General features: G+C 35.7%; 9 protein-coding genes across 17 annotated transcripts in view; 3 read left to right on the top strand and 6 right to left on the bottom strand.

Annotated features, from left to right (window-relative positions):
- Positions 1-198, top strand: part of LOC127787236 (B3 domain-containing transcription factor ABI3) — a 3,094-nt gene extending 2,896 nt beyond the window's left edge. Inside the window, exon 6 of the mRNA XM_052315183.1 lies at positions 1-198. This exon is cut by the window's left edge and continues 153 nt beyond it. The gene's annotated coding sequence lies outside the window, so the exon portion shown is untranslated.
- Positions 199-654: 456 nt separating this feature from the next.
- Positions 655-4,662, bottom strand: LOC127814127 (LRR receptor-like serine/threonine-protein kinase RGI2). Its single transcript, XM_052355401.1, has 3 exons — positions 3,741-4,662; positions 1,386-3,615; positions 655-1,297 (listed from the first exon to the last, which is right to left on the bottom strand). The coding sequence occupies exons 1-3, from the start codon at positions 4,488-4,490 to the stop codon at positions 789-791; spliced, it is 3,489 nt and encodes a 1,162-aa protein (XP_052211361.1). The 5' UTR covers positions 4,491-4,662; the 3' UTR covers positions 655-788.
- Positions 4,663-5,902: 1,240 nt separating this feature from the next.
- LOC127786840 (transcription initiation factor TFIID subunit 4b-like) lies at positions 5,903-18,604 on the bottom strand. 3 transcript variants are annotated; one of them, XM_052314531.1, is made up of 16 exons: positions 18,512-18,604; positions 18,128-18,353; positions 16,470-16,885; positions 16,260-16,365; positions 11,143-11,690; positions 10,946-11,041; positions 9,956-10,846; positions 8,340-8,461; positions 8,129-8,216; positions 7,877-8,012; positions 7,713-7,768; positions 7,588-7,644; positions 7,349-7,495; positions 7,191-7,256; positions 6,846-7,110; positions 5,903-6,269 (listed from the first exon to the last, which is right to left on the bottom strand). In XM_052314531.1, exons 3-16 carry the CDS (start codon positions 16,506-16,508, stop codon positions 6,088-6,090), a joined length of 2,799 nt encoding a protein of 932 aa, XP_052170491.1. In that variant the 5' UTR covers positions 16,509-16,885; positions 18,128-18,353; positions 18,512-18,604; the 3' UTR covers positions 5,903-6,087. The 3 variants fall into 3 exon arrangements, with proteins under 3 accessions (XP_052170491.1, XP_052170493.1, XP_052170492.1); XM_052314533.1 differs by having other exon boundaries at positions 7,349-7,489; XM_052314532.1 differs by lacking the exon at positions 18,512-18,604 and having other exon boundaries at positions 18,128-18,497.
- Positions 18,605-25,729: 7,125 nt separating this feature from the next.
- Positions 25,730-28,305, top strand: LOC127787091 (uncharacterized). The gene is made up of 4 exons (XM_052314950.1): positions 25,730-26,075; positions 27,026-27,087; positions 27,246-27,350; positions 28,008-28,305. The coding sequence occupies exons 1-4, from the start codon at positions 25,844-25,846 to the stop codon at positions 28,158-28,160; spliced, it is 552 nt and encodes a 183-aa protein (XP_052170910.1). The 5' UTR covers positions 25,730-25,843; the 3' UTR covers positions 28,161-28,305.
- Positions 28,297-31,819, bottom strand: LOC127787090 (alcohol dehydrogenase 1-like). The gene is made up of 10 exons (XM_052314949.1): positions 31,646-31,819; positions 31,394-31,530; positions 31,121-31,167; positions 30,391-30,716; positions 30,224-30,306; positions 30,057-30,132; positions 29,896-29,957; positions 29,672-29,767; positions 28,667-28,828; positions 28,297-28,585 (listed from the first exon to the last, which is right to left on the bottom strand). Exons 1-10 carry the CDS (start codon positions 31,683-31,685, stop codon positions 28,469-28,471), a joined length of 1,146 nt encoding a protein of 381 aa, XP_052170909.1. The 5' UTR covers positions 31,686-31,819; the 3' UTR covers positions 28,297-28,468.
- A 7,293-nt stretch (positions 31,820-39,112) lies between these two features.
- On the top strand, positions 39,113-42,630 carry LOC127787008 (putative kinase-like protein TMKL1). The gene is made up of 2 exons (XM_052314833.1): positions 39,113-40,707; positions 41,678-42,630. The coding sequence occupies exons 1-2, from the start codon at positions 39,276-39,278 to the stop codon at positions 42,316-42,318; spliced, it is 2,073 nt and encodes a 690-aa protein (XP_052170793.1). The 5' UTR covers positions 39,113-39,275; the 3' UTR covers positions 42,319-42,630.
- Positions 42,631-42,906: 276 nt separating this feature from the next.
- On the bottom strand, positions 42,907-47,922 carry LOC127787009 (probable pectate lyase 8). Its single transcript, XM_052314834.1, has 7 exons — positions 47,698-47,922; positions 47,505-47,558; positions 46,706-46,780; positions 44,147-44,789; positions 43,960-44,063; positions 43,722-43,860; positions 42,907-43,615 (listed from the first exon to the last, which is right to left on the bottom strand). Exons 1-7 carry the CDS (start codon positions 47,802-47,804, stop codon positions 43,394-43,396), a joined length of 1,344 nt encoding a protein of 447 aa, XP_052170794.1. The 5' UTR covers positions 47,805-47,922; the 3' UTR covers positions 42,907-43,393.
- A 12,248-nt stretch (positions 47,923-60,170) lies between these two features.
- Positions 60,171-61,839, bottom strand: LOC127787039 (zinc finger protein 3-like). 4 transcript variants are annotated; one of them, XM_052314880.1, is made up of 3 exons: positions 61,634-61,839; positions 60,686-61,030; positions 60,171-60,547 (listed from the first exon to the last, which is right to left on the bottom strand). In XM_052314880.1, exons 1-3 carry the CDS (start codon positions 61,647-61,649, stop codon positions 60,300-60,302), a joined length of 609 nt encoding a protein of 202 aa, XP_052170840.1. In that variant the 5' UTR covers positions 61,650-61,839; the 3' UTR covers positions 60,171-60,299. The 4 variants fall into 4 exon arrangements, with proteins under 4 accessions (XP_052170840.1, XP_052170839.1, XP_052170841.1 ...); XM_052314879.1 differs by having other exon boundaries at positions 60,171-60,550; positions 61,634-61,838; XM_052314881.1 differs by lacking the exon at positions 61,634-61,839 and adding an exon at positions 61,289-61,607 and having other exon boundaries at positions 60,171-60,550.
- A 1,891-nt stretch (positions 61,840-63,730) lies between these two features.
- The window catches only part of LOC127786805 (sterol 3-beta-glucosyltransferase UGT80A2), a 15,587-nt gene continuing 9,101 nt past the window's right edge, over positions 63,731-70,216 (bottom strand). For 3 of the 4 annotated variants that reach the window (XM_052314469.1, XM_052314471.1, XM_052314467.1), the window contains 8 exons: positions 70,030-70,087; positions 69,699-69,885; positions 68,203-68,357; positions 67,342-67,444; positions 66,885-66,961; positions 65,478-65,525; positions 65,235-65,384; positions 63,731-64,185 (listed from right to left, as the gene is read on the bottom strand). In XM_052314469.1, the coding sequence (XP_052170429.1) occupies positions 64,018-64,185; positions 65,235-65,384; positions 65,478-65,525; positions 66,885-66,961; positions 67,342-67,444; positions 68,203-68,357; positions 69,699-69,885; positions 70,030-70,087 (946 nt within the window). In that variant the 3' untranslated portion in view covers positions 63,731-64,017. The remainder of the gene's footprint in view (positions 64,186-65,234; positions 65,385-65,477; positions 65,526-66,884; positions 66,962-67,341; positions 67,445-68,202; positions 68,358-69,698; positions 69,886-70,029; positions 70,088-70,216) is intronic. The other variant, XM_052314468.1, reaches the window with a different exon arrangement.

Raw genomic sequence — 70,216 nt, 5'->3', positions numbered from 1 at the left:
AGATCAAACCCTTCACTTCCATCCCATATATGTCTAAGTTAATTTCCTGCAATATTAATCAATATGTACTATGATGTAAATTAAGATGGGAATGGTGATCTAACTCGATGTCAAGAGCTTCTGGGTGAGCCTTCCATTTCTATGTACACCTTTGTCTCTGGCTGGCTTACCGAAATTAAAGTTGATGAGAACCATTAACAGGGGCAGTGGCAGATGTACTTTGACTGGCCATTAGCCAAGTGTTGGTAGTCTTGTATGGTTTCAGGGTTGGATATGTGTTTTAGTTGGTTCAGGGTATTATTATATAAATATAAATGATTATGAGCATTTGACATTTAAGTGTGGTCTAAAAAGTTTCTTACTAAATAATTGATCATGAATGTTTTTGGGTCCAGAAATTACATTATCCTAATGGTATAGGTGGCCTGGCCCATTTAATTTTGGCTTTGAACTTACAAAGACGGTCCAGAGGAGGCCCATCTCTTGTCTGTTTCCAAGTGACTCTTATCTTGGTCTTTGTTCAAGATAGATTTATTAATGGAGTGTAAAATCTTCTCCTCTCCTTACTTGGAAATGGGTCAATGGAAGAATATTAATCAATAAATATTATACTTTTTTAATATAAAAATAAAGTCAAATTAAATTAAGGGCAAATTTGATTTTCCATTCCATTACATTACTAATTATTCATATCTAGAAATGCCAAATATATTTGATGTATTTGCTCAAAGCCAAACCTAAAATGTCTATTTCACTAGTGAATCAACTAATAAATATACGATAAAGCTCTATTGTAAGGCAACTTTGGCGTGGGAGGAGGAAGAATAGAGCAGGGAAGAAGCAGAAAAGCTTGTGTTATTGCTTGTTGGGTACAAGCTCTCCAGTTTAGTTGATGGGCCGACACTATTTCCACCACAAATCTTGCCATGATCGTCACCTTCATTTCCTTTAACAAGAATGTCAACTTTTGCAAACTCCTCTATCCCCTGCCTTGTCTCCTCGAGCATTGCCGCCACATCCTTCATGGTAGGCCTGTCATCCGGCGAGGGATTCACGCAGAGCAGAGCCACCCCCAGGCACTGCATCATCTCCTGGGTTTCGGATTCGGGCCGAACTCGTAAGCTCGAGTCCAGGACCTCGACTCCACCCTTCTTCTGCCTCAGTACCCAGTCCACAATGTGCAGCCCATCTGGTATTGTTGGATCAATTGGCTGCTTCCCAGTTAACACTTCTAGCACCACAACGCCATAGCTGTACACGTCGCTCTTCTCTGTGATCTTCAGCATGTATCCATACTCTGCACATTTCAAGCAAGATTATAGGATGCCCGGATACCTATTGGAAATATGCTGTTTGGTTTCATGTGTGACAATTATGAGACTGACCTGGAGCAATGTAGCCGTAGGATCCGGCCAAAGTGTTGGAGGATCGAGCGAAATCGCGATTGTCAACGAGCTTGGCAAGGCCGAAATCAGCAATGTAGGGCTCGAAATCAAGGCCAATGAGAATGTTGTTGGCCTTGATGTCCCTGTGGACAATGGGAGGAACACAGTCATGGTGTAAATAAGCGAGGCCTTGAGCAGCCCCCAGTATAATTCGGTACCTCAAGTCCCATTCCAAGCAGCTGCCGCTTCTTTCATGGAGCAGGCTGCCTAAGCTCCCATTAGGCATGTAATCATACATCAGCAATCTCGTATTTTGATTCCAGCAGCATCCCAAGAACCTCACTATGTTCTTGTGCCGGATCGAACCAAGGGTCTTCACCTCGGTTGAGAAAGAATCGCGAACTCCATTGATCCCAAACTGATGGTTCCCAGAATTGTATCGACAAGCCATTGTCGTCGGCCATAGCTTCTTCACGGCAATGACTTCTCCGTTGTCCAAGTCTGCTCGATAAACGATCCCCGAGCAGCCCTTTCCTATTACATTACCTTCCACCAGGCACCTTAAAACCTGCTCAACAGAGAAGTTGAGCTTCTGGAATGGAGTAAACTGCCAAGGCAATGATCCCCCTCCCCCCATTTCAGAATCATCATCGTCCCCATTCATCTTTCGAACTCCGAAAACGGCGAATACGCCGAGAATAGCCAGTGTCACAGTCAGAACAGAAAGTAGTGCAATGGCCAACTTAAGCCTCTTCGAGCGCCATGAACTACTGCTCTTTGGCATTGCCAGCCCCCCGGCATTGCTCAAGAAACATGAATTATGGCCCGTAGGGCAAAGTCCTTGGTTGCCGGCTAACTCTGTCGCTGACAACTGCCGGAAAAGCTTACCATCAGGAAGATAACCGGTGAAGTTATTATAGGATATGTTCAGAGAAACGAGGTTTTCGAGCCCAGAAAGCGCCATCAGATCGCCTCCAAGCTGGTTGTGAGACAAGTCCAATGTGGAGAGCTTGTTGAGAGCAGAAATTTGGGGCGGAATCACCCCTGTTATAGCATTCCAACTCAAATTCAGAGCAATATCAAGGCCTTCAATTCTGAAAAGTTCGGCCGGAATGGCGCTGGAGATTGCATTACTGCTAAGATCAAGCAACTGCAGACTTGAACATCGCCCGAGCGAGGATGGAATGGGTCCAGAAAGAGAATTTCCACTCAGAATCAGCCTATTAAGAGAATCAAGATGGCCAAAACTCGCCGGAATCTCACCCTCAAACTTGTTAACCGAGACATCCAGCACCTGAAGCTTACTGATAAAAGATATCGAGCTAGGCAAATTGCCACCAAAAGAGTTGTTGCTCAGGTTAAGCATCTGAAGCTCAGTGCAATTTCCGATCTCATCCGGAACAAATCCGGCAAGATCGTTTTCAGAGAGGTCAAGAAAACTGAGGCTGGTGAGAAGCCCAATTTCTTTTGGTAGCCGACCACTGATTCTATTACCGACCAGCCTAAGCCTAACGAGAAAGCTACAGTTACCAATCTCCGGGGGGATGGCGCCGGAGATGTCGTTCGAAATTATCAGAAGCTTTGTTAGATTCTGAAGCTGAAATATGCCCGGGGGTATGCTTCCAGTAAGCAAATTGTGGGACAAATCCATGGCTTGTAGGCTTCTGCAACCGGCCAATTCGTAGGGAATACATCCTTCGAGCTTGTTCTGCCAAGCGAAGAAGACGGCCAGCTCCGTCAGCATCGCCAGCTCCGGCGGAATAGTACCCGTTATCTGATTCGTGTCGAGCTGTAACTGGATGATCGCTGAGGCATTGGAAATAGCCGGCGGGATTGAGCCGGAGATGTTGTTGTTACTGATCATCAACTCTTCAAGCTTCGAGAGGTTCCCAAAAGACGCCGGTATGCTTCCAGAGACAGAATTCAGAGAAAGATCGATCACCCTTAAACTTCCGCAGTTTCCAATAGATTCAGGAATGGGCCCGACAAGATTGTTTTGCCACAGTAACAATTTTTCTAACTTTTTAAGGTTACCTAATTCCGGTGGAAGTGAACCAGAGAGACTATTCTCGTACAAGTACAGGTCCACAAGCTCCGTACAGTTGCCTAAATCCGGTGGTATTTCCCCTGAAAGCATTGTAGTGTAAACTGATAAAGTTTGAAGCTTGCTTAGCTTACCCAGTGAAGCAGGGATAGACCCAGAAATCTTTGTGTCAGCAAGTCCAAGAACCTTGTTAAAAAGGAAGAAAAATGAAGTTGAGAAAGCATATATTGAGAAGGCATTACATTACATTACAAGTTCAGATAACAAATAAAGATAATACGGAATATGCAAAAGATCTGATCCTAACACACCTGAAGATTCTGGCAGTTTCCGAGCTCATCAGGAATTTTTCCGGCGATATCTTTGTTCCCTCCAGCTCTTATAGCTTCCAAGTTCACTAGATTTCCGAGCATCGCCGGAAGTTCCCCACTGAGCTGATTATCAAACACAAGCAGATTCCGCAGGCTGCTGCAATGGCCGAGCTCCGGCGGTATCATCCCGGTTAGTTGGTTGGAGTTTAGTATCAAATGCTGCAGATTCTTGAGCTGACCGATTGTCACCGGAATACTACCAACCAGACTATTCGAGCTGACATCTATCAGTGTCAGTGAAACCCAGTCTCCGATGTCGAGTGGAATGCTCCCGGTGAGATTAGAGCCGGAAACGGTGAATCTCTGCAGGGATTTGAGCGACGAAACATGAGAAGGGAAGGGACGGTCCAGCTCAATGGATTGAATATCGATCTGGGTAACGACATTCTGAGAAGAACAAGTGATGTGGGTCCAGTTACAAGGGTTGGAATCCGACGGATTCCAGTTCGAAAAAGATGAATGTGGCGGAGAGGGAGAGCTTCGAAGCCATGAAACTAACGTCAGAACTTCAATATTATTCGCTGAAGAGCGAGAAAATGGAGAAACAAGGAGGAGGAGCAGCAGCAGCAGCAGCCCGATGAAGTTGCTGCCGTGGTGACGGTGGTGGAAATGGTGGTGCCTCGGCATCGGCATTAGCATTGGCGTCAAAACCCAAACCGGTTTTCTGAGTTTTGCATTTTGCATTTGCATTGGGTCTCCCTCTCCCTCTCCCTCTCTCTCTCTTTCTGTCTCCGATCTCCTGTATATTTATTAGTAAAATAGAGTAGGGGCTTTGGAGTGAAGCAAAGATGGAAAAGACGAAACAGATTAGAGAAGATGGGATTGGCATCATTATTAAAGATTATTAGCCACACCATCTCCCGCACCCTCGATCCTTGTTCTCTCTTTAATTTCTGCTAAAGATTATCATTAACGCCTTAGTGAGCAGATACGCCATGTGTTTTTGCATTGTTTTCCTCAAAGACGCAGTGGCTGGCATTGGTTTTTCTTGTTGATAACTGAGCCATCAGCCATACTGTTCTTGTTCACTTCAAGCTACTCATCGGAGGGAAAATGAAAATCAAACCCCCCTCCTATTCAAATGTAATTTTAATTGTGGTTGCAGCCACTATACATATATAATTTGTACAAGTGTTACCCACATTTTATTTTAATAGTATTCTTTAATGATGTTACACTACACATTAATGCTAATTTGGTGAAGGAACTATAATCTAATACTAAATTAAAAGGTAAAGGATAATAATATATTAATTTTAAAAAGATTCCCATTAAACAAATGGGACTGAATATGAGGAAAAATGGGTGCTTAGAGCCCAGAGTCCAAGGGGCAAGACCTCGGGAACCTCTCACAGTGGAATCTAACCACGTTGTGTTCTTGTCAAAATTCAAACCCTAAACCCTAATATGAGAGACCCCCTCCTTTCTCACAGTGTAAAAAAATAAAATGAAATCAAAGTTCAAACCCCCAAGTGCCCTTCTCAAATTTGCGAAATGATTGTAAACACACTTCCCCATATGAACACCGAATTATTGCGTAAGCAAGATCATTTTTAGCTGTTAAACATAACTCAAGATTATGGGTCAAGTTCTTGCAATTTTAAAATCGAATTTTCAGTTCTAAAATTGGATAAATTCAATATATATATATGTATGTATACATATACATAAAAAAAAAAAAAACTAGATACACAAACATGGGAAGAATCTAGCTTAGATTATCTCCCTTGACTTTTGAATTTTCTGGTAACTCTGCAACCTTACAGACAATTTTGGGCTAAGCCCATATAGACAATTTTGGGCTAGGCCCGTACCGTCGAGTCCATTAATTAGCTTAAAAGTGAAGCAAGCAAGAGAAAGAGAGATACACAGCGAAGAGGATACGATTAGTAGCCAGCCCACACCATCATATCATACATAATTATGTTATATATAAATGGACATTCGGGTCATACCTCGGTGTAACAGTATACATTATATATAATTGGGTAAATATTATTCTTTTTATTTAAATTTCAATTTTCTTATGGTAATACTTCAAAAAAGTAACTCTCAACTCTACAGGATATTTTTTAAACAAACAAAAAAAATTAAAAAAGGTCTAGCACTTGCACACTGAAAATTACATTGACTATCCAATCTATTCAAAATATATATTAAATTACTTCTAATTATATATGGACGACTAAACTAATACAAAGCTACTGCTGCTCGTATTTTATTTAACAAAAAGAAAGAAAGAAAGACGAAATGGAGACAAGTTTTGAGGTAAAAGGCAGAGTTCAGTTCATTCAGCTACAGCATCATCATCAGCACCTGCTTTTTCATAGAGGATATATACCAGTGGCGTCTTTGACATCTGGGGTTCCCTTTCAAGCACAGCAATAACATCCTTCATGCAGATTGAGCGAACCTGTTTGCTCGGAGGCACCACCGCGCCTTGATTCCTCGTGAATTTTCCACTTAATCCTGTTGAGAACAGGAATGGGTTGAAATCAGAACAAATCAAAAGGCTCCTCCATTGGGGTACAAATACATAAGGCCAACCGTGGTCAATCAATGTTGTTGCTCTTCAATGATGACATGACATTTAGATTAGTATGTCATGAGCTATAGCTATATTGATGAAGATATCGCATGCATTGGTCAGACACAAGTTAACTGATTAGACTACGATAAGTTGGAATTCGCATCAGTAGATCATAGATTCGATTCCTTGCCCTGTACAATGAGACAAAACTTTTACTTGTAATTTATCTTCTCTGTCGAAATCGAAGGCACAAGTGACAGGGGACCACAAAAGGCGGTAATCCCAAGATATCGCATGCATTGACCTCGAAAGCACATCCATGGAGAGTTGAATTATTATAGAGGGGCACTTTACAATGCAAAGAGCTCAAGTTGAGGGGGTCAAAAACCAAATATAGGGGATGTTACGGTAAAATTTGAAGATTAAGTTTTAGAAAAAATCAGTTCAAATATTTTGGATCAATTTTTCAGTAGAGAAAGAAAAGGATTATGACGTTAAAGTTGGCGAATCAATACCAGTTGGCTGGCCAGCACTTGGTTGGCCAGATTGCTCAGCTTCTTGATTGTCTGCTGCATTTTGTTCACGGGTCAATGGAGGCTTACGGCTCACATCGTTAACCTGCTGAGAACCAGAAGCTGCATCAATTCCTCCCTCGCGTTTCTGCCGGGCCTGCTCAGCCATTAGTTGCCATTTTGACAACATATCATCTCCACCGACAGCAGCTCGAGCAGCAACATTTGCAGCTGTTGCTCGCATTTTATCATCCTCTTCTTTGTTTCCCTGTATGTGTAATAGAGTTCAAAATATGGCATTCCTTTTTTTGCCCCCTATCTGAGCCAGAAATTAATCACCCTTCATACCTTGAGTGCTTTGGCGCGACCTTCGTCCTTCTCCTTACTGACATCAACTCCGGCGTTACCCTCTTGCTGCATTTACAAACAAAAACATAACAATCCTTCCAAGCAAATAGACTCACAGAGGCAATAAACTTCACAAATACTTTAAAAGAGACACTCACTTCACTCTGTTTCTCTAGTTTTCCTGACTCAGCTTGTTTTCTTTCCCATTCTTCCCTAGCCTTCCTGTTAATTGCCATGATTTGTTGCCGAACATCAGAGATAACAAGGGTTCGGTGCCTTCGCTTCTCAATATCAATCCGCTGCAACTAATTTAAGATCACAAAAGTTGAGTCATTCAGCTTTCCTTTCTCTCACGCTTTGTTACTAAGAGAAGAACGAAGAAGAGAAATATCTCAACCTGTTTTGACAGTCTGACAAGATTACTTAGCAGTCCACGGATTCTTTCCTCTACACACTGACCATATAGTTGCATCAGAATCATGTAAACAGATGAAAAGCAGAAAACGCAAATGAAAATCTTACCAATGACAAGCATCGCTCTGCATCGTTACTCACGTTCTTTATGCCACATCTTGACACTGCCACAGACATACGAGTTCAATAATCTCAACCAATGTTCTTTCTAATGGCTTTCTGCTCAATTAAGAGGATGTAAAAAAGAAATTCATCAAAAATGAAGCATTAACTGATTTCTGCCAATTTCTTTTTAAGGGGATTTTTCTGCAAAATAAGTCTTTCTTCTTCTTCTTGAACAACCCTTCGAGATGCTTCTGAGATTCTACTATCTTCTTTGGGCCCAGAAAACAGTTGTTCTTCCTCTTCCTACATCACCAAAATATCAACACTATGAGCTCCTGGCATAAGCCTGTGCATTACAAATTAAGTCAGCAAACAGACTTTTTTAATCCTATAGGGTCCATGAAGACAAAATACCATACCCTAAGATTAACTCCACTGACAGCAGTTACATCATTGAGTTGTTCAATGCTTTGATCCGAGAAGGCCCCAGATATTTTTTGCTTCTTACTGCCAGAAATCCCATTCTTTGGTTAAGATAAAGAAAAAGTTGACAATCATAAGGGAGAGACTAACCTGCACCAAACCAATCAAAACCATCCTCCACCTGTTCTAGAGAACAATTTATAATACCTTGGAAGAGGAGGTGAAGAACCCAGGGATTCAAGTGGTTTCTTTTGGCCAATAGATGGTTTTTTGACGGGTGTCTTTGTACTATTTCCTGCCCCAGCTGGAGATGGGATCCGAGAATTTAACTGGTAAAACATATAAACAAAAAAGCTAATCAATAACAGTGACCAAAGAGCTTCTGCAGCAATCCAACTTGCACAAGCAGCATACATCAGGTGAAAACACTATGATTTACTTTTATATACTGGAGAACATGTAACATTATAAAGGATCAAGGTAAGGAAGAGAAGAAGAAACCAAATGGCTAAAAATAGCTAGATCAGTCCTGGCTGGTGTCCAAATAACGGAATCCAAAGAAAGGAGATATAGATGTTACATACAGTATCCAGATTGAGCAAGATTTTGCAATTTCATGTTATCCAGGAGTATAAAAGCTGAAGGTACCAAAGAAATACCATACAGAGATTGACAAGTTCCAACGATGTTGGGGAGAACTTCTGGGGGATGCAGTTATCAGAATGTTAGGACACCCAAATATGAACCTTTTCAAGAAATGGATAATGAAACAGAAAATGATGTATGATCCAGAAGATTTCTAGTATATAAACTGAATGTTCACATTGGACACAAAACTGGGCGGGGAACATTAACAGTTCAGAGACTGAAGCCTTATAAACTAAATTGTGCAAATGGGAGCTCCCTTTAGAAATTGAGAAGACAAAAGCTATAAATACAAAAGCAGTCAACATGGACATTTCTCTCTTGTTACCCTCTCACAAGTTTTCCATCATAAGTGCCATTATGCAACTAAAGGGAAACTATTGCAGTATTTATAACTCTGTTCTTTGTAGATTGTCTTTTGGCAAGTCTTCATACATGTTTACTATTTCACGATGTACTTCCTATGTGTATGTATCACTTTCCTATTAATGCATTTTGTGAGAATCCCACATCGCCTCAACAAGGAAAACCTGGGCTATATATAAGAAGGATGATCCCTTCACCTGTTAAGCTGGCTTTTCAGGTTGGAGTTCTACCTTTAACTTCTTACATGGTATCGGAGTCAACCCTTGGCTGGGGGACTACCCTCGGTCGTGGTCATGGACCAAAACCCTACTTGATCACCTGGGCATGTATTAGTTACTGGAGAACCTTCAGCGTGGGAGGGAGTGTGAGAATCCCACATCGCCTCAACAAGGAAAACCTGAGCTATATATAAGGAAAAGAATCCCTTCACCTGTTAAGCTGGCTTTTCAGGTTGGAATTCTACCTTTGACTTCTCACACATTCCATAGCAAATCATATATCTACTGACTAGTGCAAAACAGATTTAGCTTCAACTATTAGCTATGGAGAACAATCCATTGCATAATATCCAGATTGCTCAATAGTTTTACACTTCCAGTCAGAGGTTTTGCAACATATTTGATTAGAAAAGACTTCTACAACAAACAAAAGAAGGGTTAAAAGTAAAAATTTTTATGTTCTCTTGTTGCACTTGATTGAGTGTTTTCTAAGTTGGCCAGTTGGAATTTGCTATTTCCAATCCCGATTCTGAATCCGTGCATTAGATCCTCAAATAATAAAACAAGCACACAAGTGTCCATGATCAGGATTACCGAAATATTAGGTTCCAGCTGCATCGACATTGATGCCAATGCTGAATTTGGAGCCACTGTGCTCATAGATGTTGAGAAACCCATCCTTGAGGACTGCATCTCAAGAGATTTATCATTTGAAATTCCAGTAGGTGCATTGACACGTTCACCTGGTAAGGAAGGAAGAGAAGATGGTCCCCCTGGGGAGGACACCTGGGATGTGTTTTGTTGCTCAGCTCCTTGATCAAGAGGTTCTTGCTTAACATATGAAATTGATGGAGCACCACTTTTCTGCTCTTTACCACTTGATGACTGCCAATGAGGGGAATTATGTGGAAAAGATGAACTGCCTGTCAAGTGAGGAAGTGTCCCACTTCCACCATGCACTCTCTTTGGTTCAATAAAAGAATGTTGCCTCTCTGCACCAGTACTTTGATAAACTGGACCTTGCATCAATTGTGAATCATGGGGCTGATTTTTAAGAGATGATGTTGAAGCGTTATCCTTTGTCCCAGAAAGTGGATGATAATTAACTCCTGTACTTCCATAGGCAGGAAAAGATGTCTGTGAGAACTGCAAATGTTGTGATTGCTGCTTGCTAAGTCCATGTATGGGCATTGTGGACCGTTCCTTTTCTTGGTTTATGTTGCTCAAATTGCTTGAAGACATCTGGCTTGATGGCATTCCATGCAAATCTAATTGGTGTGCCATCTCTTGGGATTTTTGACCATTATCATCCATCTTTGCGTTGCTTGAATGAGTACTCAATTGTGCTGTTGAAGAGGGGACATAAGAAACATCTTCAGAAGTTATACCCTTCTGATGAGGTTGTGAAAATGACTGACGAACAGCTCCCTGATTCACCCCAACAGATGGCATTTTCAGTTGTTGTGGTCGTGCAGAAGCTTGAGCCTGTAATTAGAATCACTTGGATCAGTCTGTAAGTTTTGAATAATCTAATTTTCCTTAAAATCCATAAAATGAAAATAGAAATAACCAGTTTGTACTCACCTGCGCTTGCAGTTTATATATTGCCATCTTGAGCATCTGGTCCCCTACAATACTTCTCATATGCCGGACAAATCCATCTTTGGCGATTTCATTTTTCTAAAAAATAGCCAAGTACTTCATTATTAGGAGGAGAAGAAACAGCAACATTAATATCCAGCTAGGCAGTCATAACAGTTGATAAAGAAATTAAAACCCACCTTCAATTTAAGATAAAGAGTTTCTAATTGCATTGCTCTGTCCTTGTCAAGTTGGGTTTGTATGACTGGTAGCAGCAGAGCAAAAGGCATTTGTTTCCCTCGATTCACTGAATTCATTCCTTGCTCAGATGCAATAGTCTGATGACCTTTCATTTTCTGAAAGTTCAGATGTTGAGATTCACTCTCTAGGTTATGTGTTCTGTCTGGCTCCCTAACGCGGACAGGATTTTTTTCAGAATTCTGGACACCCGTTGTTTGAGAAAAATGGACGGTGTTTTGTTCCACTTTCTGAGGTTGGCAGTCTTCTTGTAGTTGCTCTTGCTTGAAGGGGTTGCTATTCAACTCCTCTGAGGATTCCAATTGTTGCTGTTGTTTTTCAGGACCAGAATCATGTTGCTTAAGTTCCATTTCAGACATATGTTGCTCCTGTTGCTGGAAACCATTTGGATTTTGTTGATTTTGACCATTGGCACTTTCAACTTGACTAAAAGTTTGCCATTGTGGAAACACCTGACTGGAAGTGTGATGGCTTCCTTGAGATAGAGGTACTGTTTTACAATTTACATTCAACATATCAGGATAAATCAAGAAAGTTCTAAGGAAACTAAGTGGAAAATAGATAAAAAGATATACATTACGTTAGAGGTGCAACCACACACGAGTGCAACTTGACCAGTATTAAAGCTCCAAATTCCAAATTCCAAAAAGAAGGTCATTGAGTTCCTCCATAAGGGGATAACCAAAATATAGACAACTTGATATTAGAAGAATGGGAAATAAACAACCATCTATATTGCAACACCTTACAGAGCCATAATCATTACAAAACCACAATTGAACTACCCTTATAATACTCCCTCGTAATCACAAAACAAATAACATCAACGAGGAAAGAGAATGACAATGGGTATGTGGTAAAATTCTTAAAATCTAAGGTAGTTCTAAGTTCTAATGCAATGTCCTATTAACAAAAGATCCAATAAAGTATTACTTTTTTCTTCAACTTAATCACATAAAATCCCAAGTAGTTAACCCCAAGTGTGACATGAGTGTGAGTGGAAGCAGGAGCTTGAGAGCATCCTCTGTAAGAATGTCCTGAAAGGAACATTGTTAAAGCACGTGTATGTTGTATCATATTTTTTGATATATGAGAAAAAGGGTTTGATGAAAAACCTATCTTAGAATGAAAAATCTTTTATGTTAATCTCATATTTCGAAATCAGCATTTTATATTTCAAAATATGTATGAAAAGTTTTGGCACGAATATTCAAATGTTTGAAAAATCTAAAGTTCATGCATCATGTTTCGAAACATTGTTAAACCATGTTTCTATTCTTGTTTCAAAACTCCTTTGAATAGGTTTCAAATGTCTTTCTAAATATGCATGTCGTATTTCAAAACATCTATGAGATTTGAGCATATGTTTCGAAACCTACATGATATGTTTCGAAACCCCTGACTCTGTCAGCAAAACATTTAAAAATCGAAATACTTTTGCTTTACATTTCTTTTTATTTTTATCCAAAAGCTTCTCAAAAGTTTTTTTTAATCTCCATGCTTTGAGAATTCAAATTCAAATTTGAAAGTGGTGGTAAATTCAAAATCATTGTGAGCATAAGACTTTGTCTCCTACTCATGTTGATCTAAGTGCAAGTCCAGCTGTAAAGGTTGGATGTTTCGAAACATGTGATGTATGTTTCGAAACCATAGTGTAAAATTGAGTTATTTCGAAACCAATAAGCTTTGTTTCGAAACCTTCTTTTAAATCTTGTCTCTAACGGCTATAAAACAGTCAAACTTCTATAAATAATATGTGTTTTGAAGACAAGACATACATATCAGAATACATACACACAAGATACAAGAGACACAATACACAAGTGGTGAACAAAAGATTTCGATTGAGCTTTCAAAGAAGATCAACATACATCGTGGTGTGTAAAGGAGACACAAGTCGAAAACAAGAAGTATCATTTCGTTCAACTCTCCTCACCTCAAGGTAAGAGGTTTGTATAGCCATTGGTAAGGCATTTCATTGCTGTAAATTCATTGGGCTGTAAAGATAAATTTTATTTATCTTGTTGATTGTTGTAAGATTTGAGTTGAGCCATAAAACTCATTGTGTACGAAGGTTTTAGGGTGAACTGTGGTAAAACCCTTGTTGTTGATCACTAGTGAAAGTGATTGGGTTTGAAAATCCTTCAAGTGGAAAGACTTGAAGGTAGTGGACTAGGCGGAGTGCCAAACCACTATAAATCTCATGTGCACTCACTTTATTGGTTTGCTTGCTTACTACTTATTGCTCAAACTCTCAAAATGATCGTTTTCAAAAGCTAAAATAGATTTTCTTTTAAGCATAAGTATACGTAAACCTATCTTTAATCTCAAGCATCTTTGGCAAACTCCTTTTTGAAGAAATCATCTTTACCAAAGTCATTTCTTTGAAATCCTAAGCTAAAAGTTTCGAAACACCCAAAATCAGAAAGGTATATTTCGAAACATACACTCCTATATTTCGAAACATAGTTCTCTGCCATAAATTGGTGCTTAAATTATCGAAAAATGTATACAAATCCCAATTCACCCCCTTTGTTGGGATATATTTGCTATCATTTAGAACTAATAGCATATGCATAGATGAACTTATTAATATAATAAATATGTACATGTTTGTATCTATTTAAATTGTTTCTACTATATACATCAATTTTTTCAAAAATATAATTTTATTTATGACATTTGAACACTTTAATTTGGTACAAGCAATAATTTTTTACTTAAATAAAAACAAATTAAATGAAAAATCTGCTATTTATTTTTAACATTAAAACAACACATGTCAACTTACCATGAATTTAACCATTTGACTTTCAACTTCACAGATTTTGACCAAGACTGCTCCCTATGCAGTGAATTTAAGTATTGCAGTATAATTTATCCACCTTCTTATAAGAATTATGTTAAGAGTTTTGTCTAGAGTATTGAGGCAGCGACAACAATGTTGTTTATATAGGTTATTATGCGGTTTAGAGAGTAGAGATAGGTAGTGGACTTACTTGTAAATAGCTGTCAAGTTGGGGGGCAATATCCAATTGTGTAATAGCCTAGGAACTATCGCTCAAATATTCTATAAATAGAGAAGAAGGGCTAGGTATAAGGGGCGCATAATTCAGTTGTTTCTCGAGAAAGCTTTAAGAGAGAAAAGACTGTGTTTTAGAATAGCTTTTGTAATCTTGCGATAAGGCTTGTAATCGAGGGGTGCAACTGGTGTACCGATATCATTCTTTCTGAATCAAAAAAGACTGCTCTTGGTGGATTCTTAAGGCTAGATGTAGGATTCCATATTGCAATCTGAACCAGGATAATCTTGATGTCTTGTGGATGTTTGGTTTGTGTATTCTTATTCTTTTAATTCTGTTTTTGTTCATCATTTATGTTGAATTCTTAAATATGTTCCTAAGATCAAATCCGTGAGTGTGTGAAATTAAGTGTGGCAGAATTCTTGTCCAAGAAAACTGTTCCGGTGATCCTAGGTATAACAAATTCATTTACTAAATCTAAAGTTGATAAAATTTGACAGCCAATTTTTATATGTATAGTTTATTAGTTCATTATATTTAATACTTTCCCCCTCACAAGTAAAGGAATACAAAACGTGTTGGGAATTTGGGATCACTTTGGATGTCTGTTTATAATAGGATCTTTGTAGTACATTTTGTGACAATGAAAACAGAAACACAAAGCTTAATATAGGCTTGAAAATTACTAGTTCTGAGAGTCACGTGTGGCATCAATCTATCATCTATGGGTTTTATATGAGGTTATAATTCTAAGTACACTGTCTATTATGTTTGCCTTGAGATAAATGATAGAAGATCAGTGCAAGCTTTGAAGATTTAGCGGTTGGATTTATTTTAGGCAATTAGAGTTTTATTTCTCAAAGTGTAATTGTTATATTTTTGGGGGTCTAGCTGTAATATCCCATATTTGATTAGTTATGATTAGTTATATGGTGGTTCCGCCTCTTCTATGAATAAGAGGGCAAGGGGGCAATCGAGATAGATCCAATACTCTTTCAAGCTCTCAGTTGCTATTGTAAGTATATGTCGTTCTAGAGAAAGTGAGGCTTGTGTGTGAGTTCTTGGGTTTTCTTGGAGTGAATGAGGGATTGTACTTGAGCGATAGGATTGTATGAGAGCTTGGGTTTTGTACTGATCAATTTCTACTGAATAAAGGCTGCTCGATTGAGGGTGTTGGACTGCTGGATGTAGAGCCAATTCAATTGGTTTGAACCAGGATAAAAGGCTGCGTCTCATGTGATCTAATGTTTCTTTCTTGTTCTGTTTTACGCTTTTAAATTCTGTTCTTTATTATCTGTTGGTTGTGGTTTGTTGGCCGGTGAGTTGTGAGCGTGTTGAGTGGTGTTTGATTGGTTTCTTGGGTGTGTTTAAGGGCTGCCAGTGCTCCCAATTTATAACATTGTCAGACCATATGATGAAATGCCATGAGCCTGTAGCCCTCATGGATTCAGATAGAATCATTAGAATTAACATGGTTCTTGAAGCTCAAGCAAGCATGGATTCAGCAGCGTCCCTACCACACAACTCAAAATGAAACTCCCTAAGCAGTGCAACCTTATTGCTTATTCATTACTAAGCTATCAAAGAAAACAAAAATATACAGAAAAAAGTGTCATCTTTTGCTTCCAAACAACAAATTTAGACTCACTGAATCTGTAAGGCCCTGCATGCAGGTTTGCAAAATGATCAGCCACCAAGCTTGATATCTGAGGCCGAGCAAGCTAGCAACTAAAACCAGACTTTGTAATTTTCAAGATAGCTCCCAAACTAACCTAGGATTCAGTTTCTTTACCACTTTCACTAGTACAGTTTACACTAACATATTCGTTGCATTAAACTATACACTTAAATCTTAATATCCAGAAATAAAAATAAAACGAAAAACAAAAGGAGGACAATACTATCTTTCTAAAAATAAGGCACACAAGGAGGGGGGGGGGGGGGGGGGGGGGAACTATACAAACAAGGATAAACCTATTAGTAATTTAACTGTCATTAAATTGAAAAACCAAGTTTGAGCCTGTACAGTTACATACCACTGAGTGAATCAGAGTGTTGGGATGTAGAAGTATTGCCCTCTATGTCCCTGTTCAAAGCCGCTGTAAATGCTTCCACGTCTGCCCCGGAATGCATTGTTTCATCCTGCAAACATGTCAGGATTGAGACTTTACCTTCCAAAAAGTCATGTTTCCATGAATTTAAACAATACTTAAATTCATAAGGTAAATATGGAAGGAAAATAGAACCTCGTCCTCTTCAAGGAGCTTCATAATAGAAGGGTCCATTACACTCTTTGATTACTCAGGCAGGTTACTGAAGCTGTTCATTATATGTATACAATATGCTTGGGTCTCTTGTTCACCAATGCCAACACTCTCACTGGCTTCTTCACTTTCACGTCCAATTTGAAGGTCAAAAAAACACCCTTTTGTCTTAAAACAGGAAAATTTGGTGGCACATCCACAATCTGCATACCATTGATACCAATCAAACAATAGCCACCGGCATTATGGATTTAACTGAGAATGACTATAAATCTCCCCTTTTTATCGCCATCAACCAAGGGGCTCACAGCAAATTCTGAGTTTTAACTTTGTCTAGGGTAGTAATTATACTCTTTGGCTTTGTTTTAACAGACTAGAAAAACATTAGCGCATTGTACCTGGAAAGCAAAAAGAAAAGGCAAAAGTTATGCATAGGCACATCTCAAATAAATCTGCAATTCCTTTTATGACATCAAAAGGCAACATTTACTCCACTTTCTCAATCACTCAAATTTTAGTTAAATTGGAATCGTACAATACAAACCATAACATCACTTAACTCATTACACTTGAATGCTTGATATTAAAATCTACTTACAACCCAACAGTAAGGCTGACGGACTCAAATTTAGCATCGTTTTCTCCAAATCCATGAAATTAACAATACTGCCAAATAGCTCGACCACTCTTTTTCAATCGAGTCTAAGCAAAACCCATGTGAATACACTTAGGTTGCACAGAAACGGATACGATACGAAACGGAAATGGGGAAACAGCATCTCTCAAGAAAGTAGGAAACAAAAACGCGGGGGAAAACGCGTAAGTAAAAAAATATATATAGGGGCCTTTTGTAAATATAATTTTTAATATATAAAATTATAAAGAAAAAAATAGTTATTCAATCTAAAAATAAACATAAATTCCATAATGCATTCAAACAAACATAAAACATAAGTTCTATCATCCATAAACCATGACTTGCTAATTAAAAACAAAAAATAAATTTAAAAAAATAATAATCAAACATAATACAATTTTATAGAAGTTCCTCCACTACATCATTCTCTTTCTCTATGGTCTCTTGGACATCGACCAAATCCAATATCATTTAACCAACACACCAACCAAGTTCACACTTCAATTCATTCCCATACTAAAGCCTAGCAACTTGAATCAGTACAATTAAGAGGGACAGAAAAGATAGAGAGATGACAGAGTCGTTAAAAGCATAGTAGTTGGCGGGATGGGATGGATAACAAAGTCAGCTCTGCTAAATGCTTAGCATCTATTGGGTTGAAAAGAGAGTGGGCACATCCCTTTAACTGTCACCAGACAAATGTCAATTTCAAATTAAGGAAACCAACAATAATTTAGTTTGTAATAATTCTGAATGAGTTTATTCGATCAAACAGGGGCAGCCTCAAAATTAGGGTGACACGAATCAACAACCCTAGCAAGAAAAGGTTCCCAACTTCCCATCACTCTGAAAGATTATAACAACACAATCAAATTATCATAATGAAAGCAAATCATTAGCTTACGGACAGGAATCAGACCCTTTCAAGTCAAAAGGAACCAATACGAGAATCACTAAAAATAAGACCAAGAAACAGACAAAAGAAAAACAAAATAAATCATACCCCATTTAAGTTGAATCGACGGAGGCACCGAGCAATCGGAGTTGTGAATCGATTCGTGTTGCACGGATACGGCGGCACCGGGCACGGAAACGTCGATTCGCGTTTGTGAATCGACGGCGGCTCAGCCCAGTTTGTGTTTATGAATCGACTGCGGCACCGAGCAATCGGAGTTGTGAATCGACGGCGGCACCAAGCAACCGGGCGGACGGTCCGAGATAGATAGAGACTAGTAGTGGCGAAATTCACAGATTAACAGACAGAACCACGCAAGTCCAATGTCAAATAGACTCATCGCAAATAAGGTTAAAGTATTCAGTGAAGAGCTAAAAATCCATAAAACATGAACATAAAAGGGAAATAGGAAATAGTGGAAAGTGAAAGAACCTCTGGCCTATTTTCGGTTGATACGGTGACCGGTGAGTACAGCAATCAAACGTTAGCAGCCGAACGACGGTGATTTTTACAGCGACAGCTAGGGCTAGTTTGGCTATGCGTTTTATTTTACAGCTTTTAAGTGGAGTAGTGTTTAAGCTGGTTATAACGTTTAAGTTGGATAGCGTTTAAGTTAATAATATGTTTGGATAAATATACTTTTAAGCTATTAATTAATAATTATGTGTTTGGTTTGAAAGAGCTGATAAGTTATTATAACTTGATAAAAAGACAAAAATAGACATCATGTTGAATGATGTAAAATTTTATTATTAAATGTTAATAAATTATATATAATTATTAAAAAATATATTAATACACTATATATACATTTTTTTATTTTTTTATAATATATTATCAATAGATTAATATCACTATATATACAATATATTAATATCACTATATATATATATATATATATATACACAGTGAGAGCAGCAGCGCGAGAGCAGAGCAGGCAGCAATCGGAGCGAGCAGCGATAGGGGCAGCCGCCAAGAATGGAGCCGACGATGGAGGCACGAGCGGCAATTGAGGCTGCAGCCGACGACGATTGAGGCTGGAGGCGGTGGTCGACGGGGACGGGGATGGGTTTAAGGCGGTGGCTACCAGCGATGGTGGAGCTGGAGATAGCAACCGACGGCGACAGAGGAGTTGGAAACGACGGTGGGGGCGATGGTTGGGGCGACGACAAGGCGGATAGCGATGGACGATGGGCAATAGTGGCGACCATGGCTGCAGAGGGTTGAAGAAGAAGGATATGGGTTGGAAATTGATGTTTTGGTTGAGGGTAAATAGGTAATTTTCTTGGTCAACTCAGCTTTTATTTTAGTAGCTTTTTGCAAAAGCTGAAGAGGAGTAGCTTCTGAAGAAGCTGTTGTTATAGCGTTTAAGTATACAGCTTTTAAGCTGTTTGAATTTGCCAAACATATAGTTGCAAAACATTTGACAGTTTATAAGTTAAATGAATAACTTATAAGCGGTCAAACCGCATAGCCAAACTAAGCCCTAGTTGAACCGCATAAGAGGCAGGGAGGGAGAGGGGGAAGGGCGATTGAGTAAATTAGGGATCGAGGGTTACTTTGGCTAGCCTTTGGTTGAAAAGTTGGATAGTATTTAAGTTGTATAATAGTGTTTAAGTTGATAAAATGTACTTTTAAATTATTAGTATAAGGTATGTGTTTGATTTATAAAAATTAAAAAGCTATTAGAACTTAATAAAAAAGACTAAAATAGATATGGGAAGCAATGTAAATAAAATTTAATAAATATAGATATAATTTATTATATATGTTAATAAATTTTTTAAAAAATAAAAATATATAACTTTTATACTTTATATTTAAATTTAGATCTAATTCATAAGAATCTCCAATATATATGTTGAGATATTATATAAAATTATTTATTTTTAAATTTTATCAATACATATCAAGTATTTGTCATTTAAATTTTATTAATACATATTATGAGGCAAGTTGTAGGTGGTGATGATAGCTTGTGACGCTAGAGGCAATGGCGACAATGGGTGGCATTGGGCAATTATAGTTGACAACGACGATCGTTGTGGGAGGAGATCTGACAATGGCAGTAATGGAAGAGGCACAGATGCTGTAGAAGAAGAGGGTTTTGTTGAAAGTGAAGGGGAGGCTCAAAAATGTATAGGGATAAGAAGTGTGCAAATTGAAATTAATAGAAGGCAAAATTATCATTTTATTAGTCAATTCCAAAAGCTTATTTGCAAAAGCTATTGCCCCAAGACTGTTGATAATATGTTTAAGTTATATAACTTTTAAGTTGTTGGTAATTTCAAATTAATTAAAAAATAAACTTACTATCTTATAAGTTAATCGGTCAAACCGCATTACCAAACAAGCCCCGAGTGTGATGGTTTGAGAAGCAAGACCATTTTTGCAAATTAATCGAATTTATTATCAGGTTCAAACCTAATGGTATCAAATCTACTAATCTTAATTGACTTGAAATAAATAACTTGGATCAATGGGTCGGATATTTTTATGCTTGTTATTCTTCATAAAAATATTAAACAACAATAAAATCACCATATATAAAGTATTCATTATTTATTTGGTTGAAGTGAGATGCTAAAATAAACATTAGACTTTGGTATTACAAAGTTTTATTAATAAAATATTTTTTTAAATACCCTTTATCTATCTTACATACAAAAAAATAATGTTAAAATTGTTATTATCTAAAATACAATAATGAAAATTTATTTGTTCATACAAATCTCAACAAAAACCAACAGAGTTTGGTGCTAGCTTTTCGATATTTAAATCAAACAATGGCACGACATAGTCTAAATGCAATCAAAGTATGCAGAAATATACTATATGGTAAAGCGACTAGTCTCGATGAAAAGGATTTATTCGTGAAGGAATAGAGACTCACATGGACGATTAACACAATTTCCTTCTAGCCATTCACTAGCTCTCCTCAACAGCGAATTGAGCAATACCTTGTTTTGCATCAGGTATTGCCGACTTTTGCTTAGATTTTTTTAAAATAAAAAAAAAATAATTATTGTATTAAGTGGTGGAGTCAAAAATTATAGGTAGGGTGGGCAAAATTTAAATCTTCAACTCTAAATTATGTCTAAAATTAAATAATATAAAAATTAAAATAATATAATATTAAAAAATACATATCAATAAATTATACAATCGACATATTTTTATATTTTAATAATATCGCATAATAACATCATTATCAATTTTATTAAATATCTATTTTTTAATATACACAACTAAATTGTCGTTCAATCATTAATCTCCAATTCGATTGTTTAGCCGAGTCTTGATAAGTTTCATGACAGACTATCATTCAATCATTGATTTCAAATTCAATTACATAGTCGAATCTTGATAAATTTTATGATAGAAAATATGTTTTCTGTCATAGTCATTGTTGTTAAAATCCTGATTTTACGCGTACGATTTTACGATTCGAAGACTCCCAAACGATTCAAATTCCATGTAAAATCCAATTTGGGATAAAATCCTATAAAATCTCAATTTTACATGTACAATTTTACGATTCAGAAATCCCCAAACGATTTTACGATTCAAATACCTCTATTGATTTAAGTTGTAATTTAGAGGATGCTTCCAACGTCTCAATGTCACATAGCATCTGACATTGAAACTTATGCAATGAATTGTTATATTTTGCCTCTAAATTGGAACTTGATTTAACATTGATTACATAAATTCCAATGTCACGTAACATCTAACATTAATTGCATAAGTTCCAATTTACTTGATTTAAATTATAATTTTTACTTGATTTAACATTGATTGCATAAGTAAATCAAGACAAACAAGTAATTAATTAATGGACCGCCCAACCCCAAATTGGGATATTACTTGATTTAATCAATGTTAAATCAAGAAAAAATTACAATCTAAATCTAATGGAAGACATTGGAAGCATCATCTAAAGAATTTTAAGCTATATTTTATCTCTAAATTGCCTATACCAACCTGCTAGTTTTTGAGCTATATTTGGGAAGTATCATTTTTTAAATTATAATAAGGAATAATCAAATTATTAAATAATATTAATTCATTTTCTACAAAATTATATTATTATAAACATATATTTACAAAAATTAAAGGGTATTTTTAATTATCTCTAAAATCTTACGATTTTACGATCCGATTTTATGGACCCTTTGTCGATCCCACTTAAAATCCCGATTTTAACAACCTTGGTCATAGTTTCATAGTTTCAAACTAGTTCATCTCCCGTGCGTTACACGAAAGTTCATATGTATTGAATTTATTTAAAATTGACAACTTCACAACCATAAATTTCATCTACAAATTTCAAGAACTACACATTTTTCGTAAACTAATAATTAATTTAATATATGATAAATATAAATAGATTATATAAAATAATAAATAATATGACAACATATAATAAATTAGTAACATAAATAATAAAAATATAAAACATAATAAAATTTTCAAAAGAAATATGACAACATATGATAAATATAAATAACCTATACAAAATATTAATTTTGTCAAAATAACTTAAACGATTTATTTAAAATAATTCAATTTTACCTAAATAACTAATTTAACATAATCTACAAACTAATTATTTTTCAAAATTAAGTAGTAACATAAACATGTATAAGATTTGTACTTTTTTTGCATGATTTTGAAACTAATTAAGGGTTTTAGAGTTTTGAGTGGTGGCTTTATTGAGAGAGAATGAGAGGTAAATTACGGGAAATAAAATAAAAAAATAAATTTATTTTTTTAAAAATACACTTGGCAGTCGGTATTTAACAGTATTACTTGATATCTTAAGATTTCTCCCGATTTAAAAAAGTCTCATTTTTCTATAATTTATTTTAATTAAAATTTTATATTAATATTTAAAATTAATAATATGGATTAGTTCTTGTCTCTTCATATACTAGTATGCTTACACATTCTCCAAACACTATTCAACCATAAATTAAACCATTTACAGGTTCCAAGAACTACACGTTTTTCACAAATCTAGACTTAAGTAATGACCTATAAAAATTCCATTTCGAGTAAGCAAAAAAATAAACAAAATATAATAAAATATCGAAATAGAAGTGGAAATGAGCGGGAAAAAATTTTGACGGTTATTTTGTTATAATATATATATAGATATATAATTGACAAATTTGTAACAGAAAATGAAAAAACAAAGTAATCCCTTTTAATTAAAACATAGTTAAAGAAACAGTCAGGGAGATTAACATACATAAAAGAAAAGTGGGTCAAATTTTAATATATCTTATTTTTAATTTTCGGCCAATATTGAAAAAATCACTGGCAGTCGCCACCAGCCACCATAACCGGTGATTTTTGGTGATCAGAGGTAACCACTCGACACATTTATTCCCATCGACCAACATACCGAAAAATCAATAAAATTTAACGGTCAAATTTCGTAGATCTAAACTTAAACTTTTGGTCAAACCCAATGCACGTAAACATATTGGCAATTGCCACTGGCCACCGTGGCCAGTGGTTTTCGACAAACATAGGCAATCATTTGACATCCTTATGCTCATCGACTAATATACTCAAAATCTATAAATTTTTAAAAATTCATGGTGGATATTTATAAAAAATAAAAAATTTAAAAAATTAAATTATTATATATAATAATTTTTTTAAAAATCCAGGGTGGCCAACTGCCCACCATTGGCTGTACGTGGCTCCACTACTTGATTGTATTATAGACAACAAAAATAATAGCTAACCAATAATAAATACAATTTGTTTTTTAAAATAATACACATTTATTATATATTAGTTTTAACAATTGAATATTTTAATTAGTTGAATAAATGTATTGTGTTTTGAATAATTTAATTAATTAATAAATTTATCTTATTCTTGAAAATAAACTGCAATAGATGTATTTGGTCTAAAAATAAGATGCATTTATTTTTATTTAAGAAAAATAAATAATATTATGTAGAGGTGATCATTTGATCGATTTGGTTATTGAATCGATCAAAATGCTGAAACTAAAATAATTGAACATGTGTAAAAAATTGAACTAAATCGATTAAACAAAAATTAAATAAATTAAAAATCAAAAAAATAAAAAATAGAACCCAACCTACCAAAAAAAAAAAAAAAAACACAAACAAAGAATGACAAAACTGAATAAAAATAACCACAATGTTGGTAAAAAATTTACGTCATTTGGCAATTTCAGTTGGTTTGATTATTTCGAGTTTTTATGATATAAAAATCGAACCGAATCAAAATAATCAAAATTGTTAAACTTGAAAATCGAACTGAAATGACTCTTAGCTTGAATCGAATGGAATTGGTAATTTTAATTAGTTCAATTATTTTGATTAAATTAAAATTTTACATACCCCTAAGATTATCTAAAAAAATAGTAATGACGTAAGTAAAATTTAAAATTGTTGTTGCCAAAATACAATAATTAAAATTTGTGATATGAGGCCCACTCGAGCTTGTTGTCGGGTGAGATTAGGTTGCCGTAAGAGAAGTTACCTCAAGGGAGTTCGCCACTAGGGTGCTCGCCGCAAGGATTTCACCACTATCTCTCACCACTAGCTCTTTCGCTACAAGGCTTTGCCACTAACTATTCCGCTACAAGGCTTCGCCACTAGCTCTCGCCATAAGGTTTTGCCACAAGGTTCTGCCACAAAAGTTCTGCTTTCACTGCTAGGCCTCACCGCAAAGCTTTGCCCTCGCCGCAAAGCTTTTCCTTCGCCGCTAGGTCTCGCTGCTAGGTTTTGCCTTCGTCGCTAGGTTCGCTGTAAGGTTTGGCCTTCGTCGCAAAGATTTGGCCATGTTGATGCTCAAAAAATGGGTTAGAAGGCTCGTGAGAATCTTCCCCCATGAAGACCCTTCGATGCCAAAGCCAGTCTCGAATCTCAATGATTATTCACGAAAATAATAAATGTGCATTCAAAGTGTATAGATTTTACCAAAATTGGAAGTCTCCATTATTGTCATATATCTGGGTATTTATAGGGCACGATTCTCAAAGATGGCTAGTGCCGACACGTGACGATTGCCAAATGGGACGATTTCAACGAAGAAGAGGAATCGCCATGAATTTGCTGCGAGGCAGCTCGCAGCAAGGTGTTATGGGGCTGGTCCTCGCAGTCAACTTGCAAGTGGCTGCGATCGTGCGACCGCAAGTCTTCTCATAGCATGCAGCCGCGAGGCTGCCCGCTGCAAACAACCTCGAGGAAACTCGCGGCATGCAGCGGCGAGGCAGCTAGCAACTAACCGCCATGAGGCTTCCTCTTGCGTCTAGCCCATGCCGTGAGGTTGGCAACAGCTGGCGGCAATTCTTTTGCCGCCAGCCTCTTCATTTTGCTCTCATTTTGTAATAATTTTGGACTCTTTTTTCCTTATTTTTTCATGGCACAACAAAAATTATAACTTTTAAATAACAACAAACTTGTAAAATAACTTTGCCACTGTACCCTCTAATTATTTCCAAGAAAATTATACGATGGGCTTGGGCTGCTTAGGCCATAAAACATATTGGGTCAATCCAATGGCCTTAACAGGCCCAGCCCAAAAGGTAATTCTCGAAGTTCCATGCTGTCTTTGATTTTCCTTTTCATTTTCTCTCCATTTTCCAGGAAAAATGGAATACTCATTTGCACTCGACTCGGAGAGTCGAATCTATCCGTCCACTCGTTATGACAAAATTATCAGAAAGAAATTAGTGAAGAAGCAATCGGGATTGCTTTGCCATACGTATTTATGGCTTCCGCAATCTTCCTTCGGAACATTTTGTGTATTTCTCACCGCACTGCACAATGTTACCAGAAAGAAGCGGTGGTTCTGAATCATCCTTGCCAGTTCCTTTCCTCAGAATCCTTGTCAAGGCTGAAGAAGCAATCTCTGCTCTCAACCCTACAAATCAAGATTTCGAAAACGCACAAATTTCAAGCAGTTCCTGCCGTCTTCGCCGCACAGTCCAATTTCTTGAAAGGTAAACGGCTGCCTTCGGCACTCGTATGCATTTTCTAATTTAGATTCAGTGTTTGAGAAGCTTCCCTAACTTTACATTCACTGTTCTTTTAGGGGGTTTGCTGTAATTTGGTCACCTGTTGATGATATTGAATTGATTTTTCTGAGGAAAGATAAATTAAATCTGTTATATTTTGTGAGTGGCTGAAATTTCTGTATCAAAATGCTCTCAATTTCAACTATTACACTATTATGCAACAATTGTTTTGGCCGTGTTCTCTTGTAGATTGATGAACCCAGAGACGATGTCAACTGAAATGTCATCCGATTGATGTTGTGAAGGACCTTTGTAGCTTAATAGTGTGTCATAACTGCAAATTATGCCAAATAGCATGTCCTGTAAACATATATTTGCCAAATGCAAGGTCTACAAAACATGAAAATAGTCAAATGTTACCAGTTGTTTGTGCAGACGAAATGAGTTTGGTTCATATGTCAATGCTTGCTTACAGAGTGAGTTTTTTTTTTTTTTTCAAGTGCGATAGCAGTCAAGATTAGTTTAGTTAATGCCACATATTATCCAGCAACAATGACCAATATTGAAGCATGGATGAATGTAATGGTGTGATCAAGATCTAATTCGAGTTTCAAAGTCATCTGCCATATAGCAGTTTGGCAAATGAGACCGTGTTGTCGCTATAGTTTGGTATGGATGATAAGGTTGAATTGCTGCTTGCCGTAGGAAGGGGGGAAAATTCTCCCTTAATGAACAAAATTGGAAACATTTACTCCTTTGAAACTCATTGTTCAGGCTTTGCAAAAAATTTATCATGTTGAGGATATCGAAAAACTGCTGCTTTTGCAGCATTTCTTAGTCTACCATGCAGTTCTACTAGGCATTCCATTACTAGAAGCCAGTAGTAAGTGTGTGTTTTTTTTGTGTTAACTGGTCTGATATATGTTGTGAAATAGTGCTCCAAACGGTCTGGAAGGTGGGGAAGGATGGAATTGAAGCTGGAACCAATCTGGTACCTGTGAGTTCATCTCCTCTCTCTTCCAATTTATTCTCCCACTGCAATCTGATTATGGCTCAAATCCAATTGCTTTTGACACTTATTCATTTCTGAGAATGGTGATTTATATTTTCAACCTTTTTAGAGTATTGTATTCACCTCCTCCTTTGGTTGTTTAGGATACTGTTCCAAGACCAGTAGCAAGGATATCAGTTACTGCAGTTGCAGTGGCCCTAGTGCTCTTCGTACTCAAGTCAGTCTTATCTACAGCTTTCTTCGTGCTGGTATGTTGTCAATATCTTTGAATCTTTAGGTCACACTCGGGGCTATGATCTTTCAACTGAAAAGAAAATGAGAAGAAATTTTAACTTACATGCTTATACAGGGACGTTTCTTTTTCTTTTCATTACACAAATCCTAATTCCAAACAAGCTTTAAGGTCTGAACAGGCTTAATGCTGTTCTGGCTTAATTGCTGCATATTCTAGATGCCAACTATAGTGAATCTCTTACCAATAACTGCATTATGCACATATATTTCTGCTATGCTTGAAAGGTGATCAATATTTTTTTATTGTTTGATGTTCATTTAATTTTGCATCTTTGTCATCCTTTAAGGAAATTGAAGTTCATTGCTTAGCTCTTGAATAGGAAGTGCGTCGACTGGTGTGCAATTTTTCTGTTTTTTTCCCAACTTTTGCACTGTTCATATTTAAAGAATGCACAAGTGCAATAATTTTCTTCATAAGACAGTTAAGAAATAACTAAATACTGCAGGCAGCTTAAGAGGGTCACTACTGCAAAGTTGAACTATGGCATCAACTGTCTTGTGCAGTAGCCTTTTTCCGTAGGGATTTGGATTGTGTCAATTTTTGTTTACCAAAAAATGATTAAGTGGACATACACCTTTAGTTGCGATTGAAGGATTCTTATCGTCAACAGGCAATGATGGGGGTCATATACTTCGCATTCATAGCCTTGAACAAAGACAATGGTCCAAAAGGTGGTGGTGGTGGTGGTGGTGGTGGCACTGGCACCACTTCTACAGAGGATAGTCTAGAAGAGGCAAGAAGAATTATGGAGAAGTACAAGTGAAGAAGGCAACCATATCGGAAAACACTTATCATCGATTATTTATCGTGTGATTACAGTACTCGTTTGTCACTTCAATCTGTATGTAACTGAACAAATCACTGTTGTCAATATGTAATGAATCACGATGGAACAATGCTTATAAGTACTGATGCTATCAGTTTATTTAACCATCACAAAGTTGATCACATTTAACCAACGGCCATGCCATATCGTGTGCATTACAGTAGAAAGGGTTCTTACATTCAGATAGACACAAGAGTGGCAAATTCCAGATTGTTGATTCCAGACTTCAATCTTCATCACTAGAATTAGTCTTCCATGTGAATAATGCACCGCAAACTTTCTCCTTTCAACATGAGCTCAAAGGCCTTGTTGATTTCAGAGAAAGGGACTGTGTGTGTGATGAACTTCTCCACTTCCAATTGCTGCAAGAGAACATAAAATTGTGGCGCATTTTCAGTTTTGAAGCAATTGGAATTGGCAAGAGAGTCAATAGGTTGAATCACCTTATTCATGTACATGTCTACGACAGATGGCAGATCAGTGCGAGGTTTGTAGTTCCCAAAGAAGGTCCCTTTAAGAGTCCTTTCACTGAGCAGATTAATGGGTTTGGTCATGAAGACTGCATCATTACTGGGAACACCAACCAGCACAGCCACACCCCATCCCTGCACCATCCAAGTTGGTCATAGATACTTAGATACAATAAGAATAACAAGGATTTATGTTCTTACTTGGTGTCCGTTACATGAATATTTGCTTCTAAGTCATTTATATATATATATATATTTAAAAAATTCTTACAACCTATATCATATCAAAGTGTCTTTTACTAAGTTTTTTTTCCATCTTTTTATGTCTCTTCTACTATATACTTTATATTGGCCAAATTTATATTTTTGTCTATGTACTTTCACGATTTTTTTTGTATGATCATCCAAATTTTCCGTTATTTCAATTATATTTGAACTTTTTTTGTTTTTTTTTTTGTGTAGTAATCTAAACTTTTTTCTTTATTTTAATTACACATCTGAACCTGTATTTTTAAATTGATTCGATCCATGTTCTGTTAAAAAAGTTAACGTAAAATGATAAATTACACATTATACTCTATTTACATCAAAATATATAAGTTAAATTAATTAAAAAATGCAGATCAAATGATGTAATTGAAATAATAAAAAATTTTAGTTGACATACGAAACAAATATCAAAACACAATAGTTAAATTGACTTAAAAATGTAAGTTCATGAATATAATTAAAATAACAAAAAAATTGAGTGATTATACAAAAAAAAATATATATATATATAAAAGTGTAAGAACAAAAATACAAGTGTGGCCTCTTACATTTCATCAACTCTCATAGTAAGAACTTCTATTGGTGATCAGAGCATCCATATCAGTTATAAGATGCCTTCCAAATCTTGAGCCAAGATGGTGTTTCCAAATTTCATGATGGTAGAGGGTGAATAGAAATTAGTTTCCTTGAAGTAGCAGAAAAGCTTACATCATGAACACATTCAAAGGCAGAAATCATTGCATTAACGTTTCCAGTGCACTCCACACTCCTGTCAACTCCACCATTTGTCATCTCTGCAATGACCTGTATGAATGATGGATCAGAAGACTGTTAGAATTGGCCAAATACACAAACAATTTGACAAACACATTGCGTGCGAATGCACAGCTCGTCAACACCAAATATCAAGAATGGAGCTCATGATTTTTTACCTTTTGAACTGGTCTGTCATAATCCTTGGGATTCACAAATTCAGTCACTCCAAATTTCTTGGCTATTCAACAACAAAATGTAGACAAAAAAGAAATGTTGGGTTTCAAATCGGTAGATAAGTCTTAGGTTTCCATCAAAGAGGAGAGAATTATGAAACCACCTTCCTCAAATCTGTTGGGATTCAAATCAACACCAATTATCCTTGATGCTCCGGCAATTCTTGCACCTTCAGCCGCCTACAAAGGCACAAAATAATTTATCGACAAGTATACATCCAAAGAATGATAAGCCGGACTCAAAATGAAAACAGAGTTGACCCCAACTTACAGCTAGGCCAACAGCACCCAACCCAAAGATTGCAACTGATGAACCCCTCTTAGGTTTGGCAACATTCAGAGCTGCACCTAATCCTGAACTTGAGGCATATAAAACAAGAATTATTTACAAATGTGCATAAATTGTTTAGCAATGAGTTAGGCTATATCCTTTAGGACCTGTTGAGATGCCACAACTGAGAATGCAGACTTTATCCAAGGGGGCCAGTGGATTTATCTTTGCAAGGCAGCCTGAATGAATAACCGTGTATTCACTGAAGGTGGATGTGCCAAGAAAGTGATTGATAGGGTTCCCATTTATTGAGAACCTAGACTTTCCATCACTAAGCATAACTCCTCTATCTGTGTCGATCCTCAGCAGGTCACACATATTGCTTTCTTCAGATTTGCAGTGGGAGCATTCCCCACATTCCCCGGTGAAAACTGGGAGAACATGATCCCCAGGCTGGAGGCCTGAAACACCCTCCCCAACACTCTCTACAATCCTGTCCAGAATGATAAGCAATGAGAACAAAGAAAATGGTTACCCCCAGTAAACAAAACCGTGTTTCTCTAAGGGTCGAGAGAAGTTTGTTTTTATATGCACCATTTTCTCTATTCTTGCAAAGGGATTATTTTCACTACTCAAACTTGAAATCTCTAAGTCACAAATAAACAACTTTACTATTACTACCAAAAACCGCACTCAATGAATAGCAATGAGAATGGGGAGAATTTAGGACAACAGACATAAGTTAGGCACATATAATCGTTTGGAGGATTCAATGAAGAAAGGAACAAAACAGTATTTTGCTTCCACAGTGGCTGGGACAGAGCCCTTTTTTGCTTGCGCCAGCATTGAGCCGGCAAATATCTAAGGAACTTTAGTAATGTTCATTCAACAACGTACCCTGAAGCTTCATGGCCGAATATGCGAGGAAACAATGGCGTCTGGCCCTGAAAACCCAAATCCAAAAGACATTAACGAGGCATCAACATGCAAGAAGAACACTTGATTTCTCTGATAAAATATTTTGCTTTCGTTTTGCTCTCTCACTTCAAAAGAAATGGGAAAAAGCACATCCCTGTATGAATTGCCCCTCAGTACTAACATTACCTAACAGCTAGCTACCAGAAAGCATAGCACCACTGTGGAACTTGAAGAAGATGTGAATTAGCTGACCTTAGCTTCCCAGAAGTATAGATCAGTATGGCAAAGGGACGTGTACTTGATCTTGACCCTAACTTCCATGGCCTGAGGTGGCTCAACCTTGACATTCTCTATCACCAATGGCTTCCCTGCTTCCCAACATACCGCCGCTGCATCCGAAATAAGAAGAACAAACCAATTCAAGAAGCAAAACAGATGCCCAAACCAATTCAAGAAAGGAGAGTAAAGAACAAGAGATGAATCGATCTGACGATTTCATCTTACCCTTGCAGGGAATCACGACACCGGCAGTGCTCAACGACATGATTGTAACTTCTCTGATTCAGGTGCCTCTGTAACCTTGCCCTCGTATCTATCAATCTATCTATAACCACTGCTGGTCTGTAATCATCCCACTCACCGTACACAGAATCCCCTTGGTTCACCCATTGTAATACAAAATTTTTGCAGTTAGAAAGTATAATTTTTATAGGGGTAAAAGTGTAATTTTATAAAATTATGAGATTAAAATATAAATTTTAAAACCTAAAAATTTGGAGATAAATGGTGATAGTGAAAGAAAGGCAAGAGTTGAGGGATTAAAATGCAATTAGCAATGTGAATACTACAAATATTGTGGCTACCATTAACATACGTTAAATTGATGTTCGAAGAAGAGGCTCGGCCATCAAGGCATAGGGGAAAATGACTAGAGTAAGGAAGCGACCAGATTAGCCATAAAATCGGCCGAAAACAGCTATGAATAGGTGGGTTATGGTTGAGAGTTTTCATCAAGTTTCAACTAAGAAATTCGAGCATTTGGGAAAAAATTGGGAAAAATTGATAGATGGCTTTTGTTCTCTAAGTGAAGGAGAAAATTTTTGAAGAGTTTGAGTGATTTTGGTATTGGTTTAAAGTGGTTTCGAGTATCGTTGGAAAATTAAAAGACCTACCAAATATGCACTATGATAAACAAGTGTGAAGGTGTTTTGGTTGGATTTTCAAGCCATAAGTAAGCTCATTGTGTTCAAGAGGAAAAATAAAATAAGAGAGAAGAAGAAAAAACCAAGGAATCAAAGCAAAACCAGTGGCTGGCAACGAAAAGAGAGGCTTCGGGCCTGTAAGGTAAGAAACAATAGGAAAAAAAAAAGAAAAATAAAAAAATTAGAGAAAAATAGAAAAAAAAATTGGAAAAAATTGTAAAAAATTTAAGAAATTAAATTTTATTAATTTATTCTTAAATTTGGTCATAAAAAATATCAGGGCATGAGTCTCGAGATAGGGCACAAATTTTGAGGAAACTTAAACAGCTAGAATAAGGTGAGTGTTTTTTCTCGAAAATTTATACATGATAAGTTTTGCCTAAATAAGCATGAAATTCGTGAGGGATTCACCAAGTGTATGTGATTTATGTGCATCTTGTTATACATACGCATATTCATTTTGTATTACTTTGGTAATTGCGATACTACTTTGGGTATGAAATTATTGGCATATTGATAATTATGTTGTCCATGTTAATTGTTACAGGTATTTCCCGCTCCACTCTGTGTGGGTTGGACTCAGCATGATGATTCGGCCCAAAAGCTCGAAGCCCAGTAAATCGGATTGAGCTCACCAAAGCGAGCTCAGATGATGCCGAAAAGCAAGACCAAACGTCGGGATCAAGCGAGCTCCCCGTAGCACCTCTAACTCGTTGGCATATTCAAACCGGCCCCCAGCTATGCCCTGGGCAGAGTTCCCCGCGACCTTCATAGCTCGCTGGCTCAGCCCGTCAGCTCACATCATAGAAGAGACGCGTGTTATAGCCGACTGGACCCTTTGGGCCCATTCTCTCAGCCCATTTCTCTGGCCCATGCCAGTCCCATATTTACCTTCTGGCAATAACATCATTGTAGCCGCATCTGAATTTTTGGACATCCTCCTCAGATCCCATCCGCATTAATGACAGATCTCATCCACATTAATGAGGGTCTCATTGACACCTCGCTGCGACAGGAACATCCCAGCCGACTACTCCATCCCATCACCTGTATACGTATGGAGCAGACAAAGAAGCTTTTGGCTGATATATATATCAACCAGCCCTCTTAAGGGTAGGAGATATGTACTATTTACGACCAACCCAAGAAAAAACGCCAAAGATACTTACTTGCTCGCTCACTAACTTGAGTTTCAGAGTACTTTGCAGGGACGGACGGTCAGCTCAGCCAACTAGGCCGGATACCTCATTACTCGTCTCTCGGGTCTACCATACAAGTGCGGGTTAACAAATCTCCGTCGACCAATCTTGAACGTCGACATTAATCATGATGGAATGGGAGTTTGCCTTAGCAGTGTGACCTATATTTCCCCAAGTAAGTTTTGGCACTATAAAAGTATCCCATGGCGTGTGTGATTGTCGGGGTAACTGTCAAGAGTTTCGTGCTAGGGCTAGAATGCTAACAAAAGCTGCTATAGAGTGTCGATTCATTCATGTCCATGCATCATATATTCATCTTCTAATTTGGATCTTATCCCTGAAATATTCAATGTTCCAAATGAGATGAACAGTAGAAAGGGAGAGGAGATTATTGAGACATGATTTCAATTGTATTTTTATCCTACACCCATGTCAGGATGAGTCGTGAGATTTCTAACTATATTAAACATGTTATTATATGTTAATTTGTCTATCGATTATTATAATTTTTATGATTATTGAGAACAATATTGTCCAATTTGAATTCATATGCTATTATAATATCCCAGTTGGAACAGTATAATATTTTTATAGTTATTGAGAACAAACCTAGCCAATTTCACTCACTTTAAACTCGATTTGTGAGTTAATTTTTAGATAACGTTTCAGCATTTAAGGTTTAAGATTTAGGGTGAACTCAAACTCATACTCACTAGTAAGCTCACTCTTGTCAAAACTTATTATTTTGCTTAAATCTATTTTTTTATTTTTACTTTATTATATATTATGTCAAATGATTAAATTAATATATAAAATAATTTTAAATATATTTAATTTAATTATATTAAATTAAATTCGAATAAATTTTTATGGAGTCGCTAACAAAGAGATCAGCTCATCTGTGACCCTGTTTGCACTTGCCAAGTGATTTTCTCACTGATTTATACTTAATTTCTCTCCAACCAAACACGATTAAGGATGATTTAGAAATGGAACCGAATAATTACACAATTAGGCAAAGAAATTACGCCAGGCTTCTTGATACGACTTCGTCTTTGGCTGCTTATGGCAGAACCGCAGCGGTCAACATCTCCACTATTGATGTTTTGGTTCCATTCGGAAAATAATGGAAGCCATCGTTTTCAACAGAGATGGTTAGCCTTTAAACATTACCCCATTTGAGACCAAATTTTGATTTCTTTAAAGAGATGCAAACAAACGAGATCAAAAGTTCAGTACTCTTAACGACGAGATGGGTGCTGATATATGGATTGGATGGTGGCCCCTCCAACCCACCCACCCTTGCCCATGCTTTCTAAACAGCTTCTATTTCATCCCTATGCATATATTCATCCATATATTTGGGACTGGTCACCTAATAATGATGGAAATGGAGAGAAAAAAATAGTAATAGATTGCGAGGACCAAGATTAGGAAATGGGTACTGATTAAACCCAACCAATTCCCATTTCTAACGGATACAATGTGTTTCCCCTTTTTACTTGCCAATATTTTTGCCATCCAAAGAGAACCACCTTATGTTGAATGACGACTTCATCCAAACTTGAGCCCTGTTGTATTGCCAAGCAAAACTATCCTTCTTTCAAATAAATAGTTAAGAGTAAACCTAGGGTTCTATTTACGAGGTTAGTATTATATTTTTTTTATACGAAAAGTTAATTCTAATATAACATGTGTCACTCTTATTAAGAGTGACATGTATCACGCTCTTCTTTATTCCATTAAAAAATTTACTCACGCCTCAAATATTCTTCTATTTGTGCAAAAAATTTTGGGCCGATTACTATAGGAGATTTTGCTCGACAATTATGATAGATAATTTCATTGAGAATTTTGCTTGCTCGCCGAAAAGTTAAACTATATAAATAGCGCAATATTTAGAAAATACATATATACACACTCTTTAACTTGTTTATTACTCTACTATTCATTATTTTCATTTCAAATATTAACTTAATTGGATTGTCTTTCAAAATATAAAAATTCTACTTTTATAGAAATTTAATATTTGATATGTCGGGTGCCTGTACTTAGAAACACCATATAGCAAAATTATCATTTTAAAACTCACAAATTTATCCAATTTTCAATTAAAAAAAATTATAAACTTTCAACTCTTAACCCTTTTAGACGGTCAAAAAGATCTCAAAGTATGATCATTTGGTGAAATGTGAAAGAAATGTTTTAGTGTTCCTTTTAATAGGCATTTTCATTTATTGGTCATGTTTGGGATTGGATTCATTCTTGTATGTGTATACAATTTGATGATTAATAAATTATAATATTTTACTTAAAATTAGCATTCTAATAAGTTATACTAATGGTGTGATCCGTATTATATACGTATAAGTAAAAAAATTAAATAAAAAGTCACTGAATGGTGTTTGGTGTTCTTAGTTTAAATTTTATTTTTTAAAATAAAATTTAAAGGAAGATGGGTGTTGTTATAGTTGTAATATTGTTTTTAAATTTATTTTAATTAAAACAAAATGTAGAGAGAGTATTTTAAAAAATTATTTTATTGATATGATTCAAACATTAAAATAAATATTTACTTATATAATAAAATAAATTATTTATTTGTAACCGTAGATTAAGAAATAATGCAAGACCCGACCCGACCCGACATCCCCGATTAAGCCAAAAATTTATGAATTCATAACCCAACGGGCCTAAAAATCCGGCCCAGTACGACCCATGCTCGTGGATTATTTATTTTTATCAAATTTTATTATTAAAAATTAGCATAATATATATTAATATCAATCCAAAAATTACTTAATATTAAACTTAATACAACCCTCACAATCAAGTGTTTTTTAGATTTATAATTAGGAGAGAGTAAAAGTTCGATTTACCTGAACTAAACAAATCGAATTGATCGAGGGTTGGTTGGTTTAGTTTTTTCTTGTATCGACTCGATTTGGTTAATTTTTCTCAAAATTTTAACTTTTTGTTCAATTTTTTGGTTAGAACAATTAAACTAATCGAACATTAAAATAATATTATTTTGATATTTATAAAATAATATTATTTTCTTTGATTTTGTATATTTTTTATTGATTATTTTAATTTTTTTTTCGTTTATTCAGTTTAATCAGTTCGATTCGATTTATATAGTTTATGTTCAATTTTTTTTCTTGTTATTGGTTAGTTTTATTTTTCAAATTAATTGATCATTACTTCTCGATTCAATTTAATCAATTAGTGAATTTCAGTCAATTTCATATCCGAACAAATTATTTGCATATCTCTACTTATAACGATGTTAGTTTTCGTTAACAAAATTTGATAAAAAATTAAAAGATAAATCAAATTATAACAAAAATTAAAATCCAATAATTTTGGTGATTAAAATTAAAATATAATAATTAATTTATTATAAAATACAAAGTTGAAAAGCTATTAAGATAATTTACCTTATTTTGGAGTTTCGGCAACGCTACTTGTATATTATCTTTGGACACTTACAGAATTAATAATATTTCTTTATAAATAATTTAATATTCTTAGAAATTATAATTTTTTATTTTTAAAAAATAATTAATAATTTACAAAAATACTGTTAATTCTTTTAAAAAATTATAAATTCTATAAATATAAAAATAAAATATTAAAAAAATATGTAGAAATAACATTAGCACAGGAGAGGAGGTTAATTGGCCAGTGTTTGAACGTGCAGTCCCAAATTGCATTGCATGCCTAAAGAAGCATTTATTACAATCATCGTCTATCCTGATTTGATTGCCAAAGCGTGACACCGCTTCCAATCATCACGCTTCCATGCTTTGCCTCAAGATTAAAAATATTAGTTTAACATTTAATTCTAACATTTAATATATTATATATTTATATAAACGTGACAAATAATTATCTCTTTTTCTCTTCTTATAAAATTAAAATTTTTTCTTCTTTTGCCCTATGAGATTGCCCCAATAACCAACAAAAAGTGATGGCTGGTCTGGATTTTTAGGTTCAAATCTATTCTCTATATAGTCATTGTGAATCAGATTTAGATTTACTTCTTCTATCAAAAATCGTAAAATCGAGCGACGAGAACTCTCGTAAGAAAGAGTATTTTAAGATTTTTATTTTTTGAAATAAATTCTAACAATTAAGATAGTACTTTATATTAAAAATATAAGTAATAGAGTAAGAGTAATATTTAAAAATGTCTATTTTTATCTTTTGACGACGATTTTATTTATATAGTATGACACATGACAAGTAAGTAAGATTATTTTTCTTAATTGTTGAGTGAGATTCTCGAGAGTGTTTGACTCGAGATTCTTAGAGCAGATAATGAAAATTTTGTGATATAAACAACTTATTTAATATAAAAGGAAAAAGCGTGACAAATGACACTAATTAATTAAAAAATATATATATTGTGAATGATGTGGAAGCTATCTATAAAATACATAATAATAATATTATAATGGTAAAGAAATTAAATATGTTCCCGCCCAAATTAAAAAGGATGGGCAATTGACAGAAATATATATATTAGAGACAAGCAGATTGAATTGCTATAGAAAAGATCGGCATAAGATTAGGGATGGAATGTTGAAAATCTATGAAAATGATTGTGATATAACAACACCCACCCATACATGAAAAAGAATAAAGTAAGAGAGATATAAAGGCAAGCTGGAATCCTCTCATCATCATGCAACACCCCCCCACCCCTTTTCCCTTTCCCCCCCTCTAATTATGATTCAGATCATCTCATCTTATTTTAAATTTACTATCGATCTATTTTAGAATCTAAAGTTTAGACATCTAAATGTTTACATGCGATTGATAGTGTTATGTGAAGACATAATCGAATAATATCCCAAACTCTCACGTATATGCTTAAAATTGTGAATGTAATTTCATGAGAATCTCTATTATTATTGTTGTCAAAATGTTATTTTGAATATTTAAATGATATTTTTGTTATTATTATTATTGCTGTTGTTGTTTATCAGTGTAATAATGCTGCTTGCTCCCATGGCTGCATGGATTTTGACCCTCTCGGCCTTTTCTTCATCCTCTGTTTCTACTTTTGGGCTTGGGCCCTGGCCCACCATAGGCTCTATAATATCGACACCTCGCCTTTAATCACGACCACGTGTAAGGCCGAGATCCGAGGGACTATTTTCAAAAAAATAAATTATAGAAAAATTCTTCCAAATCACAAAATGATTTTAAGTCCAATTTATTATTATTTTTAATAAATAGCAATTTTTAAATAAATATATTAAAAAATATGTAGAAATAGGAAAATACAACGGGTACACAGTAGGTAGTAGTTTCTGCAAAAGGACAGGCGCCGGTGGCGTGCTGCAGAGCGGCTCGAAAGAAAGAAAGCATTGGAAAAGGCTTTATTAGAGAAGAGCGTGCTGAAGAACACGACATTGTGTCGTTGCCGTTGGATCATCACGGGGATTATCATCATCCGACGGTGTAGGTTTAAAGCAAAAGACATCATCGTATTACTTGACGGCGTCTCTTGTTTATAGAATCACATCACAATCGTCCGTTTGATCGATTGAGACCGAGAGACAGAACTTACACACAAACTCTCACTCTCTCTCTATCCCTCAGTCAAAACTGAGTCAGCTTTCCCGAAAAGAAAAGAAACCTCAAAGAACGCACCTATCACTCTATCTCTCACACAGGAGACTCGTTGCCTTTTCTTCCTTTCCTTCTTCTCTGCTTTCTTTCATGGCGGTTCCCAGTGTATCCTGTCTCTACAACGGTACCATCTTCATCATCCTCATCATCTTCGCAACCTTACCCGGCATTCTCACTCACTCAGCACCGGCTTCACCAACTACTACTACTACTACTACTACTACTTCTACTACTTCTTCGGACGTGGAGCTGGTGCTTAGCAAAATCAAGCCATCGCTGCAAGGCAACGCAGAGAATCTGCTGCTATCTTCATGGAACGCGTCCATGCCGCTCTGCCAATGGCGAGGCCTGAAATGGGTCTTCACAGATGGGACACCTCTCGTCTGCACCGACCTCTCTTCTCCACAGTGGGCCAACCTCTCCATCTACAAAGACCCGTCGCTCCGCCTTCTCTCTCTTCAGCTCCCTTCAGCCGGCCTTTCGGGAACAGTCCCAAGAGAACTCGGCGAGCTCTCCAATCTACAGAGTCTGTATCTCGGAGTCAATACGCTCTCCGGAACGATCCCGCTCGAGCTCGGCTACAGTTCTTCGCTCTCGGAGATTGACTTGGGCGGCAATTTGCTCAACGGCTCGCTTCCCCCGTCGATCTGGAACCTCTGCGATCGGCTCGTTTCGCTTCGTCTACACGGTAACTCTCTCTCCGGCTCTCTTCCCGAGCCCGCATTGCCTAATGCTACTTGCAAGGATTTTCAAATTCTCGATCTTGGTCACAACATGTTTTCTGGCAGTTTCCCGGAATTTGTAACTAGGTTTAACAGTCTTAGAGAGCTTGACCTTTCCAGCAACATGTTATCGGGTCCAATTCCTGTCAGCTTAAGTGGATTAAATTTGGAGGAACTGAATCTTTCGTATAATAATTTTAGTGGGGTGTTGCCAGACCTTCGGAATCCTAAGATTGGAGTGGAGGCTTTCGACGGGAACAATAATCTTTGCGGGCCTCCATTGAGGAGCTGTAGAGGAAGGTCTGGGTTGAGCTCTGGTGCAATTGCTGGCATCGTTATTGGATTGATGACCGGAACGGTTGTTTTGGCTTCCCTGTTAATTGGGTATGTTCAGGGGAAGAAGAGGAAGAGCAGGGAGGAAGATGAGGAGGAGCTGGAAGAAGGAGAAGATGAAGAAAATGGCGGCGGCGGCGGCGGAGAGGGGAAGCTAATTTTGTTTCAGGGCGGCGAGCATTTGACATTGGATGATGTGCTGAATGCAACGGGGCAAGTTATGGAGAAGACGAGTTATGGGACTGCGTACAAGGCCAAGCTTGCAGATGGGGGAACCATAGCTCTGAGGCTGTTGAGGGAAGGGAGTTGTAAAGATAGAGGTTCGTGTTTGCCCGTGATAAAGCAATTGGGCCGAATTCGTCACGAGAATTTGATTCCTTTGCGGGCTTTTTATCAGGGGCTGAGAGGGGAGAAGCTGCTCATCTATGACTATCTTCCCAACAGAACCCTCCATGATCTGTTACATGGTAAACTCTGCTATATGCTTTCTCTGCCTTTTGTGCACAAAGTAAAGTAGCCAAGCAAGCAACTGCACATTCGCAAATTTATATTCATTTATGCACAAAAGACTAGAAGTAAGGTTTAAACCTTTTGTAGTTACAAATGGCACTTCACAAATGAAACACTCTTTGATGCCTACGACTAAAGTTCTTTTGTAAACATCAAATATCATCGTCGGTTTAGTGTGACCACGGTAAACAGTCACCCTAGTGCACGAGGCCCCCTGCTTTTTGAGGGTCCTAAACTAAACCAGTCATCTGAAGAGGTTCATTCGATCTAAAATATGGGAACTTAAACTGTCAAAAGATCCCTGGTTAGGTGATTGAAGCAGAGTACAGAATCAAAACATAGCAATCACCAAAAACCTGTATCCACGCTGAACACTTGAGGAGCCCATGTTAGGCCTTTCTACTGATTTAAGCCCATTCTACGGGCTGTACCACTTGAGAAGCTACCACTGTTTGGTCAGTTTCCATTAATATGCATAGCTTATTTTAAAAGGCCCAAATTTCTTAGTAGTAGTCCTCTTACAAGGAGTCCTTTCTGCAGATGCAAAGCCATGCCATGTATGTATTTCACTATAGTTGAAATGTTTGCCCTTTTATTTTCTCACATTTCAATCAAAGCAGCCTACTTGGAAAAGTAGTGGTTTCTATGTACACAAAGACCTTGAGGTTTAGAGTGGAAAATTTCAATCTCACATGAAAGCAGAGCTTGAAGAGAGAGAATCTTATACTGTATTTCATTCCATGAAAAATTTCCACCAGCATGATGGAGGACTCCTCACTGGCCAACAATAATTGCTCTCCCATGAACTACTGTCCTTAGAATTCAACCTTTTTCTTTAATTTAAGCTTCTTAAAATAAGAGTTTGTTGGGCAATAAACTCAATTTGGATGTCTTACTGCTGTTTTCTGTTTGTGCTGGTTAATCTAGAGTCAAAAGCAGGGAAACCGGCTTTGAATTGGGCTAGGAGACACAAGATTGCATTGGGTATAGCAAGAGGACTAGCATATCTTCATACAGGTCTCGAAACACCCGTTACTCATGGGAATGTAAGATCCAAGAATGTGCTCGTGGATGACTTTTTTGTGGCCAGGCTCACAGAGTTTGGACTTGATAAAATAATGATTCCAGCTGTTGCTGATGAACTGGTAGCGCTTGCAAAAACCGATGGCTATAAGGCACCAGAACTCCAGAGGATGAAAAAGTGTAATTCCAGGACAGATGTATATGCCTTTGGGATACTTCTACTGGAGATTTTGTTAGGGAAGAAGCCCGGGAAAAATGGAAGAAACAGCGGTTTTGTTGATTTGCCTTCACTAGTAAAAGAGGCAGTTTTGGAGGAGACAACAATGGAGGTTTTTGATGTAGAGGTGTTGAAAGGGATCAGAAGTCCAATGGAAGACGGGTTAGTTCAGGCACTGAAGCTTGCGATGGGCTGTTGTGCTCCGGTGGCGTCTGTTAGACCCTCCATGGATGAGGTTGTGAAGCAGTTGGAGGAGAACAGACCGAGGAACAGGTCTGCTCTATACAGCCCTGCAGAAACTAGAAGCGGAATGGAGACCCCATTTTGAGTTTTTAGTTAGGTCGTGAGGTCCCTTGCTACCCGGTTCCTCCTCAAGGAAGAACATCATCATGAACGCTCCACTGTCTTGTTGCCTTTTCCTTTATTTTTATTTTTTTCTGGGTTCCAAGTGAAGTTGTGTTTGTAAGGTTGAAATGATTCTTAGTCTGCTTGTTTATTGACTTTAACCTACGCAGAACAGAGTGTTTAGAGATACATATAGAAAGATGTCATATTTTGAGCAAAACCTCTCGTCTCCATAGGGACAGTGTGCTTAGTGGAAGAGGGGTTTGTATAAATTCAATTGAAAGTTGTTCCTTTGGCGTGGGCTTTCCTACATTCTTAACAAAGATTGGTTTGTCCATCTTTTCCCTCTGCCTCTGGGGCTTGGAAAGTGTGTTTCTTAGTTCACTCAACAAACACATGTAACATGGGCCGTACGCATACCACAGAAAGGCAAGAAATGGCGTGTACCTTGGTATGGAAATGGGCAGAATCTCTGTCTTTGTCCGGCTCTAACATGATTGCCTGCAGGTCCTTGTTTATATCTTCATCTTTTATTCGTTCATTCATTTAGATGCTGACCAACCCAGAAACATTAGAAACAAATCGTGGACACTTTATATAATTACAGAAACAGGAAGTTTTACCACAGAAGACTTTTAGGCTTAATGCCATCTATAAATAATAGGTACACAATAATGAAATCAATCCCCGTTTTTCTTTTGCCATATAAACCCTACTTAAATGGGAGGAGAGGCAAAAGAGGGCGATTGAATTCCCCTGGACCAAAACAAAATAAGAAATGTTGCGGGAGGTAAGGAAACCCGGATGATTTCGGAACGGGCTTGACGAAGAAGGTATCGAGCTTTGGAGTTTAGGGTACATGAGACTATAACGTACGTAGAAGTGATGACCTGACGACTCATGTAGAAAAATGTACACTTGTCGAATGTTATATTATCGGAAGGGAAAGATGCAAAGAGAGGATAGAAACGGAACCGCTGCAAACTTAGCTTGGGTATAATAATTTAAGGAGGAAAAGAAAATATGATCATCATTGTTGGGGGGGGGAGGGGGGGTAACTAACATTGGAAGCCCTTCCGGCAATCAATGGCGCCGGCGCCGGCCGTAATGGAGCCGACCATGTTGGAGGACTTGGCCCCCAAGCTCGAGGCCCTGGCGTAGCTGGCGGCGGCACCTGTGCCTGATGGGGTGAAGAAGGCACCGTTGAGCATAAGATCTCCCTCTGATCTCCAATTCCAGTGCCTCCATCTTCTAGCATCTGCGTCTTCTCTCTTTGTCACCTGCCCAAACACAAATAATTCTATTTATTCACAAAACCAAAAAAATTGGATGGACATTCGAATCAATATGTATATATGTATATATAGAATCTGTCTCGTAATGTACCTCTTTCGCAAAAGGATTGAAAGGTGCCAGATATCTGTTCCCTTGGCTGTTAATAGTTGGATCTGCACTGCCACCAATAGCATACATTTCCCAGTGGGTGTAGTCATTGTTTACCACATGGAAATAGCCATGCCTACACCTGCAGTTAATTTAATTAATTGAATCCAGTGAGTCCCGTTCCATAAGCGAGGGCAATTATAGCTTCAATAAGTGATGACCGCATTTAAAATTGTGTTACCTTGGCATTCTCTGGATAAGTCCCTCTCCAAAATGGTTGTAGGCAATGGTTACCTGCATAATCTTGTCTCTTGCATAGGAGTCACTATGTCCCAGTAGCATCACCTGTTTTATTAGTTAGAAGGATTTTAGCCTCGGCATTGGAGATGATTACATCAATTGCAGAAAATTAATGTATCTAGAAAAACCTCATTGTGGTGGGTGAAGTAATTGTTGGAGATGGTAATTGCAGTGGATCCCATAATTGCATCAATAAGGCCGTCGGCACAGTTAGAGAGAGAATTGTGATCAATCCATATGTGGCTTGCCCCGAAAATGGAAATGCCATCGCCATCAGCCATGGTCCTCCATCCATAATGAGATGGGGAGCTTCTGACCATTGCATTGCCAGTGGGTTTGCAGTCATGGATATGGAGGCCATGAATAATGATATTCGAGACAAACTGGATGGTGATGCAGGCCCCGTTGGCAATGTGGACATTGACTCCACGAGCATCAATTGTCTTGAAGCTGTTCATGATCAGCTCTTCCTTTAGTGTAATCACCATGTCCCGTTTGAACACAATCCACAGAGGCCTATCCTGGATCACAGCATGCCGTAGGGTGCCGGGTCTGGGGTTTACTGGGTCATCATCATTCGGGTCGGTGACAACGTAGTACCTGCCATCACGACCACCGATGGCGTTGCGCCCAAACCCGATGGCGCAATCAGCGAGGCGCCTCCGGTTAAGTTGCCAATTGCGGTCACAACGCCAGCAGTCATCTATGGGGTTGCCGGTTGCACATGAGAAGAACCCCAAATTCCTCCTCTCAGTGCTATTTCGAATACTCCTGCAGATTTTTGCCATTTAACATATTATTATTGACACTAAAGGTTAGGCCTGTTATAAGATTTCTTCAACGCAAGAAACAGAAAAAAGAAAGGCAGGCAGGCCAGGTCACGTATTTATGATTTCTTATTAGATACACATTAATCCCTCCTGATTTATTGCAAATGCTCCTTATCTTGTGCAAGAAATTGAATAGAAAATTCCACTTTTACATATACAAGGCAACATTTATTTATTTGTTCTTTTCTTCTATAAATTCTGGTACAGTTGGTGACACAAGTGTTTATATTCGTGTCTCAGACTAGACAAAAAAATTGAAATATGACCACTTAAATTTAGTGTCAGAAATCAAAGCAGGGGAGGGGGCTTTAAATGCAATGCTCGTCTGGTTGTCTACTTGAGATCTAAACGAGCCTGGCAAGTCATTTATGAGGCAAGGTGACATAATTAAACTTTAGCATAGGAATAGATGAATACGGTCCATACGGAGACCAATATGTATCATTTTACACTTTTTCCGGCCTTAGTAAATGCTAAAGATGAGGAAACTTGTTCCTGTGAAACATGTCGGTGGGATAACTCTTAAATGAAGTAGAGATCATTCAATGACAATGAGGGAATGGCTTTTTTAGTGGGCTTCGGCTTGGGCGCTGTGGGCTCAGCTGAAGTCGCCACTGGACTCCACTGGTGGGCCAACAGATCTGGCTTGGGGGGGGTCCATGCCCTTTACCAGGCTGGATGGACAAAGGGATTGATATTTATGTGGCTTACACCTAACCAACCAGTGCATGTACGGCATTGCACAAAATTATTGTAGGTGGAATCTGAATTAAGTTCAGTTCTCACCCGCTTCAGGCATTTTTTTTCCTGTAGGAGTTATCAAGTCGAAATGATAATGAGAAATGAATGCATTATATCAACATCGACAAGTTTGCCTTCCAACTCTTATATTATGGTAGTGGGGCTTCGTAATTCAATGTTTCTGTAAGCTGGTTTCGTAGTCTATTAAAAGGAATTGCCTGATTAGCAGCTCCGCGTAAAGTTTGTCATTGGAGGTACATGAGCCAAGAAATAAGACCCACATGCATAACTCAAGCAAAAATCGATTAATAACTAAATGATGTCCAATTTTTCTTACCAGGAGAAAACGCTCTTCTGGAGTTCATTAAAAAGAATTAATAGGCATGTGATGAAAGCAAGAAGTATCTTTCCATCAACTTTTAAAATCAGAAAAATGTACAGATAACGACAATTATGCATCGACACGATTAAGTGAAGGCTTTAAAAGAGGAATATGTGATGAAGGAAAACAAATCCAAAATCAAGCAAACGTGTAAAGCTAATGAACATGAAAATGACACTTGGTTACGAAAAGGACGTTAAACAAATAAATTAAATAGGTGATGCGTGCATCTCGGAACAAGGGCATGTGAGGGGGAAGATGTACACCAGACGAGAACATGGGCGATGCCGGTACCTTTAAACTAGTGAAAGAATACTCCTACTTTTTAATGATGCATTTGATGGATATTAGAGGGTGTCGTTATGAAAATCTCTTGAATATGCCGGCCCGGAGTAGCTAGTTTATAATGACAATACGGATAGAAACATTTACCCTGAGCAGAAGATTAGGATGAGACGCATAGAAAAGATACAGCAGTACGGGAGCATTTTTTTGGAGATGGGTAGGTGGAAGAATTCTGAACAATAAATGGTGTCATACTTCTGCTTCTTGCAGTAATGTACGGATTATGTGACCCCTTCCGGCTAAGTTAGCTGATAGTTCATCAGCCAATAAAATTTGTGATTTAATTGTTGTCACATGATTTCTCGGAGGGGAATGAATCATATAATATATAAACAAATGTGAAAGTTGCAGTTGAATTTATCTCATGGATGGGGGAGTCTGACACTCACGTCTCAACCATGGAAGCGATCATTTCTGGATCCTGGACGGCTCGATCGTTCCGTGCTTCAGCTTCTTCATTTGACCTGAAATTCAGGAAAGACTTGCCTCAGATTGATTACAGATTCATAATGGAAGTAAATAGCTTCTTGCGGTACGTAACAGTTGTTGGATTCATGAAATAGTTGCTCACTCATTCCTTCATCTATTAACAGGATGCGGGATTGGCAAAGCAAACAAAAAGTTTTACAAAGCATATAGAAGACAAATGAACATCGAAAAACTCATTGCATTATGAGGCGACACGTGTTCTACTTTCTGTGGCGTGTCAATTATTTTCTACTTAATCCAAAACAACCAAAAAGATTTATCAAAGAAGTGAACCTATTTGTCGGCGACTCATTAAGAGTTTCACTAAAATCTGCACTTTTTCTATTCATATTTAAATTGACAGGATACCCTCGGTATCTGAAAATTGATAGCAAATAAATAAACTTCTCCAGGCTTTATTGAAAGTTAATATTGTAGTGGAAAAAGATTCAGGAATGCAGAGTGTGGCAGGGCAAGGAAGTAGTTTCCTTGTGAACTTCTTTCTTGAGTTTGGACAATGGAAGAACTGGTTTGCCAAAAGCCACCATAGAACTAAATAAACTATCTGGATTTTAATTTTTCAGATCCAATCTGAGCTTCCAAGAGTGTATATGTAGCTGAATATATATTCGGCAGAGGTCACGTTTCCCGTCCAGGAAATGCTAAAGCAGAGCGCCTAAGATCTAAAATTAAACAACGAAACGTTAGGAGAATAACTACCTATCCGGCATTCTTGAGATATTAAAGCGCTCGAAGTCCATTTTCTGTCCAACACTGTCAACGAATAAAGAAGGGTAATGTAAGGCAGGCAGCTATAATATATCTTCGAAAACTACTGAATTCGCCCTATTAGGACGGGAAACATACACATAGGAACAACAATTATCAATCAACTAGAACTACATCTATATACCTTGATTGTTGAATCTCTTTTTTAGCTATTGCAGCTCCAACGCTGAAGATGAACAGCATTACAAATAACAACGAGGAAGCAGTGTAATTTCTCATAGAGGCAGCCATTGTTGCTTCTTAATTTAGCAATGAATGGCGCTGCGCTCTCTCTCTCTCTCTCTCTGTGCAGGTGGAAGTGGAGAACTGAAGAAACAAGGCAAATGGAAACAGGGAAGGAGGCCGACGATGGAGCGGCCTTTTTATAGCAGACGGGAATGTTTTTAATTAAGCTGACCTCCAATCAGAAAGACCGAACCTCCAGCTAACCATGGTTAGGTTAAATTTCACTCCCCCTATTTATTAACCGCCTTTCCTCTACCCTAACAAACTGCCACCTACTCTCTCTCGATGCTCCGGCCACCATAGCATGCCTTGAACAAATTAAGTAAACTTATATATAACAAAATTGAATTAAATAAAAAAATTAAATATTAATTTAACCTATTAATCAAAATGATTGCAATTAATTAAAAATCAAATTTTATTCAAAATAACAATATTAAGAAAAATAAGTTTAAAGATAAAATATTTCAATAAATACATTAGTTATTATGATAAACATCGATTATTTTAATTATTTTGATTCTATTTGCTTTTTATATTGAAAAAATTGAAATAATTATATCACCCAAAATGTAAAAAACGGTATCCTATTTGACCAATAGTTTAATAGAACATGAGAAAAAAAAGAAGCTATTCTAGTTTAATAATTCGGTTTTAGTTTTTTTTTTTCTTGAATTTTTTGGTCGGTTTGATTTTTTAATTTGTTCAATTTAAATATCTATTTAGTTAATTCAATTCAATTTTTTACACTAACTTAATCTATTTAATTTAAACAATTTGATGAGTTCAGTTACTAAATAGGGAGAATGCTCACCCCTAATAAAAAGTATTGGTCACCAACTTGGAAACCAAAATAAATTCCTATTTTTGGAGAAACTGGAGCAAAATTGAATTTTGTAGGAATTTCATTCGAATGTCTCAGCATATTTGGGAATGTGAATATGACCAGTAACAGATAAACATATGAAGTAACATGCCCTTGTGTGTCAACATATTTGTATAAAATATAAAATATTAATTTAAAACGTTATTATATGCGTTAAAACTTTTGAATGTTGAGTTAACGTATTTGTATGACTTGGATGGACAGATGTCGGTTCAACGCATAGGGTCTTGCGTGTGAAACGGATTCTTTCTTCCAATCCACGACACGATGCTACCGGTTATCCCGGTTGATGTCCGTACGCCAACGCCAGGAAATATATATTATTTGACGTATATCTTCCAGGTTTTCCCGCATATGATCCCGCAACAATGTTTTTAAGTATTCGAGTATGATATTCTTAAAATATTTATATATCAATATATTATATTTTATATTATATTAATGAGAGTTATTAAAATATTTATTAATTAATCTTGAACTAACATATGAAATAATTTAAAGAAATCACGTAAATTTATCTAAAAAAAAAACATGTAAACTAATATTATAAAACTAATATAGAAGACGAAGAAAGATCATTTAAATTCACCACAGGATAATATATCGCACGCACTTTATCCATCAGGTTGCATGGCTCTCAAAATAGTTTAATAGCATGTGCCCTAAACCTTAAACTTGCAGTATGATCATATTTGAAGTCATGTCCTAAGAAAGATTTATAACAAAATTTGTGATTAAATCATCCATGATTGACTTATTCAAGTCCTTAATTCTTTAAGAGAAGACGAGTATTCACTCATTATTTTGGTCATTACTTTGTTCGATTTGTTCATTCTTTCATTATCGAACTCTAATTTGGGCTTTGAAATCTATCCCATGAGACAAAAATCTCATGTTTGGAAGAATTAGTAATGCATTGAGCATCAACTTCTCATTAACATTACATATTAATGTAGATATATAACATATATTAATATATGAATATCATTAAAATCATAAAATATAAGGCGTAGAATGCTCATGTAAAAGCCCACATTCGCTCCACGTGGGTCTGGACCGGTGGTTAACGTTTAATTAGTATAAATAGTGAATTTCTTAGGACTCAAGAGTTTAATCATCGCACAGTCCAAAAATGCTGCGCTGTGACACTGTCGAAATAGGAAGAGAACACGTCACCTTCATGGTTGGCCCCAACTGTACGATTCATAAATCATAATAAATGATTGTATGTTGAATCGCAGACGGATGCTCCCTTATCGCCCAAATCCATGGCAAACTGTGGGATGAAGATGATCAGATCTCAGGGAGAGGTAGCTAGAGAGTGGCAATGGATGCAGCATTGCAGCCCCAATTAGGGAGCGACACCTCACCGACTCTGAGTCACTTGCATGTGACCCAAAATCACTGCTAATCACCCAATTTACCAATAGGCGACAATAGTATAGTAGCCCATTCCGTGGCCACTTTTCTCCCTTGTTTCGCTGCCCTAATGTCCTTCCAAATATTACCCCAATCCCAAGGCCAGTCTCAAGTCCCAGACCCCAGGCCCGAAACCTCAATCCCCTCCCCTTATCCAAATCTCCTGTCTTTATTTTTTCTTTTTCACTTTTATGCTATCATCCGCGTCCCACCTGCCTTTTCTGATCATTTTATATGAACCAAAAGTTTTCAGATCAATACTTTTGGGACAAGATCTTGAATACATGAGTCGGTGATGATATTTGGGAAGATTTAAAGCTTGAATTTTTTTTTATAAGGGTCAAGTTCAGAAGGGTTAGATAAGATTTTAAATAAAATTTTAATTGAGATCTTTGGATTTTGGTGAGATTTTAATTGTTGACCTTTTTGTTATGTTATCACTCAAATATAATAATAAATTTATTGATTAAAAATGTTATCGTTAAGTCACTTAAACTCTACAATAAAGAGAATGATTAGAAGGTGTAATAAAATTTTCGCACTAACACTTCAATTTTAAGTCAGACACTAAAAACGTAAAGATTGTATTGAAATTAATATAAAAAATATAAATCATTTAAAATGAAGGTTCATCTATTTATAGAGGAGTATTGAACTTTTTAAAATTCTCTAAAATTAAGATTTTTTTAGATAATATTTATTTTAATATTTTAAAATTTATTAAAATTATATTTTTTTATAAATAATATTTATTTTAATATTGTGAGATCTAATAGAATTAAAATCTTTATAGATAATATGTATTCTTTTCATGAAATTTTTTAAAATATTTTTAAATATCGAAGTTATTTTATTTATTTTTTACTCATAATCTCTCTCTTTATTTAGAAAAAATTATATCTTTTTAACTTAAAAATTTATTTTAAATTTTAAATTTTTTTTTAATCTTTTAATAAGTTTTAACTATATAACATTCAAAGAATTTGACAAGCCATTTCATTAGGTAAGAAGTGGAGGAGAGAGGGAATTATAGAATTGGGAAGCCCCAATGTGGCCAACCAAAGTGGGGCCCATATGATCGCTCGCCACGCCCGCACCAGCCTCGGCCACTCATAATTGACCCAAAATTAGAAGGGAACTCATATTTGAATAATTAATTTTAATATTTTTAATGATATTCATATATTAATGTTATATAAAAATATATATTAATAGATGAATATTATTAAAAAATTTATAATTAAATGTCTAAATAATAATTTTCAAATTAGAAGCCTATTAGAACATAGAGTCAATTTAATATTGTTGTGTTGTAAAAATAGTTTTAATAAAAAAAAATATTTGTTTGTAAGTAAGAGTATATTAATAAAAAAAAAATTATAAAGCATCTACAAGGACATATCCCAAGCAAGCACAAAAAAACCTAATCAAACTAGATAAAAACTATTAAAATCAACTAAGTATCAAATAACGTTACATCATATTCACATAAAATATGTAGAAGAGAAGCATCGTCAAATTAAATCAATAATCAAAGCTAAACCTTTGAAATCCTATTAAATGTTTTCAATCGCATTATTCTTCTTTCTCTATTTCTTTAATTGAGATTTAGATTTTACAAGAATATACTTTAATTTAAACTGATTGTCATGTTAGATGCAAAATTTTTCATATTTATATAATTTTTTTATACTTTTTTTTTATTCATTTGAAGTGTCTGAATTTGGTATGACTAATTCCATAAGTGAGTGACTTTTCTCCTAATGTACTTTTCGGATAAATCTAAATGTGAATACAGTCTATACACTTAAATCTAAACATTCAATTCAATCTATACAAAATTTAAATCTTTTAACAAATCATCGCATTAATTTAAATTCTAATACCCTATATAAAATTAAATATTTTATCACTGCCTTTAAGGCAAATCTCTTTTACTTTTGTTTGTTCTTTATAATTATCTCTATATGACATTCTCCTCTGATAAGAGAATGCAATTCCCGTGAATAACAAAGTGTATTGTTGGGTTGATCATCAAATATTATATTTTTAAAAAAATAAATAATGATCTTGAAAAGAGACCACACTTTTCAGGCATTAATTAATCGGTCTCTGACCACTATGTTGTGTGAATTAAGGCCTTGCTTCATTAATGACCAACCAGAGAGCTCCCGACCCGAAAATGGGGCACGTGGCTTTGTTTGGCACGACCCCATTAGTCATCTCACCCATTATTCGTTTATTATTAATTAATTTCTAAACTTAATAAAATATATTGAACCTAATTAAAATAATTATTTATAGGCAGACCTTTCTCAAACTAGAGTTATATATATGAAAAAGGTGTATATATTTCGATTCGATAATTATAGTCATTTAAACATTAATTATTAATTAATTAAGAAAAAATATAGTTTTATTCATGAATGATTAATTAATCAAGAGTTATGAATGTGTAAGGGTCGTTGTAGGCCCATCACCATCAACAACCCCAATTAAAGGGAATAGAAATTGGTATGAAATGAATAGAAATGTGTGTAATTTGTCGCAATAGACCAGCTGGCCATTTGGACTGCTCAATACGGAGTCACGTGGCTAGCTGCTCGGCGGCTGTCAAGGGCTGCCCTACGCTGTTTGTTGTAATAGTACGATAAAACCCAGATATATTATATATGTACAGATATACATGAGGTGATGATACGTGATAAGGGCCCTTTTAGAATTAAATTATGCTTATTTATAAATTCAAAGTATTATTTCTACACTTAAATTTAATATTTATAATAACATTTTTTATTATATGTTATATCAATAATAATTATTAAAAATTTATTAAATTTGAGAATAACATTTCATAATATATTAAGTATTTTATCAATCAAATCCCGTTATGTGTCTTGATGAACCAAGTATAAAACGTGGTCTTATCAAATTTTATGTTAACTAAGGAAAGAATTGACAATTAAAAGATTTTTTTTGAAATTAAAATATCTTGAGATCCCGATTGAAAACTCATTTGATCATTGTTGGGTCAACGTATATAAAAAGTAAAATTTTGATAAATAAATATATTTGATATTTAGAGACTAAATACTATTTATTTTATTTTTTGATATGTCTATTCTTATGTGGTCTCCGATACTTATGCTCTCAATTGTGTCAAAAAATTCATTAAATTGAACTTGCAACCATTAAATCGTAGGTTGAGAATTATATTAAAAGACTAATTCCACCCTTGTGGGAGAATTGGAACTCCGACGTACCTGATGATCTTCCTCTCTCTCCAACAGCAGCATGTGATGATAGGTTAATTAGCTATCTTTGCTGATGGCGTGGCGTGATTTAGGTGAGGTCTTTGGAGACCAGCTTCAATCACGCAAGTGGTTGGCCGTGGTCGTATAGAAACCATTTTTGGAAGCTTGAATGGCCGACCGCAGAATTGGCTCAACTCAATGTGGATAAAAATGAAATCATTTTTGGAAGCTTGAATGGCCAATTTTAGGGGGAGTGGTACCATTTTTGTTAAATCAAAATAAATGAATTGAATCGGTCAAAATTGTTAGTTCAATTTAATTTAATTATAAGTCGGTTCGGTTCAATTTATGTATTTGATAATTTTGGTTATTTCAGTTTAGTATGTTCTCCATATTAAAAAAATCAAAATAATAAAATTAACTGAAATATCAAAATAATGTTATTTTTGTACTTTGTTATTTTAATTTTTAAAATTTTTAATTTAAAAATTTATTTGATCGGTTCAATTTAATTTTTGATATAAGTTCGATCCATTCGATTTGAACATTTCAATCAATACGAATGCTCACCTCTATCGTCGTGACCTTTTGCACCATAATTGCTACACGACCTTTAGCACCATAATTGCTACAAGGTTGTGAATATGAGATTCAGAATACATCTCAACCATTGCATTACATGACCATAGTTAATGATGTTGAATGAATTTCAATTTTTTTTTTTATAATAGGCCATAATCTTGATTTTTCACGTAATATTCAACACACCATTATTGATTAATCTGTAAGATAATTATCTTAGGTGATTATGAAGAATTACGATTTTAGTTTTGCTCTTATTTTAATATGAAAAGTCTTATGACATCAATACATAAAGTATTATAATAAGTGATTAACATGATATAATAAAGTATCTCGCATTTGGCTATGTGTTGGGTGATAGCTAGTTTATTTGTTTCTTAGCCACCAACCAATACAATGATATAAATTTTATTTTTTTTATATTAAGGATAATGTTAAATATGATAAATATATCTTATTTTTAAATAATATTCATTTAATACACTTTATTTTTTGTTACAAAACATTTTTATTAGTTGATAAAATACATTTATTATCAATTAATATGAGTGTTTTGTAACTAAAAATAAGATCTATATATTATATTTTAATCATTATTGTTAAGACAATAGCATTATTCATATACTAAATATGTGACGAGTAATTTTTTTTTTTTTAATGTCCGGACAACCACTTCATTGTTTTCTACAACAAAAATGTTATTTGGGTGCTCAAGTTTGACACTTAGTGTCCAAATCGCATTTTTCTTTATACAAATGATCTCTTTGCAAAGCCAAAATCAAATTACTCACAAAAACAATACAAAAATGGTATTTAGACATTAAAGTTTGACACTTAATTTTATTGATACTCTGTATTAATATTTTATATATTTATATTAATATGACACCTATGGTACTTGAGAATGTCTCTGGGTGCCATTTTGATATTTTTGAAACTCCAAATAAATCTAAAAAAATATTTTCAGGTCGTTCCTGCAATTTTAAAAAAGTTTTAAGATCGTTTCGTAATATTAAAAAAATATTAAAAACGCATTTCCATCCACAAAGTGCTTAGAGATAGAAATTTTCTATAACTCAAAATTTTTAATTTTTTTTCCGAACTTGTTTAAATGCATTATAGAATTTATGTTTATTTTTAGATTGAATAATAATATTTTATAATTTTTTATATTAAAAATTATATTTATAACTTTTATATTTTTTTATTTACGTTTTTTCCCAATATTTTTCATTTTCTTATTTTTAGAAAAATACCATTTTTTTATTTTTATTTTGTATTGTTTCTATTTTTAAATTTTTGTTTTCGTATGTGTGCAACCTAGTATTCCACACTGTACAAAATATTAATGCCAAATATTACTATCACAAATATTAAACTTAAGTGTTTAAATAATATTTTTGAAAACAATATTATTTACTTTGGCAGCTTATAACAATGATATTAATTTGGGCATGTGATGTGGGAGAGAATATTGCTTATCTTTCTGGCTTAACGAGAATTGCGTACGCCAATTATGCTACTAATCACATGGGCAGAGTCGTCTACGGACACATTTATGCTTCGCAAAATCCAATGAATTAGAGGGTACGTACCTTACCTTACTTAGCCAGGCCGGCTTGTCAGGCAGAGCCCCTAATTACTAGGAGTTTGGTCAACAACAGTCCTGAATGCCGTAGTGATTGCCGTAACCGTTGTGGCTAAATATTCGATTCATCGTATGCTACAAAAGATAACGGCTAAGGATAATTTTGTTTAGTTAGTTAATCATGCTGCACATATGTAGAATGTCAAATGGCTTCAAATGCCATCTCTACATTTATATATATATATATATATCCATCCATCCGCTCTCTACATCTGTGATTAATTTATAGTTTAATTAGAAGTCAAGCAATATTATGTGTGTAATGTTTTCTATTTTTTATTTTGTTTATTTATGTAAAATTTTACCTCATCACCCGTCATCATTTTTACCATACCTTCTCTTCCGTCCTCTATACTTGTCGTCGGTCATCTCCTTTGTCCTCTTATTGGTTTCTTCTTATCCTATCACACCCATATGCAATCTCGTTGTCAATCACCATCTTCGTGAATTTTTCTATTCTTGTAAACCCTCTTTATTTTAACTCATTGTTTTCTTCATCTTTTGCATCCCAATTGTCGTCAGTCACCGAACAAGGTAATTATAGCAAAAGTGGTGATTGACAAGAAAGATTTTTTGTAGATGAATTGTAAATGATGAAAAGATAATTTGAGTATTTTAGCGCCTAATTTACATGCTTTAGCTCAATTATGGAGAAAAATACAATTAACTTAAAAATGCATGGCTTAAGTACGTAATTAAAATAATAAAAAATTTAAATTAATACACAAAAAAAGTCAAAAACACAAAAATTAAATTATAGAATTCACCGTCAATTTTATGTCCTTTGATTTAGGATATTTATTCTACTGTATAAACAAATACTTCATTTTGAACTTAATTTGAGCATTTATTCTATTATACATCCAACATAATTAATTTAAAATCAATTTTATGTATACACATATATACATAAATAAATATGTCAGTGTCATGTGTCATGTATCATATGTTTTGTGTCATGTGCCATCACCTAATTAACGAGCCCCATGGCCACGAGGGCGTGACCCCTAACCCCAATGCTTAGGGGTTGGTCAAGTGCGGCTTAGTTTTCTTGTCTAGGGGAAGGATGATTCGTCATGTCATGTAAATGTAATGTGATGGCCAGATGTACATATGCTTTGCTTTATAATGAGTTTTATCCTATCCTAACAAATAATTAATATTTATGCCCCCCACCACATGAGCCATCATTGTCATGCAAATGGACCACATGCACATCCATCATCAACAGCGAACCCGAATCCCATGTGACCCTGACCTGACCCTTTGCTTACCTGTGTTTTTCCACGTGTCATTTCCCTGTTTCCTTCATTTACTAGCTCTGGGCTTCAACTGGATTGAGCTTTGTTTCTCCAAACACGAGCCTGAAGCCCAAACCCAACTATTTAAAGCCCACTATGAAGCAGATCATGGGCTCTACCTCAACAAGCCTTAAGTGGGCCTGCTTGAACGGGCCTGCAGACTTAACTGGACAGTCAAGGCCTGCTCAAGCACTGCAATATTTAATTATAAGGTTTTTTTTTTATTTGCTTCACAAGATAGAATAAATATATCTTCTTTTTAGATAATATGTATTTTAACACATCATTTTCAGCTAGGTTTTAGAGAAATGAAAACAAAAAACGGATATGATACGAGAATAAAATGGGAAAAAGGCATTTTTCAAAAAAATAAGAATTGGAAATGCAAAAGAAATGTGTAAATAAAAAAATATAGGGATTTTTTTGTAAATAAAATTTTTAATATAAAAAATTATAAAAACATAATTATTCAATATAAAAATAAACATAAATTTCATAATGCATTCAAACAAAATCTTGAAATAAATTTAAGAAAACATTAAAATTTTCAAGTTATAAACTAAAAAAAAATTCCGTCTTCGTGGACAAAAAATGCGTTTTCAAATCAAAATTATGTCTTTAATATTTTTCTAATATTACAAAATAGTCCCGAAAGGTTTTCAAATTCCAAAAACAATCCATAATTATTTTTTTGATATTTTAGTATAAAAAAACTTTTTAGAAAATACTAAAATGACACTTCCAAGGCATTTCCATGCTTTATAGATTTTCAGCCTTGAAGCACATTTTTGTAAGATACCTAAAAATACGATGTATTTATCACTAATTAATAAAAATATATTAAATCAAAAAATAAAGTATAATAAATACACATAAATCTGAGATGGTGTGGGAGGCTATAAATGAGGTTGGTAAAAGAGCTTAAATACAGAAGCAAGAGAAAATGCATTGCCTTTGCTGGCTTATTTATTATGTTTGCAAACTTCAAGAAAAAACCAAATAAATAGAGTGACCAAATGTTGTGTAGAATTTGATGTATTGTGTTTGTGTGTCATATTAATATAAATATTTAATTAAATTGAGCTTATATTTATTATACTTTGCCCTCAGTTTCTAAATATTTTATTATTATTTAGTAAAGAGTTGTGTGTCATATTAATATAAATATTTAATTCAATTGGGCATATATTTATTATACCTTGCCCTCAGTTTCTAAACATTTTTTTATTATTTGGCAAAGAGTTTTGCTAAGGGCATTTAATGTATTTTGCTTTTCGCACCATGTACTTTTATTGATTTATAATAAATATATTATATTTTAAAATATTTTAACAACTAATAAAAATATTCAAATGCTGAAGTTTAGTACATGCAGTACATCAAATGCATTTTAACAAGTGCTTAATTTATGATGCACGAAAATGTTTTTTTGGGTACTTTTTTTATATTTTTAAAATATTTTTCGTATCGAAATGTCGAGAATTATCAAACAAATATTTTATTTTTTTAATTTTAAAAATATTTTGAGACTGTTTTATAATATTAAAAAAATATTAAAAATGCATTTTCACGAAAGGGTGGGAGACGAAAAAGTTTATATTTATTTTTAGATTGCATGATTATTTTTTATTTTTTATATTAAAAATTATATTTATAAAAAGACCTCATATTTTTTTATTTATGTATTTTTTCTCATTTTCATTTTTTACTTTTTTTAAAAAAATATTAATTTTCTATTTTCATTTTATATCATATTCATTTTCTCTTTCCATTTCCTTACAACATATTAATTAAGAGCCAGGCAAATTGCCAGACAAGTTTACAGAATGAGAGCTAAAAATCTAAAATATCCTTACCCACATTACATTGAAAAAAGTGCAATGTCAATATAGGTGATGACATTTTAGTCTTTTAAATTCCATTCTGTCTGTCAATCTGTCTGACTCTCAAGAATTTTTCGTATATAACTAAAAATCATATACAATAAATGCTTATTTTCTAAAATAAATGTGCATTTATTACACTAACAAATGCCCTAATTCACTCTATCTACTTGCCAAATTTTTGTTGTCCCATTCTACCCTTACTTGATTAGTAATTTTTTGTGTTAATTATTATCTTAAGATAATAGTTAAGTAGCAACCAATACATCTTATTTTTTTAAATAAGGTACATTTATTACATATTCTTTTAACATTCAAAAAATTCTATTTATTAGTTAAATGATTCAACAAATGCATTTATCATCTGACAATAGAAGTATTTGAATATTGAAAATAAATATACATTACTTATAAACAAAATATATATTATTATTTAACTATTAATGTTAAAACAATTATAAGCCGCCAAACCTATATTTTTGCTATTGTGCTTTTATTTTTATTTTTTTTGTGGCTTCTCAAATTGTTTATTATTTCTATTACACCACTAAACTTGTATTTTTAAATTAATTTAAATTTTATATTTTTTTTTACGTGACAACTCGAATTTTTAACTGTTTTGATTATACTATTGTATTTACATTTTCGATTCAATTTAAGATCTGTACTTTGACATGAAAAGAGTGTGACATGTAATTTATCATCTCACTTTTAATTTTTTTTACGCATAAAAATATAGAACTTAAATTAATTTAAAAATATAAATATATGGGTGTAATTAAAACAATAAAAAATTCACATTATTACATAAAAATATATATATATATATAGGAATTAAAGTGACTAAAAAATTAACTTTAGTGATGGGACTAAAATAATAAAAAATTTAAATAAACACACACGAAAATATTGAAGTACAAGAATAATTTACAAAAACAACTTTTCTTCTCTGACACGTGAAAATGAAATTAATTAGCATCAATAAATGTGATGGGCAAGCACTCGCTAAATTAAAAAAAAATTGCAAGAATCTTGTTATTTTTAAATTTCCTTTTATTAACATTGGAATGTGTTACAATGTGGTGGCCTTCTCATCAAACTAACTTCCATATATTGGGAACGAATTCACAGAATCAAAAGTTACAAAAAAAAGGGCAAAAGTAATGATATTTGGGATTAATATTGTTACCAACTTAATGTTATGAACAGAATAAAGGAGAAGAAGCTTAATTTGTTCCCAGCGCCAACATTGCCATCACCAATTAGTCAAAGAACAATCCATATTCTATCTCTTTATTCAGAAGTACAGAACATTTGAAGAGAGAGAGAGAAGAAGCTTCTAATGATCACAAGGCAGCAAAATAGTCAAAAATCTCGGCCCAGTGTTGCTTATTACAAAACAAAACAAAACAAAAACAAAGAAAGTAAGAAAGAAAAGATAATTAAAATGGGCAAAATTTCTGGAACCACCCACCCACCCACCAATGATCTTTCCAAAAACACAGTCGGGATTTGACCTTTGATCTGTCTATAAATGGAGAGACAGATCCAGCTTCTGATTCTTATCCCTGTGATCAGTCATCGTTGCCGTCGTCTCCTGTTCATGATGATGAACCCTACCATCTGACCCTTCCTTGAACCCGCTGCTGCATCTCCCACTCCTTTGCCAATTCAAGAAATTCTGGGCATCTTCTTCCAACTGTGCGTATGGATTATTGTTCATGTAGTTCCCTCTGTATAGCACCACATTCTCGAACCGAGCTGCGCCATTTGATCCTGCTATATATATATATATATAAGGAGAAACACGAAATTCAGAACAATTAATGAACGATGTTTTTGAAGGTTAATGGTAAAGGCGAAAGGGTTTATTTAGAGAATAAGAATTTGTACAGATGTAGTAAACCAACGTACCAAAGCCATCCGAGAATTGCCTGCCGGAGAATTGGGCGCCGAGGCTGGCTGCATGGGCGGTGATGTAGAGGGAGGGGCTGAAGAGGCCAAGCTGCTGGTGGTTGGGAGAGAAGATAACGGGCGGCGGCGGGGGAGGCGGCGGCAGGGAGGAGAAGGTGTTGAGTGCATACTCAGAAGCTCTCTTGGCTTTTCTGGCGGCGGTTCTCTCTTTCTTGTGGGCATTCTGGTGTCCACCCAGAGCTTGTGAGCTGTGAAATTTCCTTGAACAGAACAAACAAGGGAATGATCTGGTCGATCCATCTTCTGCACCATTGTTTACTGCTGCTTTCTCTTCATGTTCCATGTCTGCAACAGAAAGGAAGAATTAAAAAATTTACCCGAAGAAAAGAAGAAAATATTAAACCAGCTGCATGAAAAGGGTCTGAGAACAGATGAATGTAAAGTTGATAGAAAAAAGAAAAAAGAAAAAGAAATGGCAAAAGAAGGGTGATTATAATATATATATATATAAGTGTGTGTGTGTGTGTGTGTTTAGATAGATATATAGATGAAAAGAAATGCAGAGAGAGTTGGGGGTAAGTGATGAAAAAAGAAAAACGAAACCTAGAGGTGGCAGAGGAAAGGGAACAGAGAGAGAGAGAGAGAGATCCGAAAATTTTACAGGGGGAGTTTGAAGTTTGGCTTTTGATGATGATGATCAGAAGAAAAGAGGGGAGAAGAGGGGGGGAGTTCAGAAGCTAGCTTAGCTTATGTTTTCAAGAGTTGGAAAATGTGAAGTGGTGTCTCTGCATATTATTTATTAAAAAGAGTGATGCTGCTACTGCTGCTGCTGCTATAGAGGTGGAAGAGGATGGATGTATGGGCTTGGGCACAGAGAAGAGATAAGAGAGACAGACAGACAGTCATAGAAAGAGAGAGAGAGAGAGAGAGAGAGAGGCAGTATCAAACCAATACGTTTCTGCATGCTGAAACAGAGAGACTGATTGGTGGGGAGAGCTCAGACATGTATGGATTGAAAAAAAGGAATCTCTCTCTCTCTCTCTCTCTCTCTCTCTTTCCCCTTCCTGTGACATTTTTTATGGGTTTCATGGGTATTCTATTGGCTCTTCCTCCTCGGTTTTTATTTCTTGAAATAATTGCCTAGCTAGTTTGAACACGAACATATATATATGTGTGTGTAGTAATATAAAAATCAACATATAGCTTGTCTTTATAATGTAAACTTTACAAATAAAACATGAATGTTACGTTCAACGATGTAACTTGACAATATTTGTGTTTCATTCTTCAATTTAAGTCGTAACTGACGATTGGTACCCCTAAGACGGTAGCATAGCCTGCTGTGAACCTTCTATCGTCAAAGATTTTAATTAATTTATAATTTTTGTACATCGATACGTATGATACATCAAATCAAATCAAATCATGAGTAGACAAAAACAATACGATTGGATAAATAATGATAATTAAAAATAATTAAATTTATGGAGAGACGAATAAAATAATGAGTTGACGTGCATTATTCACACTGCAATCTACAGGCCAAAGGCGAAATAACTGTTCTATTTTTAGACCTGAGAGTGAGAAGAATGGCCTCTGACGTTAGGATGCATCCCATCCCATGTCCTACTAAATTGTCTCTCTCTGTCGAAGTTATTTCTTTACATTTATTATATGATTTTATATATAACTTTCTAAAAAGTTGAATTATAAATGATGATGAACGTCAGAGTTAAGGCTGTGGGGGCGGTGAGTGAATGAACAGAGGAAGTCATGAACAGAGAAGAGGTTTGGATGATGGGGGAGGGGGTTATGATCCCAAATGGCCTAAACCCCCAAAGCGCAAAGGATTGGTTGGGCGAGCTGAAAAGCTACAAGAGACCATCCTGATCCCCACACCCACTTGGCAGAGGGGGTGATGGTTGCGTTGCCTCTTTCTGGAAGCAATTGAATGGAGTGTTCAGGCTTTAGTTGTGCTAGTACTAGTAGTACCACTCTCTCTCTCTCTCTCTCTCTCTCTATCTGATGCTGCTTTCTTAAAAAATATTAGGTCAAATGCATATTTTTACATCTTTTTTTGTGTAATTGTCCATACATTTCATTATTTCAACTACATTTATATATCTATATTTTTTAATAAATGTAGACTTCGACATTTTTTCTATGACAATTTAAATTTTTCGTTATTTCAATTATACTTATGTATTTATATTTTCAAATCAATTTAATACCTATATTTTAACATATAAAAAAAATAAAATGAGATGAATTAATACTTTATACATATCAAAATATAAAAATTAAATTAATTTAAAAATATAAATATATGTGTAATTAAAATAATAAAAAATTTGAATTATCATAAAAAAAATCAAAATACAAAGAGTTAAATTAACTCAAAAATAAAAATTAAAAAATGTAATTGAAACAATAAAAAGATTATGTGGCCACACAAAGAAAAAAACAAAGATAAAAATGTAAATTTGACCCCCCAAAAAAATATAAAACACTAGTGATGTGGCATGGGGCTTTATAGCCTTTGGGAGAGCCACTACTCCTCCACACTGTATTCTCTGACAATCTTCCACCGCCATAATCCCCATGGCCTCTGCAACTTGTCACTTTGGACCTCCTCATTCGTTGCATGCACTGCATCTTCCATCACCCCGCTCTTGCGGTCCCAATGCCCCCCCACCAATCAAACTACTCCTACTACCATTACTTCTTCTTTTAACTCGATCGCCTCCCATACCCCGCCCCACTATCGATTCTCCGCGGCCATTTGCCACTTAGCATCCAACGGCTAACAGTTTGGGGACCACAAAGAATCGGACCACCTTCCCTTTCTAACCAGAAAATGGAATTCCAGAGAGTTTCAAGCTACATATATAGGCCCCTTTCTCATTGTTCCTTCTGATCCATCCATTCATCTCCGGAAAATGGCGATTTATAGCCCGACATGTTTAGTAACAGAAACGAGCTACGGACATGAACGCTGCCTTGGAGGAAGCAAAGAAAAATGACAAAAGAAAACAAAAGGCAAAGTTGGGGAGCAAAAAGGACAAACTTTAAAGTCACTACCAATAAAAACAAGGAAAAACAAAAAGAAGAGAGGGAGACAACATTTCTTTAATTGAATGAATAACGAAGCAGGATAAATGAAAATAAATACAGGTATAGGGCCAGGGATGGGATTTGCAGAGCAGGGCTACAATACTATACTATAAACAGAGGGAGGGTTGGCGGAGTCTGGGTTTAGAGAAACACACATTACCCGCATCGGTTGAAATGTTTTGTCAGAATGTGATAGAAGACGCCGAAAACTTATCCACTCAAGAGCAACCGAAGCATTTACTTATCGAGAACATATTGGAGGGTGCCGGCGCTGCCTCGGTTCCAGGCTCCTTGCAAGGAAGATGCTTAAGGAAGGCTTTCACCGCTCCACTCACTCCATCTTCATTTTCCATGGCCTTTGCAAGTTCCTTCGCCCGCTCCTTCACCTACATTTGTGTCAACAAGTTTCATTTCTATCCGTCGATTACATTGCACAACCATACATGTTGTTTTCTTATATCATTTTTATACAGAAAATCCCACAATAATAATGTCAGTGAAATTTTTACGATTTTGATTCATTTTTAATGAACCTTTTCTTAGATAGTGCATTAAATATGAATTAGCCACGTCATTTTTGTATAAAAATTTTATAGCAAAATCTATATTTTTGTTACTATACTTTCAATTTTTATTGTGTAATCACTCAAATTTTTTGTTATTTCGATTACACTCAATTTGATTTTTAAATCAATTTAACTCCTATATTTTGACTTTTTTTCATGTGACAACTTAAACTTTTCGTTATTTCGATTTCTCCCCTGAATTTATATTTTTGAGTCAATTTAACTCCAATATTTTCATATGTAAAAAAAAAAAATAATAATTGAGATGACAAAATACACGTCACACATCTATTTAGTCAAAATACAAAGGTTAAGTTGATTTGAAAAAACAGGCCTAAGAGTATAATCGAAATAACAAAAAATTAAAGTTGTCATACGAAAAAAAATAGTCAAATTATAGGAGTTAAAGTTAATATAAAAATGTAGATCCAATGGTGTAATCGAAACAATAAAAAGTTTAAATACCCACATAAAAAAAAAAACATAAAAGTACATGACAAAAATAGGAGTTTGGCCAAAATTTTATACAAATAAAGTCTGGAGAAATTCTTCAGAGTCAGACAAGTTGACAGACAGACTTACTGAACGGGGGTTAAAAGACTAAAATGTCCTCGCTCACATTGTATTGCATTTTTTTCAATACAATGTGAGTGAGGGTATTTTAATCTTTTAGTCTCCATTCTATAAGTCTGTCCGTCAACCTATCTAGTCCTGTAGAAGAACTCGTAAGTCTATTTATAGCATTACTCTTCACTTTTGACTTCGTGGGACATTAAAGAGGGTAATTAATTAAGCACCCACATAGCAGTTGTAATGTTATATAGATTGCAATAGGAAAACTCAGCTGCTCAAAATAATGAATTTTTTACCTCGGGATCGAGCATGAATCGAATCGCATCAACCAGCTTGGGAAGTGAGAATTCGTCCACTGGTATAGGTGAAGGGCCTACTCCCCTGGCATGCACCCGCTCTCCCCAGAAAGGTTGGTCACCAAAAAAGGGGACAATCGTCGTTGGGCACTATATTGCACCAATGTGTTGAAATCAGTTATAAGACAAAAAAAACATTGTAAAAAGTAGCAAAGAAGAAAAGTTTAATCCCGAAGCGGTTACCGCAGCTTTAAGGCCAGCGGCTGTTGTGCCTGCACCCCCATGGTGCACCTGAAAGTAGAATCATAGGAATAAGAATTTCAATATATATCCAACATAGCTCCTTAGTGGATAGGGAAAACGTAGAAATGAGCATCACATTCTGGTAAATCTAAGAGAGAATTCGTGCCACTTGTTTCATTTGTGTTGTACTTAAGATAGAGTTACTCTACAGGGCCCGACGGGCCTACCGAACAGCTGACAAAGAGGGCGCAAAATGACGAATTTGCCCCCATTCGCTTTGCAAATTTGTAAAGCGGACCACTGCCCCCCCTCTCTGCGCCTCCCCTGCCTACCATGGCTGCCGCTCACCTCTCCGCCGCACCACGCTGCAGTCGCCCAGCCTCGCCTCCGTCGCCTCGCCGCCATCGTCGCACTGACAGTCGCTGCATCAACTGTCGGCAAGGCGAGGCGGCGACGGAGGCGAGGCCGGGTGACTGCAGCGAGGCGCGGCAGAGAGGCGAGCGGCGGCCATGACAAGTAGGGGTGATGCGCAGAGGGGGGGGGGGGGAGGAATCCATGGGAGGGGGAGGGGGAGAGCAAGGCGTGGGGGCAAAATGGTTTTTTTGCCCCCTTTCAGTAAACCCGTCGACCTCTCTAGCATTTTCCCTTAAGATATTGGAGAGAGTTCCTATGAAGCTTTTTACATGTCTGATAGGTTATCTGAAAGTTCTATTTATGTGTCCAAAATTCATCTTAGGTCATCTAAAAGTGCATTTACATGTCCAAAATTCATCGCTGGTGTGATCCGCATAGGATTTTACTGGTCACACTGTTACCCAAAAAGCTATATGTACCCATAGGGGCAGCCTGGTCATAATGCTTCACTAGATAAAGCCTCGATCAACTCATTTGTATATGGAGAAGAAACCTGTTATACAAGTTAGTCAAGTGACACTCCCATATATTTAACTCCAACGGAAGATACGTGGTTTTATCTCTACAATCTTTTTGAATATATCATTACAAAAAATCAGTGAAGGTTTTACCTTCTTTGATATCTCCCGATGGATTAGGACAAAAGAATGTCACTCTAAACAAACAGCGACTTAGTCTTCCAATAACTAAAAGTATATCAATCAATATTCCCTCCAGTCAAATGATCTTTTTTTTTTTTTTTTTTTTGGTTTGGGGGGGGGCGGGGGTGTGCGTTTCTTTCACAAGTTTAAGAGCCACCAATTATCAGGGAAGTTTCCAGAGCAGTCCTTGTCCCTCTTGACAATGGACGGGAATACAATGACACAGCTGCAATGTCATTTTCCACATATAAAAGAATATGAAACTCGTACATATGGAGAAGTTCAGCAATCCTGATTTGGAGAAAGAAAATCAGAAAGCAAAATAAAAAACTAATAACAATGAAAGCCTTACCACAGCTGCACATTGTAAGAACAACCAATCATGAGGGATATTGTCCAGCAAGTATACAAAGTCCTTTGGTTCTGCCACTGGGAAGAACATTTTGGCAATGTAAAAGACTTGTTCTTTACATAGAAAGGGAAGAGAAACAAGATAATGTCGCACAAACACTACCAGTCCAATTTTATGGGGAATGGTTGACCATGCACAACAGTTAATGCCAAGTATCTTCCAACACATTTGTACGATAACCGTTGAATAAATATTTTGAGAATCAGGATCATCTTTATATGCAAATTGAAAGAAGGATAGCATGGGAAAGCAATAATCAAACTTTTTTGAACATTTTAAAAACTGGAAATGTAGAATAGACATTTTCAGTAGGCAAAACTGGGACTGGAAAGAGAGGGGGGGGGGGGGGGAGTGATTAGTGAATGTATGAGTATCAAAGAAGAAACGGAAAACTTACAGGTACCAAGGCCACCCCAGCCTTTATTAATGATGCCCCTTTGTCCGGTTATTTCAAGCGCTTCCACAATTATTTGGGTCATTTTTGCAGGCTCTTGAACAGGCTGGAAGGAATCAAATAACTTAAGCTGGGAATACTTACTGTAATTTAAAATAGAAAGGTCGACAATTCAAAGCAGTACAGGACCAGGTGAACAGCATAATTTACACACTATCAAAGTAGTTGGAGAAAATATCCAGAGAGTTTCTATGGATCTTGAAAAGTATATAAACCATCAGTTAGAATACCGAGGGCTTCGCCTGTTTGATTGGAAAACTGCTTTAAGTTCAGCTTCAGCAATCTCATAAGATTGCCTTGATAATTCAACCAGTTTGCTCATCATCTTTATACTATAGTCACATAATAAAATAACAAGAAAGTTCATGGAAAACGAAAAAAAAAAAGTTATTCAAGGAAACAAACAACGTTCATTAGATCATTAGATGCCCAAAGCACTGTGTGTCAAGACACAGTCAAAGCAAAAGCTTTACTTTCTTCAAGAAGATCAAATAAATTATTTTATCAAATAAAAATAGTAGTAGATAAGAATAATAATAACTACAGAGGACAAGGAGGAGACCTAGACAACAGAGAATGGTTGCAATTTGAAGAACAAAGAGAAGAATGATTAAATTATTCCTCCCTAAGTCATCATCTTCAGTATAATAGGTAAAGATACCTCCCATAAACTCAGATAATTTTCTATGAACACAATAGTCAGGATGCAAAATAAATTGTTTCAAGTACCCCCAAGAAAATAGGAAGTTCTTGTCTCCACAGGAAAGGAATGTACACATAAAGACTACTAAGAAGGGTACTAACCAGGCTTCCAAATCCAATATAAATCGGCATTGATCCAGCTTTAAGCCAGTCAGCAAGCTCCTGAGGAGGTTGATAATTTGATGCAAGATCAAGGAAGCAAAATCCTACCACATCCACCTTTGGTCCCCAGTCTGGAAACAAGAGGTGAGAACAGCCTGAAATTACATTCCTCTAATAATGGCCATGCCAGTTCATAAGCACAACCCCAAAAAAGCAAGTGGTGACAATAGCCAGAAAACTGAAATTCTTCTAATAAGAGCCATGCTAGCTCACACAACTCCAAAAGAACAAGAGGAAGGCTGGGTGGGGGGGGGGGGGGAGAAACATAAACGCAAAGAGAGAAAGAAAAGCAAAGTTGAAGGGGAAAAAAAACAATTTTTGTATGTTTCAACTAAAGGATAGAAGTATCTCAAGCCAAGATGATAATAAAGGACCATGCTATTGGTACATCAAGAGCTACACACATGAGCGCAAATGACAAAAATACCCACGCCTCACCGTCCTGGGTGAGAGGTAGTTTAGTCATGCGTCTCACCAACTCAAAACTTTAGATGAGAGATATTTTTGTCATTTTACATGCATTATGTAGCCTGAGGTGTAGCCCAACGGGTACCAATAGCATTTTCCGATAATAAATGTACAAAGGCTCTGGAAAAAGGCACGTAATCCCATTCACACAGATATCAATCAAGACTGGTGAACCATAGATAGAAACATTTAAACAATGATAACAATCTTATGCATCTCTTATACACTCTTACATAGGTAAGGAGCTGTGCGTGTGCGCATTGCTCAATAATGGGACATAACTCTACCAAATATGGCCAATCCATCCCTAAGATGAACAGTTACTCAACTCAAACAGAAACCTTTTTCAAACTTAAACAGTTTTTAATTAGTGAAGGAACCTTAGCTTCTTGGTATTAAAGCTTTTAAGATACTGATGCAGTCTTTTTGCTCAAATACATTATCAATCTAAAAGAAAAGAAAATGGAACTCCTTTAGTCTGATGTCAACCAACTCAACCATCCAAGTTGACAATGATAATAAGTCAAACCCACCTTTACATAATAGTTCAACATCTTGTATCTTTTCCTGTCACCAAGGCTCTAAACAAACTTAATGACAGGAGGTGGACAAACATAAATCAGGCTGTACATCTCTTATAGAACACCAACCCCCTCCCCTGGCCAACAAACAAAAAAAAAGATAACTTAGTATTCATAGCCCCTCTGCAGTGGCCTAATGTTTTACTCGTTGCCAAAGTACACGGCAGCTAGCGGTATTGGTCACACCACAAGAATCAACAAAATTCTTGAAATGAGCATGAACACATAAAGGGACTTCTTCGCACACAAAAATAAACAATTTTTTTGTTTTTCTATTTCTAAGGTCAAATCCGACATAAAAGGTGATTAGAAGAAAACTCAATAATTACATTATATAAACAAGTTAAATGGTATAAACATAGTAAAACAGAATATCTAAACAACCACCTTTTGGCTTTGGAACAAGGTGAGGACTCCAAATGTATCCATAAGGCACATCAGATTCTGAGCTTTGTGAGCCTTGCGAACAACTTAAATAAGTGACTGGCCGTAACTTCAACTTCTTCTTCCTAAGGTCATTTATCATATCCCGTATTCCAAGCCAAATCAGAGAGTCAACAATTTGATAGGATAGCTGCAAAATTCACGCAATTTGTGAAGTAAACAAAGTTACAAAACAGACCCTATGATATCTAGAAGAAACAGAGTTAAGAGCAATATTAGATCAGAGGGTACTAAAAAGGAGCAGAAAAAACAACACAGAATCCAATAGACTCACTCTATATCCAGCAGGTTGTTTAACACGGGACAAAGGGTGTGGAAATTCACTAGTTGGCCTGGTAACAACAAAATGCAATTTCCACAATCAAACTATTAAATCATTAACCTTGTCACCAGACACAAATAATCAGACATGAAGGGAACAAATAATTGTAAAATGCAAACTAAAGAGTAGCTGCACCATA

This window comes from Diospyros lotus, chromosome 12 (assembly GCF_014633365.1).
Source record: "Diospyros lotus cultivar Yz01 chromosome 12, ASM1463336v1, whole genome shotgun sequence".
Classification (NCBI taxonomy): Eukaryota; Viridiplantae; Streptophyta; class Magnoliopsida; order Ericales; family Ebenaceae; genus Diospyros; species Diospyros lotus.
This window is presented reverse-complemented; position numbering and strand designations above follow the sequence as displayed.

Coding starts and splice junctions, on each gene's coding strand:
- LOC127786840 (XM_052314531.1), bottom strand. CDS start 16,508: ATGGACCCTTCTATTATGAAGCTCCTTGAAGAGGACGAG. Junction 16,366..16,469: donor AGCTCCTTGAAGAGGACGAG/GTTCTATTTTCC, acceptor ACATGTTTGCAG/GATGAAACAATGCATTCCGG. Junction 7,496..7,587: donor TTGTCAGACTGTCAAAACAG/GTTGAGATATTT, acceptor ATCTTAAATTAG/TTGCAGCGGATTGATATTGA.
- LOC127814127 (XM_052355401.1), bottom strand. CDS start 4,490: ATGCAAATGCAAAATGCAAAACTCAGAAAACCGGTTTGGGTTTTGACG. Junction 3,616..3,740: donor GAAACTGCCAGAATCTTCAG/GTGTGTTAGGAT, acceptor CTTTTTAACAAG/GTTCTTGGACTTGCTGACAC. Junction 1,298..1,385: donor CTACGGCTACATTGCTCCAG/GTCAGTCTCATA, acceptor TGAAATGTGCAG/AGTATGGATACATGCTGAAG.
- LOC127787009 (XM_052314834.1), bottom strand. CDS start 47,804: ATGGCTGCCTCTATGAGAAATTACACTGCTTCCTCGTTGTTATTTGTA. Junction 44,790..46,705: donor ATCGCTTCCATGGTTGAGAC/GTGAGTGTCAGA, acceptor AAAAATCTGCAG/GAGTATTCGAAATAGCACTG. Junction 43,861..43,959: donor CTTATCCAGAGAATGCCAAG/GTAACACAATTT, acceptor AATTAACTGCAG/GTGTAGGCATGGCTATTTCC.
- LOC127787090 (XM_052314949.1), bottom strand. CDS start 31,685: ATGTCGTTGAGCACTGCCGGTGTCGTGATTCCCTGCAAGG. Junction 30,307..30,390: donor CAGTTGTGGCATCTCAACAG/GTCCTAAAGGAT, acceptor CCTCAAGTTCAG/GATTAGGTGCAGCTCTGAAT. Junction 29,958..30,056: donor TCCCAACAGATTTGAGGAAG/GTGGTTTCATAA, acceptor GTTGTTGAATAG/CCAAGAAATTTGGAGTGACT.
- LOC127787091 (XM_052314950.1), top strand. CDS start 25,844: ATGGCTTCCGCAATCTTCCTTCGGAACATTTTGTGTATTTCTCACCGC. Junction 27,088..27,245: donor CTGGAACCAATCTGGTACCT/GTGAGTTCATCT, acceptor TTGGTTGTTTAG/GATACTGTTCCAAGACCAGT. Junction 27,351..28,007: donor CTACAGCTTTCTTCGTGCTG/GTATGTTGTCAA, acceptor TATCGTCAACAG/GCAATGATGGGGGTCATATA.
- LOC127787008 (XM_052314833.1), top strand. CDS start 39,276: ATGGCGGTTCCCAGTGTATCCTGTCTCTACAACGGTACCATCTTCATC. Junction 40,708..41,677: donor CCTCCATGATCTGTTACATG/GTAAACTCTGCT, acceptor TGGTTAATCTAG/AGTCAAAAGCAGGGAAACCG.
- LOC127787039 (XM_052314879.1), bottom strand. Junction 60,551..60,685: donor GCAATTCTCGGATGGCTTTG/GTACGTTGGTTT, acceptor ATATATATATAG/CAGGATCAAATGGCGCAGCT.